Source organism: Chenopodium album, chromosome 8 (assembly GCF_948465745.1).
Source record: "Chenopodium album chromosome 8, dcCheAlbu1.1, whole genome shotgun sequence".
In the NCBI taxonomy this organism is placed as follows: domain Eukaryota; kingdom Viridiplantae; phylum Streptophyta; class Magnoliopsida; order Caryophyllales; family Amaranthaceae; genus Chenopodium; species Chenopodium album.
In genome coordinates, this window is record NC_137841.1 from 9,279,338 (window position 1) to 9,334,409 (window position 55,072).

The window sequence follows — 55,072 nt, forward strand, 5'->3', positions numbered from 1 at the left end:
TAAAAACCTGAAACTAAACCGATCCGAATGTTTGAGAACCGTTAATGAACCGTACCCGATATCAAGCCAAACTGATACAACCCGAAACCAATAACAACCCGAACCGAGTACTTTTGAACCCGATAGCAACCCTACCCATTATAAACCGAAATCGTTTGAACCCGACAAAAACCCAATAAACCCAAATCGTTTACAACTTGTAACTGGTTAGGATTGAATCGTTTATAACCCGTAATAAGTTATGATCGAATCATTTACAACCCGTAATAGGTTATAACTAAACCGTTTATAATCCGTAAGTCCGTAAACCGTTATGATCGTAGAATTTTTTTTCCTTTTTTTTGGGTATATTTTATCAATAGCAAAACAAAAGGGTTTAATTGAATTATAAAGTATTGGTTTCAAAAAAAAAAAAAAAAAAAAAAAATGAATTATAAAGTATTTATATTGAAAAGGTTTGGAATTTTGATGTCATTGAAACTCTTATGCTACAATATTATCGTCCTCTAATGAGTAATGACTTATGAAACACTATGTTGTATTAAAAAAAAAAATTTAATCTAAATCAAAAGCTAACTCTAGATTTGTCATTATTATTTGATCCTTAAAATCATTATACAAAAAAGGGACATAAAGTTAAACAACTAATTAATACTCCATATGATCAAATAGAATAACTAATTAAAGAATATTGAGGATATACTAGACGATATACGTTAACGAAACTCGTTTAAAACTGGCAAAACTAGTTGTCAAACCGACTAAATTCAATTCGAACCGATTACAACCCGACCCGATTAGGACCCGATATGTGTTGACCCAAAACCCGCTTTAAACTGACAAACCCTGTTTTTAAACCGACCGAATTTAACCCGAACCGATTATAAACCGAACCAATTATAACCCGACACGATTAGAATCCGACCCGAAAAGAAACTGTAATAAAAATAAACCAAACCAAACCGACCCGAAATTATTTAAAACCGACCCGAACTGACCGGTGAATAATTTCAACCCGTTAAAAACCGACCCGTTAGAAACCGATAAACCGAACCCAAAACTGAAACGAAAACCCGATTGACACCCCTAGTTTTAGTATTAAGTTATGATTGATTGATTGATTATTGTATAACGAAGGGAGTATAAACCATATTATCATCATCAGCCAAAAAATCACAACGATAATGAACAGGTGCTAAATGAAAATGATCATCAAACCTTAAAAACACGACGAAATTCCGTAAAACAAATTTTTGATAACTATATGTTGTTTCACTCCTGTGAAGTACAAAAAGTGATGATTGTGAAAGAAAATATGCGACAGTGAAAATGAAAGAAAATGTGATCAAATAGTTGTACCTACCATCCTGTTACAAGTTACGCCCCACCCTTTTCCAAAATTTCTCACACTTAAGACAAATACTAGAATCCTCCATTTCCTTTCTAGAGAAAGCCAAATTCAACACCAACACAACACCCCCAAAATAAAGGAAATAGAGGGAAAAAAAAAAAAAAAAACGTATAATAACAGTGAAGTGAGCAAAGTATTGCACCCACCATTTTTTCACTAACTTCTTCCTTTTTGATAAATCACATTATTCTTCATCTTATTCTCTCCAGAATGTTCAACTTTTTTGCTATATAATTTTACTTGATTGTTCTATCTGTTTTTAGGATTAAAAATAACAATTTGCAGAGAAGTTAGTTGAAGATGGGTGACTCTAAGGAAACTATGGAGGCTGTTTTGAAGGAAGCTGTAGATTTGGTATGATCATTTTTCATGGTTTTGGCTGTTAATTTTTATTGTTTTTGCATGTTTGGTTTCTGGGTTTTTCATGGTTTTTGCTATTAATTTTTACTGTTTTTGCATGGTTTGGTTTCTGGGTTTTTCATGATTTCTGCATTTTTGTAATTTCCATGGTTTTTGGTTTCTGGGGTTTAAAGGCTTATTTTTGGGTTTATGGGCTACTATACTTACTTCGTATTAGTTATTAATACTTCGTGTTCTTAATTTTGTTTAAGGTCTACTCTGTTTTCATGATAAGTTTTTGGGTTATTACTATTTTCATCGTTTCAGTTTCTGGGTATGATAATGTTTCACGTTATTTTTCAATTTTTTTTTGTTGATTTCTCTGTTGCTAGCTTGCTGCAGTTTCTTCCTTAGTTTTTATTTCTGGGATATAGTGATGTTTTGGGGTTTAAGCATTTTTTTTTTAATTCTGGATTTTCTTTTTATTATCCTTACCCTGTTTCATGATCTTTGATAAAAATAAAATTTATTTCATCATTTTAATTTCAGTCTCTTAGTATTAGCATTAGGGTCTGTTCTCTTCGGCTTAATTTCAATTCAATTCAATTCAGCTCCAATCAATTCAGTTCGGCTCCAATCAATTCAGTTCAATTTAGTTCTTAATTTCCTTCTCTCATAAACAATTCATTTCAGCTATATTCAATTCAGTTTCAGTTCAGTTCAGCTTCAATCAGTTCACTTCAACTTATTTTAGTAAATCTGAACAAGCCCTTACTAGATTTAATGCACAATTTAAATAAATATTATTTGCTTGAAATAGTATTTAATATTCGAAAAACTTGTAGTCATAATCTCATTATATATTTTTTTAAGATGTATTTATTTACTCTTGGAACTTAAAAGGAAAAAAAAAAAATGATGTCAATAATAGTTTAGGAGGGAGATTTTTTCATATGAAGTTTGACAAGTTTGATTTTTAATTTTTCCAAGTCTAGGAAATTTTTGTGATTGTTGTGAGAAAATATTACTGTATAGATTTTAGGCTTAGTTACACTTATTGAATGCACAATGACCCAAATATAATCATTGACATGAACATATTTTTATTATTAGATTGACATCAACTTGGCCATTGAAGAGCATTAGTGATATGAACAGTATAAAGACACAGATCAATTACTTAAACTTGGTCATTAAAGCCCATTTTGGTGACGTTGCTAGCTTTATATATTCAGTTTATGGCAGTGTGTCTTTAGTTAATGTCAATTTGATTATGTGAACAAGTACACAAGTTCATGTCCCTGGTTTTAGTAGAACCATAGTTCATATTAGTGAAATTTTGCCTAATTTTTAGATAACCTTGCATGTTGAATTATGAGTCATACGTCTCAACCAGTTGAGTTCCCTGGACTGTTTCCTGATGTGAATAATGTAATTGCAGGAGAATGTTTCTCTAGAAGAGGTCTTTGAGCAATTAAGGTGTAATCGAGATGGTCTTACGTCTGAGGCGGCTGAAGAACGACTTCGCATTTTTGGACCCAACAAGCTTGAAGAGAAGGAGGTTCATTTGTCTTACCATTTCTTCCTAGTATTTCTTGTTGCTAAGAGTGTTAGAACTTAGCGATTTCCCTTTAGTTAACATATTTCACCCCTGGAACTTTAATAATGCAGGAGAGTAAGTTTCTGAAGTTCCTCGGGTTCATGTGGAATCCTCTTTCTTGGGTGATGGAAGCTGCCGCGATAATGGCTATAGCTCTTGCTAATGGAGGAGTAAGCCCTCTACTGTATTTATTTGGTAGCTTATATATTACTCCCTTGGTCCCTTTTAAAAATATCTTCCATCACATATGAGGTTCATTTTTGAGAAATTATATACGAAGTATAAAAATAGAATAACTGTCCTTTACTATTGAAGTTTTTACTTGTCCACCATGTAAATAAGCTCAAAATTTATGTCAATGGGTTAATACTTATTTAATATGGGATAAGTTAAAATCAAATTGTATACATTTACAAAAAGAAGTATCCTATTATTTTTAAATGGCCTAAAACTGAAATGTTGCTATTACTTAGGGCATAGAGAAAATTAGAAAAAGCTCCCTTTCCTCCAGTATATGACTTGTCAGTTTTAAGAGTGTGTTGAAAGATGTCTTGTCTTGTCAATGGTTGGGTGGTGCTTGTTGTGTAAGTCAATCACATTATTGGATTGTTAGACCGTAGGAAGGTCCTCTAACCCTATAATCTTCTCATCTCTACTTAATTTCATGCTATAAAGAAAAAAATAGTGGGCACTAGTGGGTAAATTAGTTTGTAGTTTGTATGTTTTTTTGAATTACATACCATATTATGATACATGGCAAGCTGTTGTTCAAAAAAGATTCTAGACAAGCTGGTTATCTTTAGCTTTTTGACATGTTGGAACTTGAGGCAATAAACTACCTTGATTTTGCAGGGGAAGCCTCCTGATTGGCAGGACTTCGTTGGAATTGTTACTCTTTTGTTTATCAACTCAACAATTAGTTATATAGAAGAGACTAATGCAGGTAACGCTGCAGCTGCTCTTATGGCACGCCTGGCTCCTAAATCTAAGGTATGTTTTAATGTACTAATCTAAGGTATGTTTTAAAGTACTATATTACTAGTGGTATGCTATGATACTGTGATGGCATTTTAACATGTGAAGTTGTACACTTGTAGGTGCTTCGTGATGGAAAGTGGAGTGAGCAGGATGCAGCTATACTCGTTCCAGGTGATATTATCTCTATTAAGCTTGGTGATATCATCCCAGCTGATGCTCGTCTCCTGGAAGGTGATCCTTTAAAGATTGATCAGGTATTTGAGATGTAACCTTTACAAAATGTTTGTTTAGGGATTTCTTTCTCTTAAGATCTCTCATGACCATTCTTTTGTCTGTGGTGCAGTCTTCACTCACTGGTGAGTCACTGCCGGTGACCAAACAGACTGGTGATGGTGTCTATTCAGGTTCTACATGCAAACAGGGAGAGATAGAAGCTGTGGTCATTGCAACAGGTGTGCATACATTCTTTGGCAAGGCTGCTCACCTTGTTGACTCTACAAACCAAGTTGGCCACTTCCAAGCGGTGAGTGATACTATATGACCTAGAGAACTATGAGGTCATGTGTATTATTTGAAGGGGTCAATTTGTATGAGTGAAGTTTTAAGCTAGGCCAAAGGGCTCCTTTATCTAATTCATTGCTTGTACATGATTGATTTAACAAAGTAATATGTTTTGTAAGAAAACCTTTATCTGAAGTCCTTAGCTAGGTCGAAGGGCCTACTTTATCTGACTCATTGCTTGTACATAATTGATGTATCAAAGTAATACGTAGAAAACCTTAATCTACAGTGGGGTATAGGACAAACAGTGCCTTAACTAGCTGAAATCATCTTTAATTGATGGGATATTTTTGTTTTTTTACCCATACCTTGTATTCTTCATCTAATTTAAATATATATTTGGTAAAATGATTTCTAATTAAAGACGGAGATATCATAAGCTTCATTGTTGAATGTTTATAAAATTACCTCATAGTAATTCTTGCATATTTTTAGTCAGTGTTTTTATCTGTTATTTACTTGGTTTTATGTCTCCACAATTCCACATATGTTCTTCAAACCTGTATTTTTTTGGCAGAGATATGAGAGTTTCAAAAGTGTAAATAAGCGAATAACTTAAATGCATATTTAGATGTTTACATGCCTTTTACTTTACTCCTAGATTTTAATGTACCACACGATGCATGCTTCAAGTATCATAAACCATGACAATCATTTTAAAATGCGTATAAGGGCCAGATTAACACAAAAATTCCTCAACAGCTGGCTTGTATTATAGAGATTCAAGGTCTTGCAAGTAGTGATAATCTAGTTGGTAAAGTTGTATTACAATTGAAGAATTCAGTTATGCCCTTTCTATGTGGCAACTCTCATAAGTTTGTTGAGATAAGAGGCTAGATTGAAGAACTTAGTAGGAGTTTCATTAAGGATAGCAGTTGCTCAGGTCCTACAAAGCTACAAGTTTGGGTACCAGTTCTGATATCAGGTTATGGTTTATTGGCCAGTTTCTGTCTTGTGCATTAGATTCTTGAGTTTAAAGTTTCTTTCTTATGCATGATTAGACTGTACATGTTATACATTGTGTTTTACTTTCTTTTTTTTGATGATTTGTTGTATGCCTTTATATCAATTGATGGTTGAAGCCTCCGATCCCCAGATACCGTAATAGGATGGGTATCTTAGTCGTATTTGTGTGTCTAATATTATTGGATTTTGTTATAGGTGTTGACTGCTATAGGAAACTTCTGTATTTGTTCTATTGCTGTGGGAATGCTGGTGGAAATTATAGTAATGTACCCAATCCAACACCGCCAATATCGTGTTGGAATTGATAACTTATTGGTGCTTCTCATTGGTGGAATTCCTATAGCTATGCCAACAGTTTTATCTGTTACCATGGCTATAGGTTCCCATCGTTTAGCCGAGCAGGTTGGTAACAAGTAGCAGTAACATTTTAGTTCAAAGGTTATGCTTGTAAATTATTTATTTATAAATTCTAGACTCTGAGCTATATTTCCGTATCTTGTAGGGTGCAATAACAAAGAGAATGACAGCTATAGAGGAAATGGCAGGCATGGATGTGCTTTGCAGTGACAAAACTGGAACTCTGACATTAAATAAGTTGTCTGTTGACAAGAACCTTGTTGAGGTTTGGTCTGCTTTTATTAGTTTTTTCCACTCATTAAACACAATATAAGGCTGTAGCATCATTTAAACTTGGATATTCCTGTAGGTTTTCATCAAAGGAATTGATGCAGATACAATGATATTGATGGCTGCTCGAGCCTCTCGAATGGAAAACCAAGATGCAATTGATGCTGCTATAGTTGGGACATTAGCTGATCCAAAGGAGGTAATCTAAGTAATATTAGGAAACATGGTTTTTCACCTTATTTTGTCCTGCTCTCATTATACTCTTTCCCCAATGAAAAGGCTCGTCTAGGCATTCAAGAAGTTCACTTCCTCCCTTTTAATCCAACTGATAAGCGTACAGCTCTGACGTACATTGACAGTGATGGGAAAATGCATAGGGTTAGCAAAGGTGCACCAGAACAGGTATTATCAAATGTCACCCTTTCTCTCAATTTTCAATAAGTTTGTCGCGTTTATATTCACAATTTGGCTTATTGCTAGATCTTAAATCTTGCTTATAATAAATCGGAGATAGAGCGCAGAGTTCATGCAGTGATTGATAAGTATGCAGAGCGAGGATTAAGGTCTCTTGCTGTGGCATACCAGGTAACCATTGTTCTCTGCCTATATGTATTTCCTTTATGTCTTCTTTCTCTTTCCTCCTTTTTTTATTATATTTTTTTTAATTTTGTCCTGACTTCTTTCTATTGGAACATGTATTGAGGTGTATGTCTGAGATGTTTATGCAGGAGGTTCCTGATGGTAAAAAGGAAAGCTCTGGAGGTCCATGGCAGTTTATTGGCCTCCTTCCTCTTTTTGACCCACCACGACATGATAGTGCAGAAACAATAGGGAGGGCACTAGACCTTGGGGTTAGTGTAAAAATGATTACAGGTGCATACCTTCCTTTCATTGTCCTTTATACATATCACATTAGCTTTTTATCGCTGATGTGAGCAAATTAGTAAACTTTAGCAGTCACCTTCTTGTTACTTCACAAAATCGCAATTAGAGGTCACAGTTTACCTAGCTTGGCTTTTGGTACTGTATTCAACTCTATTGATAGTAAATGTGGAGAGCTACTTCATATACAAGTATTACTGAAAAAGAGATGTGTCCTGTGAAATCTGAAGTTGTAGACTGTCTGTGATGATTAAAATGGAATATTCTTGCTACTGATTTCCTTTTGTTGTTCCAATTATATGTGATATGTTAGACTAGTGTCAATTAAATTTTTTCTCTTATTTAATGAGTACACCTGGTATGTCTTAGCAAGAAGAAGTTCTCTCATGGATGAGGAATTTTCTTATTATGCTGGTGTCTAGACTGTATTACCATTTATTGATCTTTCCATATGATCATGCTAGGTGACCAATTGGCAATTGCCAAGGAAACAGGGCGTCGTCTGGGAATGGGTACCAATATGTATCCTTCTGCAGCACTCCTAGGACAGGAGAAGGATGAGTCTCTTGTAGCTTTACCTGTTGATGAGTTGATCGAGAAAGCAGATGGTTTTGCTGGTGTTTTTCCTGGTATGTTTATCTTTGCTGCTCCCTCATGTAGGATTGAGTTTCCATCCAGACTAGACAGAGTAATGTACATGAAATGTACTTCTACAAGTACTTGGAGCTACATCTTTTATCAATACATTTTGTTTATTTTTTATTTATTTATTTATTTATTTATTAAAATGGTTTCCTGAGTGAACTGAGTGAGTTGACATCAGAAGTGGATAAAACTTGTTTTTATTAATATTCTCATGTATGATAGCAGCCTGTAACCTAAACGAAGACTTGAATGGCTGATTGTTTTAGGCTAGAAATAAAGTGCTTGAAGCCTTGAACTTCATTATAGAAGATAAATAAGATGAAGTCATTGTACTATGTAGGATAATTTATTGCTTCACAGATCTTGCTCTGCTTCTGTATTTCTGTTACCACATTTATTTTGTCTCCTTATAGATGATACACTGATGACTGATACTTACATCTCTTCCTGCAGAGCATAAATATGAGATTGTGAAACGCTTGCAAGCAAGAAAACATATATGTGGAATGACGGGTGATGGAGTAAATGATGCTCCCGCTCTTAAAAAAGCTGACATAGGCATAGCTGTTGCAGATGCAACTGATGCAGCTCGCAGTGCTTCTGACATTGTCTTGACAGAACCTGGGCTTAGTGTCATCATAAGTGCAGTCTTGACAAGTAGGGCCATTTTCCAGAGGATGAAGAATTACACGGTAAGCCTCCTTTTGGAAGATGAAATATGAAGTAGTAACTAATCGATGTTGTAATGGTTTCAAAAAAAAAAAAAAAAAATCGATGTTGTAATTGTCAAACCAATTTATCATCATTGGATCCTAGCAACATGCAGCTGGGCTCCAAACTTAAGAGTGAATTGTTTTTTGTACTTGCGTGCATAGAAAAATTGTGGTTCCTCATTTATTCCGTAAGGTATGGTAAGATTACCAAATTGGTTGTCAAACCTCTAGGGTCCATGAATGTGTGACCTTTGTCATTTTATGATGTCAACAATTAATTAAGTGCATGCCATTCTTTATTGCAGATCTATGCAGTTTCTATTACCATCCGTATAGTGGTAAGCTTTTTATCTTTGGTATAGTTTTGGATAATTGCTATACCTTTTTTTCCCTTAATTTTCCTTTTCTTTTTCTTTGATGCTAGTACTAAATCAGCTTTTTATGGTCTGCATGTTTATCTATTTTTCTTATATAATCTCTTTGGATCCTTTCTCAGTTAGGGTTCATGCTACTGGCTCTCATATGGAAATTTGACTTCCCACCCTTCATGGTACTGATCATTGCAATCCTCAATGATGGTTAGTAGTTCTCTCCCTTGACATTCGTTGGTAATTATACGCTGTTAATTGCTGTTCTTCACGAGTTTCATGTTTATCATTAGCAATCTAACATTCCTGTATAATACTGAGTATGATTATTCGTACAACTATCAAGTATGATGTTGAATATTTGGATATTTGTAAACAGCAAATGTTTTTAAACGTTTGCTTATAGTACTTTCATGGTATTTTGCCCGAATGTTTGAAAAACTGAATATTTAATTCTTCATTATTATGCTGCTAATTTTCTAACTTAAAGTACTTTCATCTATATTATTCCTACGCTTAGCCACTCTTGCACACTATTGTTCTTTGTCTATTTTCAGATATTTCTGGTGATAGATAATTATGTTCAGTTGTTATTGTGTACTTTGCAATGTTGGAGTATAGATTTGTAGAACAGTGCTTCGGTGAAAATTAATAGGCCAGAGTAAAAAAAAAAACAGTTTTTCCCCCCCTTCTCTTGAGCCTCAATACTAAAGAGATTGTTTTATTATATTAGAGTATATGCTACCATTAACCAAGTTGAAGGATATTATATGGTTCATGCCTTTTGGAATGTTCAGGTACAATCATGACGATATCAAAAGATCGGGTGAAACCTTCCCCCCAGCCAGATAGTTGGAAGTTGTCGGAAATATTTACCATTGGAATTGTTCTTGGCAGTTACTTAGCAATGATGACTGTCATTTTCTTCTGGGCTGCATATAAAACCGACTTTTTCCCTGTAAGACATTATCAGATCATATAGATCTATCTTCACCTTCATTCCTTCTGAATCTTCTAAAATTTTGTATGTTGTATATTCTTTTCAAATTTTATTCAGCTATATGAGACATGCAAATCTGTTTTGCGCTGAATGCGCTCTGTGCTTGTTTGGCTTGTTCAATTACCAATTTTGGTCAAGAGTTCCGATATCCTTAGTCTTCTTGCTATGTATATGTTGCATGTGCAGAACGGTAGATTATTCCAATATATGTTGATTCTGATGTTTTTCCCAGCATCACCTTCCCAAAAAGCCTACTCTCTCTTATATTAATCTTTTTTATCATTCCTGATGAGAACTTCAGTCATGAATGAATAAAGGAATCTAATGTGATTTCTGGAAATAAACACTCAGTTTACTGATACCAAAACTTTTTATTTCTTTACTTCTGCAGACTGCAGTTCTGCATGACTTTTCTTATAAAATCTTAGTAACTTGATCTGTGAGGGAGTATTCTTGCGTTTCGAAGGCTCAATTCAGCATTCTTGCCCTTTTTGTTTTTGTGTTTTTTTTCCTAAACTTGGAGCATATCTCTCTCAATAAAGATCCTTTTATCTCACAAAGTCCCCACATCTCTTATTTTTCCATTTACATGACTTGACACTTTAAATTTAGAACCCCCCCTCCTCCTCCTCTCCCTCTTGGATATTTTTTAAGCTAACATGATTATTTTTGTCCATTTGCTTATGCAGCGCACATTTGGAGTGCCAACTCTTGAAAAAACAGCTCATGATGACTACAGAAAGCTTGCCTCAGCGATATACCTACAAGTCAGCATCATTAGTCAGGCCCTAATATTTGTCACTCGGTCTAGAAGCTGGTCATTTGTTGAGCGCCCTGGTCTGCTGCTAGTATCAGCTTTTATCATTGCTCAGCTGGTAATTGAGCCACTTTTTCTTAGCAACAAGCTTAGAGTCTTGTCTCTCTCCTCTTCATGTTGTTTATTCATTTATTTATTATTATTATTCATGTTGTTTATTCATTTATTTATTTATTTATTATTATTATTATTATTTATTCTATTTTCTGGTTCACAGATCGCAACCCTGATTGCTGTGTATGCAAATTGGGGTTTTGCTGCAATAGAGGGAATTGGATGGGGTTGGGCTGGTGTAATATGGCTTTACAACCTTGTCTTCTACTTTCCCCTTGATGTTATCAAGTTTGCTACCCGGTATGCTCTCAGCGGGAAGGCATGGGATCTTCTACTTGAGCAAAGAGTAAGACTGCAGCCCATCTCAAAGTTGCTATAAAATAGAATGAAAAAGTAAAGGGGTGATTAAAAACCTTAATCTGGATTTTGCAGATTGCCTTCACAAGACAAAAGGACTTTGGTAAAGAAGCAAGGGAACTCAAATGGGCTCATGCTCAAAGGACACTTCATGGGCTCCATCCACCTGAAACCAAGATGTTTACTGACCGAAGCCGTGTTTCAGAGCTTAACCAAATGGCCGAAGAGGCAAAGAGACGAGCTGAAATTGCAAGGTTAGTCTTTATTACAAAAAACCTATCCCCAACCAGTTAGTTAGAACTGCTATGTAACAATATGTGCAGTTGAGCATGTCTTTCTTGTCCGTCTGAAGTTCTAAGCCATTATCTGTCCATCGCTGCATGTTTACCAATCACTTAAACTAGATAGTCTAACAAAATTGTAGGCAATGATTTTATTTTTTCTTTTCTACTCATTGTGAGTTAAAATTTTGAACTTTTTAATATTAAGAGATTGATGGTGATGCATACTCTGATTTTTATAAATATTGAAAGATAACTATTGTCCTAGACTCCTAGTCCTTAACTCTGTAAAATAGACCCAAAATTAATTGTGGCATATTTTTAGGGACGAAGATAGTACCATTTTAAGTCACTTGGGTCCAAACAAGCCTCAATATCATCACCTCGAATCCTTCCTAGCATGGGAAATTATTCTTGTGATCAAAGTAGAACCTTTCTCTTCTCCTACAAAGAGTTGCTTAGCCTTGGTACAAAATTCGTGAATGATTTTTCCCTCATTTGTGTCAGGCTTCGTGAGCTGCATACTCTGAAAGGACATGTGGAGTCGGTGATTAAGCTGAAGGGTCTTGATATTGATACAATTCAGCAGGCATACACAGTATAAATAGGTTATAGTTGGATGATTCAGTTTCCCTTCTTTGTACATAATCTGGTGTGGGCCGTGTGGCTTTATAATATTGACAAGAAGCAGAATACAACAGTCAAAGCCAGATTGCAAAGCCTTTGTGGAAGAATCAATATGGCATCTGTTGGTGGCAATGTACCAGTGGACAGTGGTTACACGACTATTTTCTGCTTCATTCTAGTAATTACTATGTAACAAATGCTGGTTTACTACTATAAAATAGTTTATGTGCCATATAATCAGCTGGTAAGTGGTGATATTTGTGATGTAAATTAGTCCGAATAATTTGAAAAGGATTTTGTGATACTATGGCTTTCAGGAATCATATCATTATCATTATTATCACACTTAACCTTGTTTTCTTAATTCTTAGGTGTTCTACTATTCTTTCGAACCGTCCTGGCTGTCGCTATTTACTGAATTTTGTTTGAGGGGAATTACAAATGCTAATATGCAACACAATTGGAAAGACACCCTTTGTATATCTGCCTCTCAATTCAAAATTACTCTTACAGAAGACATGTAGAATAGCCATCTTATATTTGCAGTTGCAAAAACAAATGAACAATACTGATTACATGTACCAAATTTAAGTTAAATACGAAGTAGAATTTTTTCCCCTGAGAAAGTAAATTAATAAGCAAGCACAGATAGCTCTATAAAATGTTGTGTGCTGTGTGGATTTCAGGTTCGTGTGATTAAAAAATATATCATACAATTATAACTGCATTATACATCCAAGTTAGAAAATAAAGAATTCAATGGACACCTTGGGGAGTTCACGAATGCACGAACAATTAGAGCCAGACCCCAAAAAAAAAAACACACACACACACACAAAGGCATGCGATCATCAACCCAAAACAACTATTGTTGGCTGCATGAATGCAAACATATCATCTAATACAACGCGCACAAAGAAAAGATGAAATACCTAGAATTGAATCAACCAGCTGAATGGCGCAAGAACGATAAAAATGAACAAACATATGGACAGAATTTCACGAGAAAGAGCACAATCAATAACATTTCAAACGTATGGATAACAGTTGCATAATCAATAACATGCTGGTGTATCAAAGGATGTAAACATATTGACAAAATGCGCATAATTGTAAGAACACCATCATACTGAAGAAAACAACTTTAGCAATTTCCCAAGTGGCCAAGTACATATGCCTCAGGGGCAGCACCTAATGCCAGTTACTAGAACATTAATTACGAGGACACACACTTTGCAATCTTTTGCTCAAGTTCATCCTTTTTGGCACCAACCACCTTGTCCACCACCTTTCCCTTTTTAAGAAAGATGAATGTTGGCATTGCTTGCACCTCGAATTCCCTGGCCACATCCTATAGACGAAAAATTGGGTTTCAGTACCATTTTAAACAATTTCAATATAGAACATATACATAAATCATCATACGAAGTACATTGATGGTTTCCCAATCTTTAGTCCAAATAAATCTTCACAATTAGAATGGCCATTAATCCCTCCAGGATACGGTTCCAAACTAAGCAAAATGTAAAAGGTCTACATTTGTGCTAAATCACAGACTAGTACACTCTATGCATTACCAAGCCAAGAATTGATGGTCATACTCCTGAATTTATAAGATATTGCTTCATTTCTTTTTTGTACTATGGTGAACATTTCTTTCCTTAGTTCTTAACATCAGTTTAGTTCATTTCTCAAAACAGCATATTAATTTATTTTCCCCCAAATTCTCCTTCACAGGTGACATTGTGACAATATAAAATAAACCCCCTCTGTCCAGAATTAGAAAGTTTATCAATTACCAGGTTACAAAATTAGATTTTCCACTACTTTGACCAAGTTAATATGAATAGAAATAGACCAACTGTAAAAAATCCATAATGTAAAATTCTGAATGCAAGGGGTACTACTTAGTGCTTGGTGATAAACCAGATTTCAGAAACAGGTACTCAAAAGAATACAAGTTGCCACCACCCAAACAGAGAATAAATACCATGAATATACAATGCAAAAAAGAATAGCATTCAGGTCTGACCAAATATCTTAATCAGGTAAAGAAGTCCAAAATGAAGGGGATAGGAAAAGGGTGAGAGCGAAATAGGGAAGAAAGTTCAAGCATGATCCAAAATAAATTTAGAAGATTTATGTAAAAGGGCAAAAGCATAATTGTCAATTAACATTTCAAAAAACAAAATGCAAACAAGATTTGAAACCAATGCACTACATAGCACTTTCTATATGCTAAAAAAAGTCAAGATACTTGAAATCAAAACACTACATAGCACTCTCTATGGCTACTTTTCTACCAAGTGAGAAAGACATACAAACTGAGCACATAAAACCTTACCCTACAAAGAATTCCAAGGAATATAAGTACAAAAAAAGGGATACTGACTAATAAATGTCAACAGAAAAAATTCCCGTACAGATTTTATAACAGGCAGTAAACACTAAACAAGGTCTTTTTTTTTTTCTTCCTATTTTCAAGCAACAAATGGCAGTTAGTCTTTATCTGAGGCCTAGGATAAAGGCAGCTCGCCATGTATTTACAAAATGGCTAGTTTTGGTGCTAAATGTTCAAACAACCTATCATGGATTTTATTTTGTGAATTTAAATTATAGAACCATAACTGATCATTGTGGACTTCTTTAAATGGGTATACAAAAAAATGCGATAGACTGATAGGTAAACTGTGTATACAAGCACCAGCGCACCACAACACAAATAGAAATTAACGTTTTATAATGCCTATACTGTTCCTTGCACTTGCCTGGCTGTTAAATTAGCCTACGTTTTTTTATACGTGAAAGAACAATGGCTCCTTTTCAAGATTGTAGAAATAACAATAATACGGTTATAGAAAAGAACATCATTCTTTCTATATCAAAAGCAGCAAAATTATAGAGAAAGATATGCCTGAAGTCAATTCAGATCCGCCTGCAATGGCTGCAAAAATTCTTACAAAATTTCCACACATCCTGTGAATACAAGGAATGTTCTTTAATATCCCCTCGATAACCAATATAATTTAAAAGACATGATGACTTTTTGTGTTGGTGCATTCTTAGTTCAAATAATTAACTATACACTTCAGTTAATATACTAGACAGTAGACAGTCGAGTTTCCAGTATGCTTACTCTCCCAGAATTACAGCCAATGTGTACCTATGTTGGCTTCACAATTAAAGCATCCCTTACACCCACGTTATTGCTACAGAAAGGATTTGTGGTACAAATGGCTATATTAGGTGCATTCCTAAATTGAAATAATAGGTTGATTCAGCACTTCACTTAATGTATTATATGGTCGCATTTAATATGGTCTTGGCTGTGATATAAATTTCATTACTTAAGGTTTCTATCTTTATTAAAAGAGATGCATGCCTACTCTCCCAACTTCACAGTCGTTGAACCTTAGTACATGTAGTTAAGGCCTCCCATAGTCCCATGTACTCACATTCATGCCACAAAGAAGGTTCCAAGCAATACAAATTCAATAACTTGCTTCAGATTAAACCTTAGGGAGAGACCAGAATCAAATAAACTATATACGAAGTACAAGCTTTTGCAAGGGACGAAAGGCCACCATATATCTTTGTAATTGTTTGTGGACAAGTTTTTTCATGACCTTGAGGTTCAAACTCAAAATATTTCAGCCACCATGGATTATTTTAAGGTTACCAATACCATCATAATAGCAGAACCTTCTCAAACTTGCAAAAACAATTTCTCCAATTTGGAGACCTCTTTAAACTCAGCCCTAAACAATCCAGTGCCAATATATCAGTAAACCCCTAGATTCATAGTCTGTTTTGATGAGAATAATTATCCTCAAGTCTCACTAATCTCAACTTCATAATAGATAATAAATTTCCCTCAAATTTGTTTAATCAAGTAGCAGTTTCTTTTCAAGACTTATTAGGCAAACCTGGATACTCCTAGATATCACTTGAATGACTTGCAACGCAAACTTCAAACTAGAGGTGGTTATTGGGTAGGGTAGCCCAATGATAATAGGATCAGGGCCAAGCTTAAAGGGCTTTTAATGGAAAGGGCCTTTAATGGACAGGACCCTTATTGGACAGGGTCAATATAGGGCCAAAATGTTTTCCCAATTTAATTGATAAAGAAAATAGATAATGTAAAAATAATTACATAGATAAATTTATATTCATATATACTAAATAATGGCTTTGTCCAATATTTTTTTTAATTGATATTTTGTAGGCCCGCCCATTATCGACCCGCTATTGACCCGCGACCCGCATTGGCCCGACCCAATATTGACCTATAAAATGTGACCCTCTTTGACCCGACCCGCAACGACCCTCGACTCGACCCGCCCAATAACCAGGTCTACTTCAAACTATTTAAACATAATCCTTTCTTTTTACTTCAACATATCTCAATCAGTGGCATCCTACATCCGTTAACGGTGATCCTATAGAAATGACAGGAAAACTTAAGTCGGAAGGAAACACAAAAAAAACTGTTTATTAATTCATAATAATTCTTTTAAACCTTTATTATTCCAATCTTCTAGTCTATTCAAATACAGTGGTAAACACAAGGGATTATTACTGGAATACAGTACATAACTCTTGTTCCTACTCCCTAAACAGGGCATATATCCAGACTTCCTGACTATCAACTCTACTTTAAAATGACAGATGAATACATCAATACCCATTTACGTTAAATTATAAAATTCAATCTACATAAACATCAATGCCCATTCAAATTTATCTAGGGCATATTCTAATCACAATATCTGATGTGGTGAGCTATATTTAGTTTTTTTGAGGGAAAGCTATATTTAGTTCATGTACTATAAATTTCTATTTATATCCATATCCATACCCATATCCATAAGCAGACCATGATAGAATTCAGCCATTTATAAGACATCATCTCTTTGGTACAAGCTGGCACTACTAGAATTCGATTAAATTGCGACCGTTTTTCTACGACCGTCAAGAAAACGGTCGCAATATATGATATTTGCGACTATTTTTTCACGGTCGCAATATTACGACTGCTTTTGAAACGGTCGCAGATTCGAACTGATTTGCGACCGTTTTTATCCTTTTAAACGGTCGCAAAGATGTTAGAACAATTAAAAATAATTCTAAATTAAAATAACTTTTTTGCGACCGTCATAGACGGTCGTAATTATATGATATTTGCGACCGTTTTTTTTACGGTCGCAATATTACGACTGTTTTTGAAACCGTCGCAGATTCGAACTGATTTGCGACCGTTTTTATCCTTTTAAATGGTCGCAAAGATGTTTGAACGATTAAAAATAATTATAATCTAAAATAACTGTTTTGCGACCGTCATAGACGGTCGTAAAGGCGGTCGCAAAAGTGTTTTAAATTTTAATAAAATAATACAGTATAAAACGACCATTATTCTCAAAACCCTAAGTCGTTTCTCCTCACTTTACTCACTAGCTGCACGCCGCTCTCCCTACTCTTTCTTTTCTCTCTCCTCTCTTCTCCTCTTTCTTTTTGTTTCTTCTTTTTCCTTTCTTATGATCCTCCATTTCCTTCTCTTTCCTTTCTCCTTCCTCTCCATTTTTGTTCTCCATTTTCACATCTCTAAATTCGTTCTCTATTTTTGTTCCAATTTTCGCATCTCCATATCATTTCGGAACGAGTCAAGTTTATTTCCTCTTCTCCGGTGGCGGCGGTGTGGTGTTGCTGAGTTCGGAAACTCCTCCCTAACGATCCATATTTCTCCATGTTCGGTGCTTAGCTGATGTTGATATCTAGTTTATGGTTTTTGAGGTCAAATTCGACCATGAAAAATCTAGATCTAGACTTTTCATGGTCGAATTTGGCCTGATTAAACCAAATAAGAGGTGAAGTTCGAAGCCAATTTGGGGTTTGAGGTATGTTTTTTTTTTTTTTTTTTGTTAATTTTTGGTCTTGTTTATGGCTGATTTTTGTTTCGTTTTGGTTGATTTTGGTTAATTTTTGTTGTTTGTTTTTGGTCTATTTTTTTTAGTTTGATTTGATGTCTGTGTTTCTGGGTTGATTTAATTTTGGTTGTTTTTTATTTGATTTTTGTGGTTCATTAATGTTGATTTTTTTTGTTTTATTTTTGGATTTGATTTTCGTTAATTTTAGTGGGTTTAATTTTGTTTGATTTTTATGTTCGAATTGTTAATTTTTTTTATGGGTAGATTTTGTGGTGGTTGATTGGGGTTTACTCGGAGTGAAGGTGTATTCCAGGTGGTGTTTAAGGGTCGATAAAGGTGGGTAGTGGTGGTGGGTAAAGGTGGTTTAGTTGGGTGAAGGTGGTTTGGGCAGGCTAGCTGTGACAGGACGTGGGTGGTGTGCTTATTCTTTTTTTTTTTTTTTTAAAAAAAAATTTAGCGACCGCTTATGACCGCCAAAAAAACGGTTGCAAATTTCCATATTTGCGACCGCCAACAAAGTCGGTCGCAATTATAAATATTTGCGACCGTTTCCCACACGGTCGTTGAAAATAAGAAAAACGGTCGCAAAAAAATCTGTGACCGTCAGTCGGTCGTAATAATTTATTTTTTTTGCGACCAAATGAATAACGACCACCCGTTACGACCATTGGCGGTCGCAATTATTTTCAACGACCGTTTTTGCTATTTTTATCGACCGTCAGAGGCGGTCGCAAATTGGCCGAATTTTAGTAGTGTGGTCATATCAGCCACCCCAACACCATTTTCAGTACTTTACAGCATGATCAAAAACAAAAATGAGCATGATGCACGAATAGTCAAAGTATGCAGACATTGATACCTAGAAACCTTGAGAACTATAAACAGTATAATTAAATTTACATGGAGCCAGGCCTTGGAGGCCAGACCTCCACCAGCCTCCTCTATCTTCCCCTCTGATTTAGTCCGTTACAACTCCTTGTTTCATTACCATAATACCAAACCAGGCTCACAATTCTCTTGTTTAATTACCATAACACCAAACCAAGCTCACAATTCTCTTGTTTCATTACCATAACACCGAACCAAGCTCACAATCCTCTTGTTTCATTACAATATCACCGAACCAGGCTCACAATTCTCTTGTTTCATTTACCATAACACCGAACCAGGCTCACAATTATCTTGTTTCATTACCATAACACCGAACCAAGCTCACAATTATCTTGATTCATTTCCATAACACCGAAACAAACTCACAATTCTCTTGTTTTATGATCCCTAGCATCAAACGAGTACTAAAAGCTAATACAATTCCACACTATTCTACTTATACAGTGCACAACAATTTAATATCACTCAGCAATTAATCACAACACTGAAACACTTTACAAATAAAAATAAAAAAAATCACACAAAATCATAATTAATAGAACAAATTCATCAAAATAAAGCAAATCGGAGAGAATTACCGGCAATTCATCAACATCGATTTTGGCAAAATCAACATCAGGATACTTATTAGCAATGGCCTTCACCGCCGGCTCAATAAACTTGCACGGTCCACACCAAGACGCCGCAAAATCCACCACCAACTGAATTTCCATTTTCCAAATCACCGATCAAAAAATTTCCATCAACAAAAATAAACAAAATTCAAAAACAAAAAAAAAAAGATTAGAAATTATCGAACCAATTTATCGGAATCTTTAAGTGAATTGTAATGAAGCTGCCATCGATTGGTAGAGTGGAAAGAAAGAACTCGAGATTCCGATGAATCCTCCGGCGTAGACTCCGACGCAACCGCCTCGCCGGCGCCGAAAAGCGATGACAGTAAACCGCCCATTCTCTCTCTATCAGTAGCTTAGAGCGTCTGTTTCTCTCTCTATACTTTGGTTAGTTGATGCTCTGAAAGATGTAGAGGGTGGTTTATAAACAGTTTAGTATTTGCTTTTTAGTTGGAATTTGGAATTTATTCAAAGTCGTACCATTTATGTTATTTTTATCGATTCTTTTTATATCACTTTAATTAGTTTAAGTACATAAGTGATTACGACGAATAATTTTTTTTTTTTTTAATCTAAACACAAGAGTTGTCAATACTTTATCCTTTTACTAAATACATAATCACATATCCAGAGCACCTCTCTTTTTATTTTCTTTTTAGTTTCCTCGTGGATGTTAGGTGTGCTAAAAGTATCATGTCATCATTAGGAAACCACCATTTCCTTTCCATAGAAAGGAAAGCAAGCCTCGGCCCACGGGCCAGAAAGTAAACAAGAAAACAAAAGAAAAAGAAAAAAAAAGTGACTGTTTGGAGCAAAATGCCAAAGCAACGACCAAAAGCACCAACGGTAAATAGTCACAACTTAAAAGCAAGCACAAGTTAAAAAGTGACACTTATCACAACTTTAGATGTCACATAATTTTTGTGACTAAAATCTCTAAAACGGCTATAATTTGTTAATTGTAACTTATTTCATACTCCCTCTATCCCTATTTGTTTGTCTCATATTTCGATTTAGAATGTCCCTTTACATTGCGTCTTTTCCTGATATAGTAACATGCTCCCACCATTAAACCTACTTGCATACACTCACAAGTCACAAGTGTAAAAGACAAATATATCAATGAGATAAATTTATTATTTTAACTAGTAAATGGAAGTTTACATTGTGAAATTATCTAACAAATCACTATATCCAAACTAAATAAAAAAACTTCAATGGAAAAACAAGGAGCTTCACTTGGCTTAAATGAGGAAAGATAACACTCATACCCTTTGAAGTTAACCATTTCCTTTACTTCACCATTGTTCTTAGGGTTTTCGGTTAAAAAATATGACGGTGAAAGTGGTGATTAACGAGAGGAACCGCGATTATTGGGAAGAAGGGGAAGAAGAAGATGGAAATGGAGGAGGATGAAAGAGACCAAAACGAAAAAAATAATAATAATAAATGAGTAAATCAAATAAAAATATATATATAATATTCATAAAATTCTTTTTATTTACATTTTCCTTGTTTCTCATCTTTAAAAATTGGGGCTTCCCTCCTTCTGTAGCCCCATATGCAATTTGAAAACATGAATATGTACCTATCCTTTTTTTTTTTTTTTTTTTTTTTCCTCAAAAAAAAAAGTGCTATATACTTCTATTGGAATTTTAGATTTCTTAGGATTTGATTGTAAATGAAATTATTTTCCTGCTTAAAAAAAACGTAAAAAAGTGTGAATGTAGAATAAAGTTGAATACTCTATGGATATTTATATTGAGTATAATATAAAATACTACATATACATTACTGGGTGAAAAGGTATAGTATAGTGAGGCAACATGGTACGATGAAAATTGTAAGCCAGAAATGGATAATGTAAAAATTGTAAACTGAACAGAACAAAGAAAATGAACAAAGGTAGAATACATGATTTTGCACCTTATATCAAATTGAATGACTTCATAACATTCTTTTGATTTTTGAAGTTCCACAGAACCTCATCCACAATTGTAGGAGTAACACGTACTAATGTACTCAGCATTGTTCTGATAAGAACAATTAGAGGATTTTCTCAACCTTTATTTTTCACAATTTCAATCCCACTTTCGCACAAATAAAATTGTACAATTAGGAAAGGCAGCTCAAAAACAATAAATATAAATGCTGGTTGAATCACACTCGTTATCTGAAACTGCATCACGAAGAAAAAATGGAATGCAGCCTACTTGAAAGATAAACCAATCACCTCACATCTCTATACTATTTCACTATGAGTGTCATTTCTGGTTCATTGAAACGGAATAGGAATGCCTTGATTCTTGTTGACAATAACCATAGCTAAATATCGTGTACCCATACCAATAGGCACCTTGTCTTCAGGACCCTCCCAGAAAGGGGCTTCTCCTTCACCCACCAGACGCCAATATCCTGCCTGTAGCAACTCTGCCTGCTCTTCTGTTTCACAATTCTGTATCAAAGTTTCAACTCTGAAATTTATACCAAGAGAGCCCAAAAACTGTGACTGGGTAATGGGACCATAAACAGAAACGTTATCTGAAAAAAAAAAAAAAAAAAAAAAAAAAAAAAAAAAGTTATTGTACAGAACTTTTAGCTTCATTTGGTCATTTATCTTAACCTGGCATCCATTACCCTATAAGAAAGAAAAAGAAAATATCTGACAGGTACACCCAAACCAGTTATCGACACAAATAAGAGGCATCAAGGGAGAAGTAAATACCCTAAGGAAGAATTTTTATCTACCTGAGGCCTCCCCAGCAGAGTGGCGAATTGCTTCAAAATCAACATAAGCACTGAGATCTGCAGTTCCAGGTTCATCAAGGATAGGTACAAATTTATGTTTTCGAATTGCCTGCAGAAGGGAAACATAGGTTATTTAGTAGTGGTTGACACCCAAATTTTTGTAGCTTCATGCACCTATGTAAAACAGACATGATACTTAGTGGACTGCTAATTCAACTTGCAACATTGCTAGGCAAATGTTGCTGCTCCACCTCAGAACTTCACAAGATCTATAATATTTAAATTAAAAGTGCTATAGATTCCAACAAAGAATCATGTTTTTACAGCACATCATAAATTCATGCAGACTTCATAATTTCCAAGTTTGAAGCCATGAAATGTTCAATCTAACTCAAAGGCTAACCATAAGACCACAACAATGGCCAGCCAACCTTGGATAGTCATAAAAAAACTAGAAGCTATCCTGATAATGGTATGTGGTCCAAAATAAAGGTTTATATGAAGTAGATCTTAATGTACTACTCATCAAACTAAAAGAAGTAAAGAAGCACAAAGAATGAAATGTGGTCATCATGCATGGCTTAGAATCAATAAGAAATCACTTAAATAATATCACAATATGGCTACAGAGATCAGCACCTGAAGACTATCAGAAACTATTCCATTCAGACCATAGTCTATGATAAGTGCTCCACCACCATCAGAGCTTATTCTTTTAGAAATGGATTCAGTTAGCTCCATTGCCTGTGGGCAAATCTCAATTTGATTAAGCTTGTCTACTTCCTCTTTCGCAACCCACTTGCAGCGCTTTGCAAGAAAAACAGTTGCAGGTGTAGGCGCAGGCGAGAGAACAAATCGAAACCTAAAGAACAATAATGCACAGAGCAACATATAACGAAAACTTCAAAAAAAAAAAAATGCTAAAGCCTTTGGTAGTATCATAAAATCTGGAAGTCTTACGCTGAATCTTCTTCTATGTCAACCATTTTCTCACACCAGCCACGAGAAGCCCTCTGCAGATGAACTCAAGATTAAACGAGTAATGTGAACAGAATTGCCCAAAATTAAATAAATAAATAAATGCTTATAGCAGTATCTAATTGCAGATGGTTCAGAAAAGTAAAAAAAGAGTGAGATAACAAGAACAGTTTGAAGAATGTCAATCATACTACACAAGTGACAGAAAGGTAATGAAAATCATGATAGACAAATTCCCAAACAGCACAGCGTGCATTCTTCTTCAAAAACAAAAGAGATGAGTCTTTTCAACCATGTTTCCTCATACCAGCTAAATTTTGATGGGTTACTAACTTACCAATGTTACCATAATACCATATTACACCAGACTTGAAAGCTTAATTTTGCACTTCTCGACAAATTTAATCTGTTTCCTTGTTCTAGACAGTTATTTCATTCTGGGAAATAAAGAATTTATTCTTCTTAGCTCTTGGGGTCAGGAATTCCTACACAAGTTAAGTGACACAATAAAAGCTTTTTCTATTCCTTTTAGTAATCAATTTATGTATCGGATTTCATTCGCCCCAAGGTTGGGAACTACTGATTAGCTCTATCTACAAAGATTTTGGATTTGCCCATAACGATAAATCGAGTCTTTTAATGAATCGCATGATACTATATCAGAAGTGCATTTAACACCTCTAGCCTCTTGAGACATATATTTGATTTTTAATCCTAAATCCACAACCATATCACACTCTTCCAGTTAAATTCTGTCATTTCTACCAGACAGTACATATAGTAGCACCCCCCCCCCCCCCCCCTCCCCTACCCCAACCCCCTGTATAAAATAAGAGAAAACTAAGTGTTTTGGTCACCTTGGTCTTCTTTTGTAAAGCAGAAGTTACATTCTGAAATAGAAATTAGACATGATGATTGATCTTTTTTAGCCCTCTGTTCATGGGCGTTGCTCTTTATCTCTTCCTGATGACTCTCTCTCTGTCTCTCTCTCTCTCTCTCTACTAATTCAAAATTAAGAAAATATATTGAAATATCTTGTGATTAATTAAAACTGATTCTTTTCAGCTTCACATTAAAATCATTACTTTTTTTTTTTTAAGTCAGATATTATAAATTTAAAAATTATAATAAATTTCTCAAAAAACATTTACATATAGAATAGCTGAATATAAGCTTGAAGACGTGAACTGGCGCTTATGTATCTGAGAGAGACGGAAAGAATTAAAGAGCACTAAAATAGGGGGTTCCAAAACCATCATTCACAAGTTAGACTTGACACAATAGCACATGATAACTGTAAGCATAGCTAATGTTACATCCGCAAAAGACCCATGGACTTTCTACCACCACAACAGAACCACAACAAACCAGGAGATAATGAACACGAGAGGAAGTAACAAAACCAACCTGAAACTGATGAATAGGTAAAGCATCATAAAACTCGTGGGCAATGATGATTGTTGGCACTGAAGAAAAAGTAAAAGATAAGGTCACACAAAGCACATTGTCACTTACAATCAGAATGAACTTCAGTGAGCTTCAAGGTAATCATAGATTTTGACAAGTTGGTATGTTATGCTCAGCTCCTTTTAGCTTTACATAAACCATCTAGCTTACACTCAAATTATAAATTGATAGAAACTGGTCATTCTTCTTCAATTATATTATAATATCTAATCCATGTACACAATTTATTTTTACATCTGTATAAAATCAAATACTTAGGTAAGAAACCTAAGCCTACATCTTCTTGATTAAATGTATTCCCAAACATCGAAAGCATCAATAAATAACTCTTACATATACATTATAGTTTTAGTAATACAAATAAAATGTTGCATGTAATCCAGTGTCATATGAAATATTAATTGCACGTAATCCAAGGTTTTATAACCTACATATGAAATATAACACAGCCTAATTGGCTTACACATTCATTCTTTTGGCACTTGGGTTTCCACGGTAAACTCTTTTTTGTTTTCATTGCTTACTTGTTTTTGCTCTTCCTTATTGTTGATTGTCATTAATTACATTCAAGTTAGCACAAATGTTAATCCTTCCACTCATCCATTCTTCTTTATTGCAACATTTAGGTTTCTATACTGTTAAAATTTGAATATTATATCAATCAATCAATCAATCAATCAATCAATCAATCAATCAAAGCCTTAATCCCAAAAGTGGGGTCGGCTAACATGAACCAAATTTGATTATTCCGTGTAGTCATCAACATAAATCTTTCTCCTCCATCCCTTACGATCCAAAACTTCATCCTCACGTAAATCCATGCACTTCATATCCTTCCTCACTCCTTCCAACCAAGTCATCTTTGGTCTCCCTCTTCCTCGTTTAATCCCTCCATGGTCCCACTCTTCCACTCTTCGCACCGGTGCACCCTCGGGTCTCCGTCTTACATGTCCAAACCAACGCAGACGATTTTCCCTTAATTTATCTACAATGTCCGCCACACCTACTTTCTTGCGAATAACCTCATTTCTGATTCTATCTCTTAAAGTGTTTCCACACATCCACCTTAACATGCGCATTTCCGTAACCTCCATCTTTTTAATATGCTCTTTCTTAGAAGCCCAACATTCTGTACCATAGAGCAACACTGGTCTTATGGCAGTCCTGTAGAATTTTCCCTTCAACTTTAAGGGAATGCTGCGGTCGCATAACACTCCCGTGGCCGCTCTCCATTTAAGCCACCCTGACTTAATCCTGTGGGTCACGTCTTGATCAATGTCACCATTCTTCTGGATGATCGACCCTAGGTACTTAAAACATTCACTCATGGTCAAATCCTTTCCATCCAAACTCACCACTTCATTGCTTGTCCCCCTCTGAGTGCCAAAACGACATACCAAATATTCAGTCTTACTCCGACTTAGCTTAAACCCTCTAGATTCCAACCTTTGCCTCCATTGCTCCAACGTGACATTAACCCCATCCTTAGTCTCATCCACCAAAACGATATCATCTGCGAACAGCATACACCATGGAACCTCATCTTGAATTGGTCTAGTTAATTCATCTAGAACCGTTGCAAAAAGAAAAGGGCTTAATGCAGACCCTTGATGCAATCCGATTGTAATAGGGAAATCTTTTGTCAACCCTCCGCATGTCCTCACATTTGTTGACACATCCCGATACATATCCTTAACTAGGTCTACATACCTTCGTGGGATACCTTTCTTCAACATTGCCCACCAAAGTATCTCTCTTGGCACCTTGTCATATGCCTTCTCTAAATCAATAAAGACCATATGAAGATCTTTCTTCTTTACCCTATAAAACTCCATCATTTGTCTTATCAAATGGATTGCCTCCATAGTAGATCTCCCAGGCATAAAACCAAATTGGTTATCTGAAATGCTTGTGCATGCCCTCAACCTTTGTTCAATCACCCTTTCCCACAACTTCATAGTATGGCTCATAAGCTTAATTCCTCGATAGTTAGAACAATCTTGAGCGTCTCCTTTGTTTTTATAAACCGGGACCAAGGTGCTCTTCCTCCAATCTTGTGGGATCCTTGTAGCCGTCCATATCTTGTTGAAAAGGTTTGTTAACCAATCAATACCAATCTTACCCAAACACCTCCACACCTCTATCGGTACCCCATCAGGGCCAACCGCCTTCTTAGGTTTCATCTTCCTCAGTGCAATCTCCACCTCTACTCTCCTAATCCTTCGCACATACTCCATGTTGATTTCTTCATCACTCATAGAGGTATCTCCTATCACAACTCCATTACTTCCATTAAATAATTCATCGAAGTACCCCTTCCACCTGTCCTTGATGCCCTCCTCTTGCACTAGGACCATTTGGTTCTTATCTTTGACACACTTCACCATGCCAATATCCTTCCTTGCCTCTTGTCTTCTCTTTGCCATCTTATAAATGATCCTTTCTCCCTCCTTGGAATCAAGCTTTTCATAAACCTCCTGATATGCCTTTTCTTTTGCTTGGCGAACAGCTGCCTTTGCCTTGCTCTTAGCCTCCTTATACGCTGCAAAGGTTTCATCACTCCTACATTTTCCTAAGGCTTGATAGCATTCCCTTTTTTGCTTAATTACTGCTTTCACCTCTTCATTCCACCACGAAGTATCTCTCTGTACCGAAGTTCTTCCCCTTACTTCCCCTAAGACCTCTTTGGCCACTCTTAGGAAACAGTTCTTCATTCGTAACCAAGTCATGTCCGGATCCACCTCTCCATCCCAATCCGCTTCTTCAATTACCTTTTCTGTAAAAACCTTAGCTTTTGCATCCCTTAGGGTCCACCATCTTATCCTTGGTTCTTCTTGTCTAACTTTTTTCTTCGCCTTCTCTTTCAGACGAATAGTCATTACCAATAGCCGGTGTTGGGTGACCACACTCTCCCCTGGGATAACCTTACAGTTTATGCAACTTTGTCTATCTATGCTCCTTGTGAGCAGGAAGTCTATTTGAGTTGCATTTGCTCCATTCCGAAAAGTTATCAAGTGTGAATCCCTCTTCTTAAACCAAGTATTAGCCAAAATTAAATCATATGATTGGGCAAAATCCATAATAGCTTCACCACCGGCGTCCCTCTGCCCATACCCAAAGCCTCCATGGACACTCTCATAGCCATCTCGGCTCGCCCCAACGTGCCCATTTAGATCCCCTCCAATATATAACTTCTCTGAGTGGTGGACACCCTGCACCACCTCGTCTAATCATAAAATTTGAATATTAATTAAGAAAAATAATAATCATATAGGGCCTTGTTAGAACCTTCAAGATGTACATACTTTAAAACAACTTCTTAAAATTAAAAAAATTTAATGATATTAATGGCTAAACTTGTGCTTTGACAAGCATGAAACTCTAAATGTTGCAAAATATAAAGAAGAAATGCAGTAAATTCCAATGACTAGATAGAGTAACATGTTAACACATCCTAGCTATTCCTCCCAGAGCTACTCAAAATCACTATGTACCATAGGAGCACAATTTTTAAGAAGCACCAAAACCATTTCCCCGACTATAAAGTCATAAATCACTAAAACCCAAACTAGCTTTCCTTATATCGACACTCCAATTCCCCAATCATGAAATAATGGACCGAAATTACTATAGATTTCATTTTTTTCTCATTGTGTTTCCTGCCATAAGCATTATTAAACAAATTAAACTAGAATACAAAGGTTTTAACGCTCATTAAAGATCATAAAAAATAAAGAACAAACACATCATTACCATTGTTCCTTTTTTTTATGGTGTAAAGCTCTTCAACGAATTGCTCATCATGATTCCATAATAAAACCAATTGATTATAAGTAAAGTAGCCCAACAATTTTATATGTTAATCATTCGCCCTTTAAATCTTCAATGTGGGACTAGTTCACATGAGGGTTATTTTCCTAACACTTCCCTGAGCCCATATAAGCTTAGCAAGCTTCCATTATTAATCGAAATATTGATATGTGGATTGCCCATCAACCTTATTTGTTAGCCATTTGCCCTTTGTTTCTTCAATTTGGAACAATTAATCCCAACATGTGGGTTATCATCCTAACAATGACCAAATTGCTCTTTATTAATTTGACCTCATACTGCATATCGTTAACTACCTATCTTGCATTCAAACGCCTCGGAGCAAATCAAATTTCATCTCAAATATAATAACTCAGTCAAGTCTGTGTACATGCTTTCTAGAACAACAAAATTAATGCATCCAGATGATCCGTTATAAAACTATTGCAAAGTTCACCTAAATGGATTTAGGTCCCAGTTTGACCTAAAAAAAGAAGAAAAACGTAAGCTCATGAGACCAAACAAGCTGCAAATAATTCCAATACAGTATCAATTGGTCAAAATTTGATAGGCCAGATCTACACGTAGATATATCATAGCTATATAAATATATTTAAATATAATAATAAATAGATAGATAGATATAAATAAGTAATAGCATTAGACTCTGTACCTCCTGATGGAACCTGCTCAAAAGCAGCATGCCATGCTACAGGGGTTCCAGCTATTTGGCTAACTGTCTTTTTCTCTCCGCTTGATGATATATCATCTTCATCCAAACACTTCAAATTGCGGTGTTGTAGCTCCTTCAGAGTTGGACTACACTCAACTAAATGTATGTGTAGAGATTCTGTGAAATTCTTGAACTTAGATGCACCCTACATGCATAAATTGCAGTGCTTCATTACTAAATTTTGCTGAAATTTCTTAATTAATCTTCCCCAGGATGCTTGACCACAGATTAGAATTTTAAGAGTGCAATGCTAACATGGACTTACTCGAAGAAGATCAACCATAAGAGTTCCCCTTCCTGGACCAAGCTCCACTAAATTAACCTTACTAGGTCGGCCCATTTGCTCCCAAAGACACATGGCCCATACACCAACCATCTATAAGCAGTGATACAAGATGATCAAAATAATTATCAATCAAACTTGCGTGAATGTAGTCAACAAGACAGTGCATGCATCATTGGGATATCTAGCGTTCGCAAAAATGAGTATGGTTATTGAGTTACCTCCCCAAACATCTGGCTCACTTCAGGAGAAGTAACAAAATCACCTTCTGCTCCAAATACATCACGATTTATGTAGAATCCAGCCTTTGGATTCGTAAGAACTTCCTCCATGTACTCAGCCACAGAGATAGGACCCCCACGAAACTACAAAGCGAAGAGTAAATGAACATGCATTGAACTTCAATAAAGCCGCAGTTGATTGAACATGTAACTATGTAAGTGTAACTGACTCACAGGACAAAATTTTTCAGTGCAACCCATTCTTAGTAAAAGTCTATCCATGGCAGGCATTTAATTATAAGCGGTGCAAGTCTTGTAACGAAATATTGGTTTTCATTTTTGGGCAGGCACATGTAGAGTTACAGGTATAATTAATTTCATGTGGGAGGCAGAAGATGATGAGATATACTTGACAGTCAGTTTATATGGTTAATCATTGGGTTGGCGAAAAATTGTGAGCTATAAAGAGAATTTACAATTTCAGAATTTCCCATAATTGTCATAGTCATGCTCAATGTTATTGAAAAGCTCTCTTTTTGCACTGATTTAAGTTTGCTCTCCACCTGTAAACATTTTTTTTCTTTTTATCACTGAGCAAGTATGCTCATTGATGAAGTACTACACTAAGAAGCCCAATTCCAATGTTAGCTTTAGCACAAAGTAAATCAATACTTCATAGCAAAACAGTAATTCCTTAGACCGAAAGAGACACAAAATAAATCGCAAAGTACTCAATGAAATAATTTTATGGGAAAATGCTCTCATACAGTTCTTGCATTTTAATGCATAGTAATGGAACAACTTCAGAAACTGGTTTATCATTTCTTTGTTCAATATTCCCATTAAACACTAACATACACACCTACCTATCAGTGAACGGACTCTTCAAATCAAACAGAAACAAGGAGTACAAAATTTAATTTTTATCTCAAACAACAGTAAGTTAAATAGATCACAAAAAAGCACACTTTAGAAGATGCCAACTAACATAGCTAATTATACTTTGGAGGACATGAGGTGATACAGTATTACACAAAAAACTCGAGATCAAATCCCGTCTACATCACTATTTGCTGTGCGTTCTTATACATCAAAAACAACAAGGAAGCACTCATTTGCTAACATAAATTACATTCTGGAAGATACTGAGTAGCAAGACTAATATCAATAAACATAAAAAACAAAGAAAAGAGAAAATGGGTAACCTTAATTATGCTTTTTAGATGCTTAACAAGCTCGGAATCCGAGGTTGGTTCATGAGAATGCTCTGCCACACACAAAAACCATTGCAAATCAACACAAACCCAACTACAGAAATCAAATTCAAAACATAATACAAACTAAAACTAAACACAGTAGTCAAAAGCAATGAAGAAATTAGTACCAGGAGGGTTGCAAAGACCAGAACGATCAATGGAAATGGTGGGGTTTGAAGTTGAAAAGGTTTCATTAGGATTGCCCGCAACATGTTCGACGAAATTCCCAGATGAATTTTGAGGAGGTGATGATGAAGAAGAAGATGAAGATGATGAGAAGAAGTGAGAGAAAGATGATGAAGAGTGAGGAGAGAGAAAAGGGCGGAGTTTCAGTGCTCTTCTCAGCATTTTTATTCGACTAAGAAGTAGAAGAAGAAGAAGATTTGCGAGCTTTTTGAAGAGTTAAAAATGGTGGAGTTGTCGAGTTTTTTCTTTATTATAAAATTAATAAATATAATTTTAAGAGAATGTGTTTATAAGTTGGGGATGTAGCTCAGATGGTAGAGCGCTCGCTTAGCATGCGAGAGGTACGGGGATCGATACCCCGCATCTCCACTAAACATTTTTGATATTTTGGCAAGCACTTCTCTACACTTTAACCCTAATATTTTTTGGCAAACACTCTTAACACTAACCCTATTATATTTGAGAGTTTGTTAATACAATGACAAGATGTTTGTGATTTCACAATTGGAAAAAAAAAATGAATTCATGAGTTATGAGTTTTGTACCTAATTGGTGTTTGTTTACTGAACACATTAATGGAGAAATTCAATGGGAGAGGAAAGAACTCAATTTAAATGAAGATCGAAGATGAAGGTCTTGGTATTCTAATGTACTGATTTGACTACATTTTGACCACATTTTAAGGAAAAAAAAAATCTTATTACGGTATCCAATTGGATCTTGTTAAGCTTGTCTCATAGTGTATTTTTCAAATACTTTTCATAATTTTTTTTTTTACGCAATGAAAGATATCTAGTAATAAGTGAACGAGAATGACATTTTTTTTTCTTTTGAATCAAAGAATTATAAATTTTTATTTAGTCTAAACTAATTTTAAGAAGAATAAGTTAAGGATGTCAATGAGACAAGTCGAAGGTGAATGACACTTCCACAATCATCCCCACCTAAAAATTCTATACCCATCCGCACCCCTCCACCTATGGTAGGTACATGACCTACATCCATCTTGACCCTTCCACCCCACTTGGATGTCAATACGAGCCACACACTTGCTAATTTGAGAAAATACAAGTTTATCTTCGTGATAAACAAATTGTGTTTATCATGAGAATATAATTGTCAATCTATATACTTAAGTCTGGGTAGCCTTGTAATTTCAACGATAAGGGAAGTTAACAACATTAATTTCATAAAGAACTCCGTTAATAGTGGAAAAGCTTCAATAGAAATTTTAGAAGCTTCAATAACGAAAAAAGTGAAACTCAAAATTAGCTTTAATGGAGGAGGATAACACCCTTACCCGTAAGGGTTCACCATGCCCTTAATTTTACCCTTTTTCCATAGAGTTTTCGTTTTATTTGACGGCGAAGCCGCCGGAGATGGTGGTGTTGGTGGAAGGGATGTACATTGCGGAAGGAAGAAGAAGATGGATGAAGAAGGAGAAATCAGTTTCAATGGAGGAAGCAAGAGGATGAAGGAAGAAGTTGGGTAACGCCGTTACTTTTACAACTTGAAGAAATGGACAGCTAGAAGCAACTCAGTCAAAGAAAATATTTTTTTACGACTAGATAAACATTCTATGTTTATCACGAAGATAAACTAGGACTCCCCCTGCTAATTTCTACAATTTTTTAACCAAAAAAAATAATATAATACCACATACTACCCACGTACCTAACAAGTAACAACCAATGGGACACAACTGGTTCCTAAAACTTTGGAATTGGAATCACCGGGTAACGGTTCCGATTTCGGGTACCCAATTACATATAAAATTGTTGAACTTAAAATAACTATTGCAAATAAATAATACTCCATCATCCGTTCCTTTTTGTTTTTTGTATTTCCATTAAGGTGTTTCTTTTGATTCATCCTTTACATTTAGTATCTTTTTTATTTTAGTCATAAATAATGGATAAATTACCTTTCTCTACAATTAAAATACTCAATAAAAAATTGTCAAAAATAAGCCAACTTTCACACGGTTAGCTCAAAATAAGCCAACCTTTTAATTAACTTAAAATAATTAAGTCAACCTTTATAAGATATATACCCAAAACGAGTCATGACCTAATGTTTATGGAGGTAACCGGTTATTTAGAATCAATATGACATGTGTCGCAAACTCACAATATGAGTGGTGCATTTAAAAATTTTAATTAAATTAACTATTTATCTTTAGAGAAATTTCCATCAGCTCCCACCTAACGAAGAACAACCCCTACGCTATGCCGACCAGAACTCACCTCCAGCAACCGCCGATCATCCCTCACCCGGCCACCACCGATTCATTTCCCTTTCTCCCCTCACCCAGACACCACCGATTCCTCTCGCTGTTTTAATTTTACAAATTTTGTGGTGGTTTTTTTAGGTGGGTGTTGGGTTTTCGGGGTGACAAGACTGAATTTCAGTGCTTAGGGTTGGGTTTTGGGGTAGATACGATGTTTTCGTGGCTAGGGTAGTGATTTGAGGTGGGTATGGTGGTTTTGAGGTGGATTTCATAGCAAATCTGCGGATTTGGGTTGGTTTCAGTCGATGAAGCTAGAAGAGCGTTCAAGGAGTGGGAAGAGGCAAGGGTCAGGCACTCAGATGGGGGAAAAAGAAGGTGATGTTCATGGAGGGGAAGGAGAAAAGGGTTAAGGGTGAGAGGGTTGGGAGGGCTGGCGCGGTGGTGGGAATTGGTTGGGGAGGTGGTCTGTGCAATTATCGGCGCGTGGGGGTATGGTGGTCGACAATGGGGATGATTTTTTTAATAATTAATTCAAAAGTATACTTTTAAATAAAAAAAAATGACTTGTTTAGTAGGATTTAGGTCATTTGACCTATTCAAAGTAAAGAGCTCGTAAAAGTTAACTTATTTTTATCTATCATAATATTAGCTTATTTTGAGCTAATCACGCAAAAATTGACTTATTTTTGACAAATTTTCTAATACTCAATTGCTCTTACTCTTTCATGTGCAAGTTTACTTTTTGTATAATGTTAATAGTTTTCCAATACTCATAAAAAAAAATTTAATAATGAGTATAGTTCCAATACTCATTATTTCTTTCTCTCTTCTACTTTCTCCATCCCACATGGACAATACTTTTTTTTAGATAGCCATTGTACTTTCAATCATTGAACTATTTCAATATACTTTTACTTTACCCAAATTTTTAATAGCCGCGTAGCTTTAAAAAAACGGAAGGAGTATATTTATTTTTATATGCATTATAAGCTATTTTAAGTTATTTAGGCTTTTTTTTACAACTAAGTTATTTAGGCTTTAATAACATTTTTTTGTAAAAATTACTAACTATGGAGGCAGTGGCGGACCCAAAAATTTGACAATGGAGGGACAATTTCGATAATTCAACTAACATCAACTTGTTTTTTTAAAAAAACGAGTACACAAATTAATTAACTAAATAAATATCTAATTCACAACCATTAAACATTGATAATTGATGAATTCACAAAAACATTACTTAAACTTTGTAAAATAGGGTTTTAAAATATGAAAAAAAAAGGGAAAACCTACTTGGCTGGGCGGTGGTTGCTGGCATTGGTGGTGGTGCTCGTTGCAGTCCGGGACTCGTGACCGCGTGGTTTGTGCCTTCGTTGTTGGGAAATAGGAATAAGGGAGTAGTCAAGTGGTTTGGTTGAAATAAAACAACCTAGAAAAAAAAGGAATAATGTTATGAGGGGGATTCGAACCCCTAATGTAGGTGAACCTCATATTGGGCCCCTCGTCATATTGTTTTTAGCCTACTACAAACTTAGCTAAGACAATCTTCTTATTTATTTCTTACACTCAATTGTATATAACTATTTTTCCATTTTTTTTCTTGATTCAACGTACGGATTAATTATTTTTAAAGACATACAAGTATATTTTAATCTACAACGGACTAATCGAGTAATGTAATCGGTTTCGATTCATAAAATTTGAGAATTGAATTTGTAACCGATCCCTTAAATTACTACCCGAATTGAAGGGAGGAAGTACTTGACGAAATTGGAGAGGGTCCAATTGGACCAGCGCAGCATTAAAATAGTAATATCTTCAATTAAAAATAAAGGACAAACCAAAAAAACAAAAAAAAACTCCTGTTTGGTTGCCAAAACGGGAACGGGGTGTGTTTTTGGGGGGGAATTTTCCGCCAAAATGCAGTTGATTGCTGCTGATGTCGTGCTTTCCCAAAATTGAAAAAAAGGAAGAGAGAGAAAGCTAAAGTTCATTGTTTCAGCCAAAACTTCAAGAATAAACACCGATGAAGAACAACAAACCAAATCTCAACTAAGTTAGTCTAATTTGGGAAACTTGAAAATGACAAACTAAATCTGGTAAACACACTTTAATTTATTATGGGCTTTTTGTTGCTTAATTAGTCTTTTTGTTGATTTCAAGTTAATTTATTTATGTATTATACTGAATTTCTAGGTATTCTAAATTGGATTTTCAAGAATTGTTTGCTAAATTCAACAAAAATCATCAATTTCAGGTACTATACTTTAAAATTAACTAGTGTTTTTGCTAGGGTTATTATATAATATTATGTGAATAATTTCTAGGGTTTATAGACAATATCAAAATAATAATTTTAGTGTTATTTCAATTGTTTCTAGTATGAACCATGAAAATCTGAACTTAGTTGTTTGGGTTTGGTTTTTGGGATAGTTCATGTGACTAGTTATTAGTTATGTGTTTGGGTTTGGTTTGCAACTTATTGTATTTGATAATCTGAACTTATTTGTTTTGCAACTATGTTAGTAGCTTTGATGGCACTAGGTGTTGCAATTTTGCATATAGTGTAGCAACAATGATGAATGCCCAAACAAAGCATCAACAACTTGTTAAACGTATCTATGTGCAAAATTATTTCAATTACATATAAGGCCCGAAAAGAGCTTTCACATTGAAAATAGGCCACAAATTCCCTTAGGAGGTATTGTTTTGTTTTGGAATTGCCGGGGAATGACAAGAAACTCATTCTTAGACAACTTTATTTTCTTGTTTCACAATTATGCGCCTATAATTTTCGTACTCACCGAAACCCGTATACCTAAATTAGCCCTATAATATGTTGAACGGAAGTTGGGAGCTAACTACAACCTCGAGATTTTCGGCTCAAGTGGTGGACCGCGTGGTGTGGCTTTATTTTGGGATGCGGTTCTCTTGACTCATTTCTTTGAGCACAGGGGGTATAGACATCGGGGTCTAGCTGTGTCGGTAATATACGAGGTAATCTCGACCTTAATATTATTTTACTATGTTTTGTATTATTTTGGAATTATGTGATTTTTTTTTTATTTAAGCATGTGATGATGTGAATATTATTATCTTGTGTATAAAAAAAAAATCAAAATTAAGATTAAAATAAATTATCTACAATATCGATTTTCGGTTTTCTGTTATTATTTTAATTTTTTTTCATTTTTTGAGTAAAATATCGGTTTTCTATTTAATAGTTGGTAATATTTTCATTTACTTATCATGTTTACTACTAACTCATATTTGGGAAATTAATTTTATTTATGTTTTCAGTTGATACATAACAGTTACATTTATTTTATTTCTTTCCTGTTATGTATGTTTACATAGTTATTACAAGTAGTTTTTTGTAAAATAAATAGCATTTAAGTATGATAGTAATTTGTGTTTGATTGTTTAAAAGCTAAAGTTATATGATATCATATATTTAAACTAATGTAGGAGTTGTGAATGATATCAATGCAATTAAAAAAATAATTGTTGTACATTTATATAAAAAAAATAGTGACATAAAAAGGCTAGTGTCAGTGTGACCTAGGGGTGAAAACCTAATAGCCTAATAGGTGGATTTTCAGAGTACAATTACATGTCAGAGTATTTAATTGTTAGGTAGATAGATTGAATTCCCACTTTATGCATAGTTTTTGCTAGATTTATGCTTGATATGTTGAAGCTATTATTCCCTTCTTTGGTCTGTCATCTTGTAGGGTGTAGTGCACTTATTAGGTAGGACTAAATGATTCTTATCACCTTTTTTTTGTAGGTTTTTTTTGTATTATTATTTTTTTATTTTTTAAATTAGGAAAATAAATCTACTCACTTCACCCACATACTCATTACCATTATGTATGTAACAATAATTTAGTTGTGTAGGGTTTCGTTAAGTTACACTTAAATTAATACTCGTACATGATATAATTATGTTTTACATTATCTCTTGCAACTTAAGGTTCTGTTAAAAATTATGAGTTTAAGTTAGCTTTTAAATAAGATGAAACAATCCACTATTTAACTACAAGTATTTTGTACTTGTAGATGCATCGGACAGAGGTTGAGTATGAGGATGAGGATGAGGATGAGGCTAATCATGAGGATGAAGATGAGGTAGAGGACGAGGAAGAGGATGAGGAAGAGGAAGAGGAAAATCAAGTGGAGTACGAAGAAGAGGAAGACGAGTAAGACTTTAATGAGCACAACTAGGAGTTCTTTCGGTGATGACGCTCCATAAATTTTATTTGTTATTCAAGACGAGCGTCGATTTTGTTAGACTATATAGTCTAATATTTTACGGCTACTACACGTTGCATTTTTTTAGACTCTATGGACGACCTACGGATTTATATGTTTGACTTCTGAAATTTATAGACTATCTACCAAGTATGCATGTTTCATTTTGTAGACCTTTGGACTTATATGATTTAGATCCCTAATCTTAACAATACTTAAAACCCAATTATTCCATTTTAAATTTCCCTTATTTATCCCCTTTTGCCCCTTACTATTGTCCTATTTTAAAAAGCTATGTTTGAAAGGTGGCATGAGTACACCCTCATATTATAGCCTAAGCTAAGTTAATTTTAAAAAATTAAAATAAATAAAGGATGGTAATAGACTACCTTTGAAATAAAATATAAACTCAACAATCATTGACTAATGTAGGCTGTAAAAATTATATATGAAACTTAGTTCCAAACAATTCATTTTTAAAAAGAATGTAGGCACATTCGTAATCACTATGAAAAATGCCATACTTGATTGATTAAACTAAATAGTTTATGAAAGTAGTTAGTTGTGTGAAACTTGTAATGAACTTTGTATATGAAGTTATTGGCAAAATGAATTCCAAAAACAAGAATATAATTGGCAAGGGTATAAACATGAAATAGAATTTAAAACGGGATCATAAATTTAAACTAGTTAGAATAGTAAAAACCAGTTAAGACTAAATAAGAATTCCTCTAGGTTGGAAAGATACAAGACTAATTGTCAGTTAGACAATTAGTAAGAACCACTACTCAAATAAGAATGTCAACTAGGTGATAAACTAGTAATTAAGATACAGAAGTTGCAGCTAATCATAGAATTAAGCTAAAACAAAAGTCTGATGTGATCATGTGATTAATTACCACTGGGTTGGAGATGGAGGATTAATATAGCTGCTGATTGCTGCCATTAATTACTTTTGAGCTATCTTTATATATCCTCTCTCTATCTCTCTACCTATCTTTATACAATCCACTAATTAGCTATTTTTCACCAAATATATATGTTGTACCAAGGTCTCATTTGAAATTGACTTAATATAAGATCATGCTTTGTTCATCAATAATCACCTTATACGAGTTATTTTCCACCAGAAATATATATGTTGTACCAAGGTCTCATTTGAAATCGAATTTAAGGTCAATATGAGAAATAAAGTGAATAGAACAAACCGTAAATTTTAAAACTAGATTAAGGTGAAAGCTTGTTCAATTAAAGGTTTTGAGTTTCTTGCTTGGACATAATTGAGCTAGACTTGATCTAATTTGTTAAACCAACCATTAAAAGTAATTAATTTTACTATAAGTAGTCTTATAGTCCATTAAATTACTGATTATGCCAAACAATCCTAGTGTGAGTGTGTGGCACACCTTATTCTAATATGGTCCATATATAACTAGTAGATAAAATGATTAGTACTTCATATATCGGTATATGAACTAATTTGGAGTTTGGACTTTTAAAAGTGTGTCAATTTTTGGTACAATGTATCAAATTTTGTAGTAGGTTTTCGCAATCTACATTCAGCTTCAATTTTTTGAGCTAGGTGGTGTAGTTTTACACTATGTAAGCTGGTTATTATCACCAATCTCATTTCCCAGGTCTAAATTGATTAAATAAATTTTGTAGTAAATAATACTCCGTATTTCATATACTTTTAAGATTTTGATGATTTAGTTTTATTCGATTTCAACTCGGGTCATTTTATTTAGGAGAACACCTAGAAATATAAAAAACCAAAAAATTCCAAAACGACGTCGTTCATGGTCTTGCTAAAACCCTCTCAAATACCCTCCTGAAATTGTGAATATGCAAAAACTTCGAGTAATAGAATTTAAAAAATAGTTAAGGGGGATGTATATCGAACCCCCCCCCCTAATCCTACTAATCCTAATGTCTATTTGAAGGAGGATCCTCCGAAAGCTAAATGTTACTACTGTTAAGGTAAAATAAAATGATTTTCACAGCTTTGTATTTTTGATAATTTTTATAGAACATTTAAAATAGCAAAACAAAATATATTGATATAGAATTAGATAGAAGAGCCTTTAAGAATTGTGATTATTGTACTAATGCCAAAAAATGTTATTGAACTAGTATAGCACCCGTGCGATGCACGACTTACAAATCTTGATACTCAGATTCAATTCACAAAATTTTAAAATACAATGATTTATTGAGTAATAATAAACTTTACTTATAAATATGTCTTAATCATATATTTTTAACCCTCAAAGTAATGATATACAAAGTACAACTTGAAAACAACCCCCCTTTTTATTTATTTATTTATTTTTATTCTTAGATTGTATGGAAAGATTTGAAAAATAATTCAACTTAATGAACTAACAATCAATACCCACGTTAAGTCATATATTTTTTTCCCCTCATTTCTACTTGCGCCGTTGACCACCTTATTTTTAAATGGGAGTATTTTTCTATGTGGCTGGGTTACTCGAATTACTCGATCAGGGGTTACTTGAGTTAATTTTGACCGAGTAACTCGTAACCCCTAACTGAACCCCTCGTGTAAACCCTTGACCGAGTAACTCGAGTAATCCTTGATCGAGTAACTCCTGACCGAGTAACCTATCTCCGAGTAACCCCTAACCGAACACCTCAAGCTACCCATGACTGATTAAGCCCTAACCGAACCCCTCAAGTAACCCCTGAATAAAATCCCAAAAGAGTAACTCGAGTAACCCATGACCGAGTAACCCATGACCGAGTAACCCCTCGAGTAAAACCTGACCGAGTAACCCCTTAGTAACCCATGGCCGAGTAACTAACCCCTGACTGAACCCCTCTAGTTACCCCTGACCGAACCCCTCAAGTAAACCTTGACCAAGTAGCTCGAGTAACTCATGGCCGAGAAACCCCTGACCGATCGAGTAACCTCTTAAGTAACCCATGATCGAGTATTTAACTAACCCTCGACTAAACCCCTCAAGTAACTTCTGACTGACCCCCTTAGGTAATTCTTGACCAAGTAACTCGAGTAACCCCTGGCACACGATGAGGCCAGCCACATATAAGAATTTGCCTTTTAGTTGGCTATCTCTATCCTCTAACTTACTACGAAGTATATTTTTGGAAAAAGTTTACGATTATAATAACAATATGATCATTATATATTGTACTTCGTATATCACAAATAATTTCGTATTCTTTTTCTCCTCAATGGCCTCTAAAAACACTTAACGTTTAACATGAATTTTTTTTTAAAATAGGATTTATGATCCCATCACTTACTACCTTGATTTTATTATGTGATGAATTCACCCGATCATCACCACACATCTATTGGACCTTCGACAACCAAATATCTAAAATTTAAAATAGGTAAAAAAAAAAACGCAAAAATAGGGACACATGGCAGCCATGAGCTAGTATACCCTGTTTTAGTATAATATATAGATTAGTCAGAATTTTAATACGAATATTAAAAATAAAAATTATTATATCAAAAAAATAACACAATGACATTAATTAATATTTGTTAAATAAGTGTTTTTTAAAAAAAATAAATAAATATTCGAAATATATTTGAATAAGTAAGAAAGTATATATAAATTGTTTTGGGCCATTATAACACGGTGCAAGCACTTTTCCAATGGTATACCAAACTCAACACTCTATCAGACATAAAGTCGAGGGTTCGGTCCCTTGCAATGCCTCCCCCCCCCCCCCCCACCTTTTTTTAAATTTTTTTTTAATATTAATATTAATTTAAATTTAAATTTAATTTCCTTTTTAATTCCTTCATATGTTTTATTTTACCTTTAAATAAATTTAATTTTAATTTTAATTACCTCTTATATTGACACTAATTCTCTTTTTTGGTTCCTCGAAAAAAATTAATAAAAATTCTCTTATTTGATACTTGTGTTTGACCAGAACAAACATCCTCCAATCACGTGAGGGAGCATTGTAAAGTCAATCAAATGGTCCCCCTTTTGTTTTGTTTTTTTCAAACGACTTCTCATAAGAAAAAAAACCCTATCCCTTTCTCTTCCAAATTAAATTAAATAATCTCTCCTCTCATAATTCTTTTGTCGTGGAAGCACAGGGCCATAGTTGAAGTTCTTGCAACATCACCATCTCATTCACTCTGATTAGGTAGTTATCATCTCCCTCATGGGTTTTGTTCATCAATGGTTGATTTCCATTTTTGAATTACATGCATCAAGTTGTTTACATGCCTAGTTTACATGGCTATTGTTCTTCAATTTCGAGTTTCAATTCCAATAGAGTTGCCAAATTTCGTTGTGTAATTGTTATTTTTTTTTAAGTATTATTGTGATTTTTATTGTATATCCTGTGAGTTTGGTTGCTAAATTTTGAATTTGGTTTGAATCTAACGTTATTTAGTAGTATTAGTGTTAGGTTTGTTGAGGATGTATGTATTTGGGTGAATAATTTAATTATTTCTCTTACTCCTAGTTTCTGGTGGAGTTGGTAGTTTATATTTCCTTTCTCGGCTCGTTGAATGTCCTGTTTTTTATAGTTGATTTGCTTGTTTTTAGTAGTTGATTTAGAAATTTTTTTTTTTTTTTTTTTTTTTTTTTCTGTTTTTTGGTGGTGGAATTGTGAATTGGTAGGTGGTTTATTTTGGTTTTTGGTTGATCTTATGATGGTTTGCGTGTTATTTTGATTTTTCAAAATTTTTTTTCTTACAATAATTTACATTTTTTAGTCTATTTATTTATAGTGGTGTTTGTTTATTGACTGAAAGGTATGGCGGATTCGGGTGAAACATGGTTTACCGTGACGGTTGATGATGAGGCAAAGGATCTTTTGGTGAGCATGTTATTACACTATTGTTGTTTTAAGGAATGAATAATATAGTTTTCCATTTAAACTAATTTAATCTAATTAAATATGTTCTTATCAGTTTCTTCCAGATCATATAAGTGATCTCATTCGTGGGGGTACAAAGGAGGTTCATGTTCAAAGAGGCATTGATGACTCAAAGACTTATGAAGTTGAGCTCATGGAGGTCAGGGTTAAAGGTGGAGAAGAAAAATGTTTTGGAGAGGGTTGACATGTCTTTGTTGAGGAAAATGGTGTGGAGATTGGTGATATGTTAATCGTAACGTGTCTGGGTGGTAATTTATTTAAGGTGGATATTTAGAGGGCTGGCGTTGAAATCACTCGTAACACTATTTTGATCTCATCTTATTCAAGCGATGATGATGGTGATGGTGATGATGATGGTGATGATACGATGGAGCCTATCCAACCACCTCCTCCCTCCTTCAAATTCCAATTCATCAAAAGCTACATATCCAAACCAACAATTGTAAGTTTAATTTATTACGTGTTTCTTTTAAAGATCTTTTACTAAATTAGCTAGTTTAGAAATTATAAATTCCAAATCTAATTTTTGTACTATGAAATCATTCGCTTTTGTTTTGTTCTTCTATCCAAGCAACTGAAATTATACGACGATAAAAGAATGATAAATTTTCTTTTGATTAGTCTCATGTTAATATTTTGAGGGTAAATAAGTACTATATATATATGTAAATGGATAATTGAAATTACATTAACATAAATTTTCTTTAGATCAATCTCTTGTTGTAGGTCTATGATGCATAATATATTTTTATTTTTTTTTAATTGGAGCATAATACAGAAGTTAGAAACTCTAAATTGTTAGTTGTATTGTGATTGATTATAAAAATATTGCATTTATTAGCTATCTTTTGAATTTTTACAAGATTTGAATAATTAAAAGTTAGTTAGGAACAGGGGTGCTTATATGTTATTGTCTTATGTTCATTAAGAGTATGAATAATAGGAAAAGGCTATTATATGAAATCTGGCAAAAACCAAATAAACCCAAATAAAAAAGTGAAAAAAACAAAAAGGAATTTTTCTTCCAAGTTAATATTTTGATAAGAAATTAGCTAGTTTTGGACTTAACGAATTTTTGATTATCTATTTTGGTAAATATTTTTATTAAAGTAACTAATTCAGTAAAAGATCCCTCTTTAAATGGGTTGTTTGTTTGATTTTATACTGTCGTATCTTATTTTATTGTTTTTTTTTTGTTTTTGATTTAGTACGTTCCCGTATCCTTTGCCCATGCATATTTTAATGGCCTTAAAGACCCCTTGTATGTTGACTTGTATAATCGTCGGAAATGGAGAGCCACAATGCACATTAAGTACAATCGAAATCGGAAGATTGTGGCTTGCAACATCAAGAAAGGAGTTTCAAAATTCATTACGGGTGAAGAGGTTAAAGTGGATGCAAAGGTTCTTGTCGAGTAACTGGCATGGATCCCCCATCTCTAACTATTACATTTCTTTGATTGGTATGGACCCCCATTTCTAATATTAACATGTAGCGTTTTGTCTTGGTGATACTCTCACTGCATTATGGGCCATGTTATATCTTAGTCTAATGTAGTACAATGTTTGTTCAGTTTATTAAAACATTTTAAGGACTTGGGCCAATATTTTGTTATGAAATGAAGGCTTTACTATCTTAAATCATGTAAGTGTTTTTTGTATTTGGTTAGATCTATATGAATTTGCAGTATTAGTATGATCATACTTAAAAATGTTGACTTATTCCATTTTACTGAGGCAGTAAAATTATTTTAATAAAACCGATCATCACTAACACCCAAAATTTCGGACGTACTTCAATTTGGGCAGGTATTACCCTTGATGAAAATAATAATAAGAAAACAAAAAATGTTAGTGAGTAAACGAAATTTGTGAGATGTTACTTTCCATGTGACATAAACAAAGAAATCAAATAGGTAGGGTACAATTGTATACATATGTAGGCTAACTTAATGCTTCCTTGATATTTTATTCTTATTGATACTTGTATTAACAACGTAGTCAACCAAGCAAGTCATAGATAATAATAAAATTTTATTTTATTTTTTTTAAATCAAAATGAAAATGCTAAGGGGGCTCAAATAATGACTCATATATTTGCAATGTAGTAAGCCTTGTTCTTATTACATTTAGTTATTCAGTATTTGTGTTATAATAATTTCTTATTTCTTCACCAAACATAAACAAAAAAATTCTTAAATTATTTAAATAATTTTACTCCAAATATAAAATTGACTAACGAATAGTCAACCCTGATTACCATCGTTACACCCTTTATATTTCTATCTAGTCCTCAACCCAATTAAAATCCTTATAAATAAAATTCAAAACATTGTATAATTCAATTTACTTATTTTATAGTTAAAACACCACATCACTCTACCTAATAATTAAACACAAAAAATATCATTCATACATAAATATGAATCAACAAATAAATTTCAACTTTAATGTATTCAATAATATTATAAGTATGAGGAAAGAGGGATGATACAAGTACATAGGAAAATAGGACCGGATGTACTAAATGAACTTTAGTTCTAAAAACTTTAATTACCATTGTTACACCCATAACATAGAAAATTACCTCATACATGTGTAGCTTAATAATAACATTACCTTAGATAAAATAAGACAAACAACAAAACCCTTATTAATATTCATCAAAATAGTCTAGATCTCTTCAACACCGTCATATGCCTCATCATCTTCGGTAAGATCGTCGTTATCATCTCCACTTGGCGCATCATCTTCTTCGCTTTCATCTTCGGTATCATCATTTTGTTCCCATCCGTCATCTGAGGAATGAGTCTCATAATCTTCATCTTCATGATTCCATTCATCGGCAGAAGTTAGATCCTCATACGTGTCAAAATAGTAATTCCTTTCCCATACTTGCCCAGCAAAATCCAACACTATTTTGTACTCCTTTGGGTAGTCACTTTTTTGGAAGGGGTTGGCCGTAAAAAGAGCCATATAGGCAGTAGGGTCATAACCATTTTACTGAAACATCAACGCCTTGAATTAGACATATTTTGCATCATATCCAAAACCAAATTGCCGATAAAATCATCATGAGAGAAGCCAATCCACTCCATAGTTAAGATGAGTTCTTCAAGGTCTTTCTTCAGGTCAAAGAATTTTCTACCCAACACTAACAAACCCCAAACACTACGGTCATAATTCTGTGCTTCTATTTTTTCTTGAACCATGTGTAGCCAATCCTCCAATGGCATGAAGAACTCAAATACCCTTCTTAGGAAGCGATAAAAGTGAGGAAACATAAAGCAATTAAGTAAAGTGCGTCTTAGGTGAGCTAGGTTAAAGCTAAAGCACATATTGCAATAATTTAGGAGGTAAAATATATAACAATAAGCCTCTTTCCTAAAGTGTTTAGCCTTCCCGAGTGACATAGGTGTTAAGAACGGATACTCGGGAGTCGGGATGACAAGTAATACCTCTAACGGCCTTCAACCCAAGGTGGGTTATAGTACTCAATTAGTGTACGCACAACATCAATTTTTGACGTTCAAGGACATAATGAGTATCAATTAGGCGCTTAACATTATGCTGCCCTTTTTCATCCATTTGATTAAGTCCTCCAATTGTGCCATGGTCACCTCCTCTCTCCTTTGCCTAACCGTTTTCTTATTTACTTGTTTCCTACTCTTTTTTGCCATCTTAGAAGTCACCATATCGACCTTCATCTGAAAAATAACAAAACACCATTAGCATAATTATACATGTTAAAAATATTAATAATTTTGACAATAGTATGAAAATTATTTTTGAAAAATAGATACCTTGGTGTGCACTCTTTTTCTTTCTAGTAACACAATGGGAAACATGTTTTTGCTGAAATGTTTTTTTTTTTTTTTTTTTTTTTTTTTTTTTTTTTTTTTTGAAAACTACTGAAATGTTTTCTACTTATATTGTAGTACTGCCTCAAGCACCTACAAGTATTATATACTAGTAGATGTAAGGATGACTATGTAAAATAATAGTTATTATGAATTTCTTTTAATACCTTAAGGGATACTTTATCAACCACCTATTAATTGATAAGGATGTGATAATAATAAAATATTACTTTCCGTCACATTTTAATTTTGCCCGAACATTGGGTTCTTATAATGTAATAATCCATGACATTTAAATATAATTTAACGATTTGGCCATAATGATTTTAACGACTTTAAGACCATTGATCTTATTTGAAGTAAATTTTGTGTGGGAGTGAAGTACACTAAACATTTAGTGTCTTACTACTTGGGTTTGGTGGTTGGAGATTTTATTTTGGGAAGTGTGGTGCGAGGTTCTAATCATCACACTAGACTATAATCTAGTAAAAATTTTGGCATTTTATTATTTATTATTTTTTTATATTATAATTGTTTTGATTTCCAAGTGTTACCTTTATTTTTATCCTCCTGTTTTTTATGTTCTGCTTGTCCAATTCTTTAGTATTTAACATATTCTTTTATTTTTATTTACCCATATTTTGTCCACTCTTTTTCTTTTGGCTTTCATTTATGAATTGTGGTTTTTTTTATTTTTCTTTTCATGTTAGTTTACCTAAAAAAACAAAAATTTCATATTCGTGACTTTCATTTAAGGTCCAAATACTAAAAAAACAAAAATTTCTTTTTGGATAATTTCTCCTACATTTTTAGTGAAACGTTTTATAATAGCGCGACAAAATTTCATCTTCGTGCAATTTTGTCCTGTTAGTTAAGTCCCCAACTGTATTAAACTATAACTCTAGCCATAGAATAGTACATCGTAGTAAAGTAAGAATGATATGACGATTGGTAATAAATGTTAGCATTGTAACTCAATCCAACACATTTGAATTTAATGTTTTATTTGGGAGTTAATTTATAAAAGAGTGAGACACATCAACATTACATTAAAAATTGTAGTATGCTAAATGATAGTATGCTGAAATAAAAGTATTTTAAACTTTTAATAATTTAATTTGTGACATATTAATTGTATTGGTGTTATTTTTTTTAATTTGTGACATTAATTATATTGGTGTTATTTTTTTTAAACAGCCTCAATTCCAAAATATTTTTGTGGGAAAGGCAAAAGGGATACTTTGTTCACGTGTGTGTGACTATGTGTGCTAGATTTAATATTGTGCTTTTGTGTTTGGTCTTCAAGCCTATAGATTTTATATACAATTTTTCAACATTATTAGTTAAAGATCAGACATCCTCCATTTAGATTTCTATCTACCCCTTTCCTTTAAAACTTTCAGAATTGTCACTTAACCACTTTCCTAATGTTTTTTTTACTTAAGAGTTTTAAATCACTCATTTCCAAGTCTAATTAAGAGCCTATTCAAATTTACTTAATTTCATTTCTGTTCAGTTCAACTCAGTTCAGTTCAGTTCAGCTCTGATCAGTTCAGTTCAGTTCAGTTCAGCTCTTAATTTCCTTCTCTCATAAAATATTCATTTCAGCTCAATTTAGTTCAGTTCAGCTCCAATCAGTTTAGTTCAGTTCAGCTCCAATCAGTTCAGCTCAGTTCAGTAAATTTGAACAGGCCCTAAGTGACATATTTTTTTTTAATTAAGTGACATATTAAAAAAAAGCATTAATATTTCAAAAGACATTTATTAATTCAAAAAACAAATATCATGTACTATATATTTGAACTAAGAAAACTATTAATAATTTAATAATAACAAGGACGATAAATACATTTGGTTGCCCTTATATGCACCAATAAGTACACCCTTAATTCATAGAAAATTACCCTTAATTTATAGAATACTTCAGACAATAATAACCTACATAAACAGACCCCGATAACCAAAAGTACACCCTTAATTTAAAACTACCTTGTACAAGCATAATTTAACACTATCATTTCTTTAAATCAAACAAGAGAAACTTCAAAACCCTAATTAATATCCAAACCCAACATAGTCTAGAGCTATTCGTTTTCGTCATTTGACACATTGTCGTTTTCACTATCATCTTCGCTTTCGTCTTCTTGACTTGATGTAACATCACCGCCTTGTTCCTGTAGGCGTCGCTCGAAGTGCGCCTGCGTTAAAGCATGTGGTGAATATGCTTGGCACTCTTAGGAAGTGGGAATTGACATATACGATTAGGGACAAGGAAAGTAGGGAGCCGCCAATAAGTTTTTTTAAGGAACTTGTAAACCGTTCACGGATCATAAAAGGCGGCAACCACGAATAAGGGACAACGATAGGCAACAACGATTGACCCGTGAAGGTTACACCCCATTCATAATCCATGAGATTACTAACTCCATATGGTTCGGAACCACGAAAGGAGGATCAGAGATGATGGTACGAAGTGAGTCATGGAGTCACATTTGCCCATATTGGCCTCTACTCGATTCTTATAGTGAAAAGTGATTCTTGCGATCTCAAAGGCATGCAAATAAAATATTCAATTTGCTCCAAACTATTATTAAGCTAAATTGGTTGAATATTAATGCAACATATAATTCTAAAATATTTGTGATCACTTGATTAAACAACAAGATTAAAAAGGAACCTAAACCGATTGTCCAAATTATCTTATTAGGCGTGATTTTCAATTATATATGGTGATCATAACAATAATAATAGAATAAACATTAATGTTGGAATCAATTTAACAATAATAGCGTTAGTCAAATCAAATAATAAATAAATCTAATCATGATGCTAGCAATAAGAATAAAAATAAGAGTAACTAAGTGAATCAATTACTCACTTTCCGCGTTTCCTTGAAATTGCTACATCATGAATAAACCGTTAGTAACTTCAATAAAAATAAATCAAATGGAAATTAAATTAAATAAATGTAGATTTGATTTGGTCCAAATCCTCAGTTAATTATACCTTTCGCGCCTTAGTTTAAGTATAGAACTTTGGGTTTTGTATGGACTCCTTGGAGTACTAAGGGGAAGAATGGTGTAATTAGGAATATAGGTTTAAGGCTTAGAATATGAGAGAGAGAGAGAGAAGAATGATTTTTTGGTGTCAAAGAGAGAAAGAGAGAAGGATTTGATCATCAAGCTTGTTGATGATTGGAAAAGGGGTGATATGACCTCTATTTATAGAGAAAAAAGAAGGGTCGAAAAAACAAGATAAGATCCGAATTAAATCGGAATAAAACTCGATAGACTGCAGTTTTTGCGGTTTTTGTTTTTATCATATCTTTTGTTTTAGAAATTGGAATAAAATGAATAAGATATCGTTGGAAATCTATTGAAGTCTACTTTCTAACCCAATTAGAATCAGATTAAAATATTTTATAGAATAAAAGATATGGCCGAAATAGTGAGACGGTGTCAGTTTTGGATAGAGGTTGACATTTTATTCATATCTTTTCCGTTATAGCTCGGAATTGGTATTATAATATATCATTGGAAAGATAATTTCAATGGCCATCCAACCATATAAAATTTGGATAAAAAATATGATGCACGAAAGTAGTATCCGTCTATCTTTGAACGTCTTTCAATTCGGATAGAAATAGGATTTTCAAAAAGAAAAGTTTTATTCAATTTCAAACTCTTTAATCTTATCTTTTCAAAAAGGATAATTAAGATCTTTTAGAAACTTAAAGAAGCTTCCAATTAATCCTAATTGGTTTAGTAATATGATTAAATAATTTGGACCCTCCACATGATCATTGGGTCGTAGGTAAGGTGGGCTTAGGTTCGGTTTGGGCTCAGTTTAATATTTTGGCCATAACTTATTCTTTATAACTCGGATTTGGGCTTATAATATATCGTTGGAAATCTATTTTAAAGACCCATCCAACTATTAAATCATTGGACCCAGATTATGGACCAAAATAAACTGGATTAAACGTTTTTATAAAAAGGACACGAAATGAATGATTTTAAAGGACACGAAATGAATTATTTTGGGTTTAAAGGCACGAAAAGAGGAAAATAAGTTATGGTTTGGGGAAATGGGATAGGATTTGGGTTGGTTTATGAAATGGAAATATGGATTTGAATATGGATTTAAGCACTCCAAAGATTAAATACTAAACCCGACCAATAATGGCGCTGAAAGGTTGTTCATCATCGAGTTTGGTTTTGGGGAGACATTTTTAGGTGTCTGCAGTTCCCAATCTCAATCCTCATCTGATCCAGGGGTCACATATCCTTCATCTTCACCACTCCATTCAACCGCCGAAGTTGGCTCCCAACTGCTCTAAAAAAAAAAGTTCCTTGTCCATAATTTTCCAGCAAATTCCAACATTATTTTGTACTCATCTGGGTAGTCACTATTTTTGAAGGGGTTGGCAGTGCAAAGAGCAACATGGGCACTAGGGTCATAACCATTTTTTTGAAACATCATAGACTTAAACTGAACATATTTTTGCTCATATCCCAAGCTGCTTAAGCGATATGTTTTAGAATAATCATCACGAGAGAAGCCAACCCACTTGATAGTTAAGATGGGTCTTTCAAGGTGTTTTTTAGGGTCAAAGAATTTCCTACCCAACACTAACAAACCCCAGACACTACGATCATTTTTTCTTCTTCTATTTTTTCTTGTACCATGAGTAGCCAATCCTCCAATGGCATGAAGAACTCAAAGACCCTTCTAAGGAAACGATAAAAGCGGGGAAAATTAGAGCAATTAAGTAAAGTGCGTCTTAGGTGAGCTAGGTTAAAGCTAAAGCATGTCTTGCAATAATTTAGGAGGTAAAAAATGTAACAATAGGCCTCTTTCCTAAACTCTTTAGCCTTCCTGAGTGACATAAGTGTTAAGAACGAATACTTGGGATGACAAGTAATACATGTAACAGCCCCAAACCCAAGGCGAGTTAAAGTACTTAGTTGGTGTCCTCGTAACATCAATTTTTGACATTGTAGAACATAATGAGTTCCAATTAGGCGCTTAACGTCATGTTGGCCTTTTTCATCCATTTTATTGAGTAAGTCCTCCAACTGTGCCATAGTCACCTCCTCTCTCCTTTTCCGAATTGTTTTCTTATGCACTCGTCTCGTCCCCTTACTTGCCATCTTAGAAGTAACCATGTCTTCCTCTACCAAATAACATGTAAAATTAGTATAATATAAATAAATTTAACGACATTAAATTTATAAGATGATGGAATTACTTAACAAAACACCATACTAAATTATACCTTTGGGGTGCACCCACATTATAGTGGTAAAACAAGGGAAATCAAACACTGTTTTTCTTACTTTTGAATACTAAAATATTTTCTATTATGTTTTTTTTTTTTATTGAGGAATTTATGTTATGACTTTCTGCCTATTTACTAACCATTATATAGATGTGTTTGAGTATGAGTTATGAGTACTATGACCTACTTTTACTAGCATAAGGACTACTATCTCAACCACCTAATAAATGTATTTAGATTGAAAACAGTTTTACAAGCCTAATATTTTCTTTTGCCCAAACAATCTTCTCTTGCAATAAATCGAAAAACACATAAATACATTTAACAACATGCACAAGATTTAATTCGTATGACTTTAGGTTACTTCACATTATTAGACTTACATTAAATATTAATAAACAATTGTAAGAGGAAAGTCCACTAAACTATAACTCTCACCTCACAATAGAAATATAGTAAGAAAGTTATGATGGTTTGTTAGATGTTATTTTTATAATGGCCAACTATAACACTTATCTCCAATTTATAATGAATGATTTATAGATGTACTTAATTATCGTTTACTAACTATAATCTTCTATAGGAATTTCTATTATGACTTTCTATGCCTATTTATTAACTATTATATAGATGTGTTTGAGTATGAGTTATGAGTACTATAACCTACTTTTACTAGCATAAGGACTATTATCTCAACCACCTAATAAATGTATTAAAATTGAAAACAGTTTTACACGCCTAATATTTTCTTTTGCCCAAACAATCTTCTCTTGCAATAAATCGAAAAACACAAAAATATATTTAACAACATGCACAAGATTTAATTCGTACGACTTTAGGTTACTTCACATTATTAGATTTATATTAAATATTAATAAACAATTATAAGAGGAAGTCCACTAAAGTATAACTCTCACCTCACAATAGAAGTATAGTAAGAAAGTTATGATGGGTTTGTTTGATGTTATTTTTATAATGGCCAACTATAACGCTTATCTCCAATTTATAATGAATGATAAACGATCAGATAAGCAACCAGAATCATGTCAAATGAGACATAACTCATAATGAATATCATTTCCAAATATTGACAACATGTATATCTCCATGTCCTGTAATATAACAACATTATTGATGTGTTGATGACATTCTAAAATCAATCATGAACACATATCTGAGTAGTTTTGCTGTAACATCTTTTTGTAAGTAGGTTCATACTACATTACTTTGCAGTAATTCACATTAAGTTTACGCTAAAAATACTCTTTATTTCTCCATGACCTGCCATAATCAATCAAAACTGTTGGCTAAGATTTTTAGCATTATAAATGTAAATCAGATTTGACTTATCAGAACAAATCATTTATCATTACTCTTTTCACCTCAAAATAAATGATATTGTTGGATCCTTGGATTAGAAAATGCCTCTCATTTGCTTAGTAATCATTCTATAGTCTCTACTCGGCATTTCTTAGAGCACACAAGATATGATCAATTGTATGGCTTATGCTATCTAGCTAAGGCATACAAAATTTCTTACAGTATCAGGGCATAGAAATATTTATATCATATTTTCATCTTATATACTAATATACATATATTTATATGTTTAAATCAAACTGAAATGCTGAACATTCGAGATAGAAACAGAACAACTCACCGACAGTAGCCATGGTAACAATGGAGAAGTATAAAGAGGTTGTATACCTCTTCCAAATATCGATTTCCCTAAAGTGGGAATAACTATAGTCTCCTAACGTCAAGATACCAATCCATGTGTAACCTTCTTGGCTTTTAGGAATTGTAGTGGCTAGATAATAAAAGATGTAAGCTGCTGTATGTGTGCAATAGAGCTCAACAGTTTGAAGTTTTATAATCCTTGTAATAAGGTACTTGATCCTTATATCCTTCTCCATTTTCTGGAGGAAGAAAGTAATCTTGCGTACCCGACACAACCTGATCCACAGCATGTATCTCACTAGTTCTTTTTTGTGAGATGCCTGCAAAGAAATAATGGAGTATATTAGTATATGAATCATGCATTTATACTATGGTTTTGATATACATATTTAACAACTTATGTAACATGCAATATAATACGAAATAGTACATAATAAATACATAGCTAGTACAAGAAGTCAAGAAGCAATGAAGTTTTGTGGCACACAGAGTCCCTATAGTAAATTGAGCTCTAAAGGAGATCAACTTTGAGGTGATCGAGCTATACGATTGAAGAAACTGTGTCGAGTAATACCTTGTAAATAAGATCCCATGGGAGACAAGCTAACATATCGAGGATGTTGATTTCAAGTACTTGTAAGTAGGAAACGAAATTTGTACAAATTAAATCAGCAACAACTTACTTGTTTGTGTTTTTTTTTTTTTTGGAAATTTTATCAACAACTACCATTTAAATGATCACTTTTTAAAATAACTACCTCTATTTTTTTTTTTTTTTTTTTTTTTGAAAAAACTAACACAAAAACTTTGAGTAACACTATTATAACACTGGTAAGGAAAACAAAAACAAAAAAGAATATAACACTTGAATGCAATAGAACGGCATTTGTGGACCATATGATAAGTCTGTTTATCTTTGTATCCAACAAAGAATCTAAGAACAATGTCGACGAGGAAAGAAACTTGTCCAACAATGTCCAAGACAAAGAGATTCTCTGGTAGTCCGCGGAAGAATCCAAACTCCATGGGTGTAAAGAAAGAAGAGTAGATCGCCCATAGTAGTATAAACTTGTCCCAGGCTTTGTACCACCTGCATTTGCCATTATGGTGCGTTTTCCTTGTTTCAGTTTACCTTTTTTTTGTGTAACAAAGCATGTAGAACGACACTAGTGTGTGTGTGTTAAAGCACCATCACAACATTTTGCTGCTTGGATTTACAATGAAAAACTTAATTTTCAATCAGAATTTTAATCACAAATTGTAACATTTTGTGTTTCTAATGTAATTTTGTAATGGTTCTATCAAATGCCTTGCAACATAATGAATGTCTAACAGGCAAACTGTATTTCATAAAGTCTGTTTTATCTTTGTATCCTAAAATCAATAAGCAATACAATATATAGCTTCGATCACTGGGTTTACAAATTGAAAGTTCTTTACTTTATCTTTCAATGTGTGACACATAATACTTTTATAATCACACGCTTGCATTTAGGGCCGTGGAACAGGTGTGCAAAGAGCCCTATTACGAGGGG

General features: G+C 33.9%; 3 protein-coding genes and 1 non-coding gene across 4 annotated transcripts; 2 read left to right on the forward strand and 2 right to left on the reverse strand.

The window, feature by feature from the left end:
* The first annotated feature begins 1,359 nt into the window (after positions 1 to 1,359).
* Positions 1,360 to 12,570, forward strand: LOC145555819 (ATPase 4, plasma membrane-type-like). The gene is made up of 21 exons (XM_081617541.1): positions 1,360 to 1,765; positions 3,192 to 3,311; positions 3,422 to 3,520; positions 4,203 to 4,340; positions 4,448 to 4,582; positions 4,672 to 4,851; positions 6,051 to 6,257; positions 6,358 to 6,477; positions 6,562 to 6,681; positions 6,762 to 6,884; positions 6,963 to 7,067; positions 7,211 to 7,355; positions 7,829 to 7,993; positions 8,463 to 8,701; positions 9,028 to 9,060; positions 9,219 to 9,300; positions 9,888 to 10,048; positions 10,780 to 10,965; positions 11,125 to 11,307; positions 11,394 to 11,572; positions 12,107 to 12,570. The coding sequence occupies exons 1-21, from the start codon at positions 1,712 to 1,714 to the stop codon at positions 12,201 to 12,203; spliced, it is 2,871 nt and encodes a 956-aa protein (XP_081473667.1). The 5' UTR covers positions 1,360 to 1,711; the 3' UTR covers positions 12,204 to 12,570.
* A 653-nt stretch (positions 12,571 to 13,223) lies between these two features.
* LOC145641704 (thioredoxin H2-like) lies at positions 13,224 to 20,097 on the reverse strand. Its single transcript, XM_081692622.1, has 3 exons — positions 19,841 to 20,097; positions 19,620 to 19,742; positions 13,224 to 13,577 (listed from the first exon to the last, which is right to left on the reverse strand). The coding sequence occupies exons 1-3, from the start codon at positions 19,991 to 19,993 to the stop codon at positions 13,443 to 13,445; spliced, it is 411 nt and encodes a 136-aa protein (XP_081548748.1). The 5' UTR covers positions 19,994 to 20,097; the 3' UTR covers positions 13,224 to 13,442.
* Positions 20,098 to 21,590: 1,493 nt separating this feature from the next.
* Positions 21,591 to 31,511, reverse strand: LOC145555820 (uncharacterized). The gene is made up of 10 exons (XM_081617542.1): positions 31,280 to 31,511; positions 31,101 to 31,162; positions 29,896 to 30,039; positions 29,657 to 29,767; positions 29,332 to 29,536; positions 24,789 to 24,847; positions 23,364 to 23,416; positions 23,043 to 23,265; positions 22,404 to 22,512; positions 21,591 to 22,196 (listed from the first exon to the last, which is right to left on the reverse strand). The coding sequence occupies exons 1-10, from the start codon at positions 31,497 to 31,499 to the stop codon at positions 21,931 to 21,933; spliced, it is 1,452 nt and encodes a 483-aa protein (XP_081473668.1). The 5' UTR covers positions 31,500 to 31,511; the 3' UTR covers positions 21,591 to 21,930.
* Positions 31,512 to 31,633: 122 nt separating this feature from the next.
* On the forward strand, positions 31,634 to 31,706 carry TRNAA-AGC (transfer RNA alanine (anticodon AGC)). The gene has a single exon. It is a non-coding gene; the product is annotated as a tRNA-Ala (tRNA).
* The last annotated feature ends 23,366 nt before the right edge of the window (positions 31,707 to 55,072 follow it).

Coding starts and splice junctions, on each gene's coding strand:
- LOC145555819 (XM_081617541.1), top strand. CDS start 1,712: ATGGGTGACTCTAAGGAAACTATGGAGGCTGTTTTGAAGGAAGCTGTA. Junction 4,852..6,050: donor AAGTTGGCCACTTCCAAGCG/GTGAGTGATACT, acceptor ATTTTGTTATAG/GTGTTGACTGCTATAGGAAA. Junction 7,356..7,828: donor TAGTGTAAAAATGATTACAG/GTGCATACCTTC, acceptor TGATCATGCTAG/GTGACCAATTGGCAATTGCC.
- LOC145641704 (XM_081692622.1), bottom strand. CDS start 19,993: ATGGGCGGTTTACTGTCATCGCTTTTCGGCGCCGGCGAGGCGGTTGCG. Junction 19,743..19,840: donor TTAAAGATTCCGATAAATTG/GTTCGATAATTT, acceptor ATGGAAATTCAG/TTGGTGGTGGATTTTGCGGC. Junction 13,578..19,619: donor TCGATGTTGATGAATTGCCG/GTAATTCTCTCC, acceptor TTTCGTCTATAG/GATGTGGCCAGGGAATTCGA.
- LOC145555820 (XM_081617542.1), bottom strand. CDS start 31,499: ATGCTGAGAAGAGCACTGAAACTCCGCCCTTTTCTCTCTCCTCACTCT. Junction 23,266..23,363: donor GACATAGAAGAAGATTCAGC/GTAAGACTTCCA, acceptor ATTGTTCTTTAG/GTTTCGATTTGTTCTCTCGC. Junction 22,513..23,042: donor TAGTTTCTGATAGTCTTCAG/GTGCTGATCTCT, acceptor TCCCTTCTGCAG/GCAATTCGAAAACATAAATT.